Below are 72089 nucleotides of genomic sequence, written 5' to 3'. Positions count from 1 at the left end.
AGACATTTAAACATTTTGGTTTACTGCAAAAAGTACCATAACAACTTGGCTGCCCAACGTGGGGCATCGGGCTATGTCCGGCCGGTGAGCCGTCCTAAGGAAGACAAGGGTGGACGGAGGAATCCAGGGGGAAGGAAGGGAGATTGATCACCTCCAAATACACGGTAGAGACTTCTGCAGAGCCTCCGGTATGTTCCGGCCCCTTTGATTGACCCGTCCACGTGTCTGTGACTGCTTCCCGGGAGGACATCAAAGACAGGTAATATCTTGCCCGGTGTCTCGTTACTCATTTGTTTACCTGCATTTTAGTCTATCTGTTGCCTGGGTATGTTTGAATTGTGTTTGAATTGTTTGCCTGTTTCCCCATTTTGAGATAAAGGGGGGGTGGACCTGCAGGGGATTTGCCTGGGGTTCTGTCTTGCTTGTTTTCCCCTTTTTGGGATAAAGGGGGGTGGACCTGAGGGGATTTGCCTGGGTCTTCTGTTTTGTCTGTTTATCTGTTTGTATTTTGCCCCTTTTGGGATAAAGGGGGGTGGACCCGAGGGGATTTGCCTGGGTCTTCTGTTGCCTGTTTTACTCCTTTTAGGAACCACGGTGCCGTGGTTGTAGGGAAAAAGGGGGGTTGACCTGTGGATGCGTTCCTGGGGGTCTTCTTTGCCTGTTTACCTCTTTTAGGAGCCTCGTGGCTGTGGCTGTAAGGAAAAAGGGGATTGTTGGAACTGTGGATTTTGTGTAGACTCATAATTTCCTGTGATCCTTCTCGTGACACTCTGAGAGCTTAGCTAGCCTCATTGTGCACGTGGTAACCCACAGTTTCGAGTACTGGGGCTAGTGGAATTCCAAGTTTGGTAACCACTGTCCCGGGTACTGAGGCTGGGGGGATTCCAGTTTTGGTAAACCTCAGCTTCGGCTGGGGGGATTCCAGTTTTGGTAAACCTCAGCTTCGGCTGGGGGGATTCCAGTTTTCTCTTGGTAACCGCCGCCCTGAGCGCTGGGGGCTGGTGGAATTCCAGTTTTTCTGTTTATTTGTGGTAGTGAGACTTATAAGTGGGTTTTATAGGGGCACTACGGGGTTGAGGGAGGTGACTTTGGAGTAAGCACATGAGTAAAGGAAAGGAATTACTGTTGATTTCATTTGAACTGTGATGCATACACTGTATTTCAACTGTATTGTTGTCTTGTTTGTTTAATGAGGAGTCTCATGTACTCCTGTGTCTGTCTCTAAGGATTTTTTTTCCTTGCCTTTCATCTTTTCTACACTTTCTATATTATTATACTATCCACTCCCATTCCTCTTAAAAGAGAAGTGATTGGTCACACACTTCTCACCTCGCTCCAATCCGTGTCTACCACCCCGGGTAGGCGGATTCAGTGACTAGTCTACGTTTTGGGAAGACGCACCTGAGAAAGATCCACGATTCTCGGGTGGCAGTCGAGCATTGTAGACGTTCTGTTCAATTTTCCTTCTCTCTCTCTATATCTAGGACGCTGGTATAGGGGTAGAGGGACTATGGGACAGGATTTAGATAAGCCCAGCAAGGGCTGGTTAGCATGTGATTTAGTAGAGAACAGAGAGGGTGAAGAGATGGTTAAAGGTGTTGAAAAGATTGCAAAAGTATGTAAAATTGCTGTACCGACATGTGGGAGATTGCAACCAGAAAGTTGGCGCAAGTTACTAGCAGAAATGAAAGGCAAGCTTACAGATAATGGTTTATTAAAGACTGCTGAAGCATGGTACAGAGTAGCGAAGGCTATTCAGTCAGAAGGTTGGGTTGAGGAAGAAATAAATCACAAAGGTGTGAAATTGTTTGTGTATCATAAGAATTGTGTTGCTGGGGTTTATCCTCAGCCAGCGCCCCAAAATGGCGCCCAGGGGATGTCTATCCCCAAGGTTCAGTCAGCCATAGGTGATAGCCAGCTGACTATGTTCCCCACTCCCGATCCTCCCGAACCCCATCTCACCACCTCCCCTGTCTGCCCGGTCCTGAATTCTGATGGATCTTTCTTTACCCCTTCCCTTTCTCTAACGGTCCCATCATCCTCAGCCATCCCCACGCTCCCTTCCATGCCTAATCCTAACATCTCATCTGCCGCCTCCTCCCTGCAATCCCTCTCTATGGTTAATCCCCTTCCATCAGCACCCGTCCAGCTAACTACCCCTCCCTCCCATGCTACGACTCCTCTTTCTGCATCCATCCCTACTAATCCTGTCCTGTCTCCTCCGATAACCAACTCCGCCCCAGTCCAATATCCTACCTCCTTAACCGTACCTGCCCACCCTACTCTTTTGCCCTCCCCTGCCTGGCCCTACCCCTTCCCATATCCCATGGCCCTGCCCTACCCCGGTTACCCTCCCTTTCCCCAAGCCACTCCCCAGGTTCCGGTCATGCCCAGTCCGGCCCAATCTGCCCCGGAAGTGCCCATATCAAATATGGCCGCCGCTTCTTCCCTTAATCCTGAAGCAACTCCTTTCCCCGCCTCCAATATGGCGGCTCCCAGTTCAGCCCTGATGCCAGTAATTCCCGGCGACTACCTGTCTCCAGGTTACGACTCGCTAGCCACCCCTGCATCTGGGGCTCATTCCCAACCACCGGTCCTTTCACCTCACGCGGGACCTGCACCGCGTAGAAGAGTCAATATCATAGAATTCGATGATGACGAGATGGACAGGGTGTCCCATGTCTCATCGGAACTTGCTGCGGGAGCCCCATCTCATCGTTCTATCGATGATCCCTTCGGCCACAAGGGTCGGGGAGAACAGGCCCCTCCTAAATATGTAGCTTTTAACCCCACTCAAGCTAGTGCTCTGATGAAATCACTCCCGGACCCAGAAAAGCAGCCTATGCCCTTCTACCGAGGGATAGTTCAAATTCAAAAGACTTATTCAGCCGCATGGCGTGATCTATTGAGCATTTGTGCTATTAAAGCAGGGGATGCATATTGGCCAAGTATGGCCCGACACCTCAGTACAGATCAGCTCAACAGTGATGTTGATTACCCCTCTGGAGTAACTTTTTGCACCCAATTAAAAGAATGGGCTAAGGACAAACTTGCAGATCAGGCTGCTGGCCTTACTGATGTTATTCAAGATAAAGGAGAATCAGTGGAAAGGTTTCATGCAAGACTGTATCAAATGTTTACAGATTTGGGGTTTGATCTTACTGACAAGATTCATTCACAAATGCTGTCAGGTGCGTTTGTCCAAGGTGTTAAGGACTCTATACGCAAGGGAATCATTGCTGCACGCCCTGAATATAAGGTTGTTCCCCTGGACACCCTACTTTTAGTTGCTAGAGGTTTGGAATCCGCTCAGACCCCAAGAAGATCCACTTCAGCGCCTCTCATGGTATCCCGCTCCACCCCAGTCCCAAAAGGTACTAGACCGGAGGAGGGGGGACATTGTTTTAATTGTGGAGCCAAGGGGCACTTTAGAAGTGACTGCCCAGAACCTAAAAAGGAGCCAAGGGAGCCCAGAAAGCCCTCCAAACCTGCCCCAGCTCCCAAAGCCACCAAACAGGTTCCGATAATTGAGGAACCAGATGATTAGGAAATTGGCAAGCCTGTGTCTGCAACCCCTGTTATGGCAGTGTCTACAGGGGATAAGGGGGGGCCACTTGCCACAGTGACTTTGCCCATTGAAGGCCACCCTACCACATTTCTAGTTGACACAGGTGCAGCCCGTAGTGTTCTGCGAGAACAAGACCTGCCAGACCCATCCTTTCTGTCAAATATTGACGTCTCTTGTGTTGGAGTGGATGGCCAGCCAAGACATAGCCCTTTAACAACTCCATTACGAGTTGGCTCTAGCCTGCTAGCTCGCTTTGTGGTATCCTCCACATGCCCAATTAACCTGTTAGGTGCTGATGTTCTCTCACGCCTGCAAGCATCCATTACCTTCACCCCGGATGGGCAGGTAGAAATGTCCACACCTCTATCTGAATCAGACACCTCAGCCTTGTGCTCCTTGCCTCTAATGCTGCATTTAGAAAAGCCCCGTGAGAAAGCAGCAGAATTAAGGTCCAATTTCCCAGAGGCATTAAAGACACAGGTGCCCGCCAAGTTATGGTCCTCAGGCCCAGAGGACATAGGTCACCTAAATGTTCCCCCTGTGGTGGTAAAGCTTATTCCAGGGGCTAAATTACCAAGAAAACCACAATATCCATTAAAACCAGCACAGGCTGCTGCCATTTCTACCCACATCAAGGCACTCTTGGAGAAGGGTGCCCTAGTGAAATGCAAATCTGAATGCAACACCCCATTATTTCCTGTGAAAAAGAAAACTCCAAAAGGTGAGCCAGAGAAGTACAGGATGGTTCAGGATCTCCGTGCTGTTAATGAAGCTACCATCCTGGACACCCCTCTTGTACCGAATCCCCATACTCTGCTCTCTGGAGTCCCACCATCTGCAAAATTTTTCACAGTCATTGACCTAGCAAATGCCTTTTTCAGTGTTCCACTGGACCCATCCTGCCAATACCTGTTTGCTTTCACCCATGAGATGCAACAGTATACCTGGACTGTCATGCCCCAAGGGGCACAAAATTCACCAAGTCAATTTGCAAAGGCCATGGCCACCATCCTTGACCCATGGCAAGCCGAGCACCCAGAAGTTGTTCTGCTTCAGTATGTGGATGATTTGCTGCTCTGTGGAGATGATATACCCACTACTGAAAAGTGCTCAATTAGCCTGCTTTGTTATTTGGCAGAACAAGGATGCAAGGCTTCCCTCATCAAGCTACAGTTCTGCCAACCCTCAGTAATTTTCCTTGGGCATTGCCTATCTCAAGGTACCAGACATCTTACCCGGGACCGGGTAAGAGCCGTACTGGATATTCCAACTCCAAGAACTTCAAAATCTCTCCATGCCTTCCTAGGCCTTATTTCCTACTGCAGAGCATGGATCCCAGAGGCCTCCCTGCTCATGCAACCTCTCTATGACGCACTTAAGTCTGACCCTTTCTGTTTAACTAATGAAGCAATAGACAATTTCAATGCTCTAAAACGTGCCATTGCTTCTGCTCCTGCCTTGGGCCTGCCTGATTACTCCAAACCTTTCAAATTATTTGTCTCTGAAAGACAAGGCCATGCAACAGGAGTTCTCACCCAAACTAATGACTTAAGAGGCCGCCAAAGGCCTATTGGATATTTCTCATGTCAACTGGACATTGTGGCCAGAGGGACCCCTTCCTGTCTCAGGGCTGTTTTTGCTGCAAGAGAGCTCATAGAAAGAACCTCAGACCTGGTCCTTGGCCACCCTCTGGTTGTTTTGGCCCCTCATGACATCTCTGCCATCATCAACCAAGTCCAGCTCAAGCACGTGTCTCCTGCCAGACACCTACGCCTACAGTGTCATCTTCTTCTACCTGACAACATTTCCATTCAAAGATGTCAAGTTCTTAATCCATCCACTCTTCTTCCACTCCCTGAGGGGGGTATCTATTATGGATTTGTCACAGATGAAACCTACATTTACCTGCTTTGTGGATGTATCAAGAAAGTCATGCATCCACATTTGACATTTTATGAAGATGAGAAGCCTCTCTGTGAAGGCCCAGATTACGCCTTCTGTACCATGTGGTACAAACCAAACATTACTCCCGAACCTTGCTATGAAGATGAGCTTTACCACTGGACTGATGTGAAGCTCACTGCTCAAGATTTCTATTGTGACTCTGAAGGCAATAGCATGGTCTTGGTCCAACTACCTCAACAACTTATCTACCTCTACCGCCATTGGGATACTGCTATCCCACATATTCCTGTTACCAAATTGAAGACAAGGTCATGGAATGACCTTGGGCCCATGGCAAAGCTATGGGCCACCATGGATGAAGAACAGCTACAGGAAAATGGTATTGTCAAATACCCAACAACTGACCTTCTGGAAGCATGGCCGCGCCACTTCCTAGAAAAGGAATTCCAAGATCTGGTCATAGTGAATGATTATGACCCCGAAACACCTCATGACTGTTTTGAACAGATGAAAATGGAGACAGTACACCTACCAACTGTGCATGAGAATCCATTACAAGATCCAGATTTTACCCTGTTTGTGGACGGCTCAAGATATGCTGATGAAGAAGGAAGATACCATACAGGATATGCCGTAACCACAACAGATGAAGTTATCAAATCATCATCTTTACCGCCAGCAATGTCTGCGCAAGAAGCCGAATTACAGGCTCTGACTTCAGCATGCAAAATTTCCGAAGGAAAACGTGCCAACATCTATACAGATTCAAGATATGCTCTGGGTGTGGCACATGACTTCGGCCTAATTTGGAAGACAAGAGGATTTCTTACCACCGCCGGTACACCAGTCAAACATAGTACTGCAATTAAGGAGCTAATGGATGCCCTCCTACTCCCTGAAGAAGTGGCCGTTTTGAAGGTAAAGGCCCATGGGAAATTGGATACAGATGAAGCAAAGGGCAACCATTTGGCTGATCAGGCTGCTAAGCTAGCAGCCAGGGATTTGCAGGAAGTGGATGAAGACGTGTCCGGACAAGAAGAAGAAGAAGAAGTCCCTATTTTTACTCTGCAAACTCTTCCTACTGATTTGCGAATTTTGCGAGAACAGCAAGCTGTAGTCACTCCTGAAGAAATCCAGAAATGGAAAAAGAAAGGAGCCGTCCAAAAGGATGGAGTATATTACAACAACTTCAAATTCTGTCTCCCCAAAAACTTATATCCAGCAGTGGTCCAATGGGCACATGGGCCTGCACACTTGTCAAAGGAATTAATGGCCGCCCTCATACAGAAGTATTATGAAGCACCCGGAATCACAACATTGATCAGCAGCTTCTGTAAGGCCTGTGTCATTTGTGCAAAATGCAATCCAGGAAGACCAATCAAGGTGCCTGCAAAACACCTGGCAAAGCCCATGTACCCCTTCCAGCGAATCCAAATTGACCACATCCAAATGCCCAAGAGTGGGCCCCATGAATATGCACTAGTCATAGTGGACATGTTCTCAGGATGGCCAGAGGCCTACCCAGTGGCCAATATCACTGCAAAAACAACCGCAAGACGCCTACTTACAGAAATAGTATGTAGGTTTGGACTCCCAGAAGTCATTGAAAGTGATCAAGGCCCAGCCTTTACAGCAACAGTGACTAAAGAAATTTGGACTGCTCTAGGGGTGACCCTAGCCTTCCACACCCCTTACCACCCACAAAGTAGTGGTAAAGTAGAGCGCATGAATGGCACTCTAAAAGCCAGAATGTTAAAAATGTCACAAGAAACAAAGATGCCCTGGCCAGAAAGCCTGTCAATAGCTTTATTCAGTGTTAGGCACACACCTAGAGGGAAGCATTCACTGTCCCCATATGAGATTCTATTTGGGACAGCACCCAGACTAGGTTGTTATTATCCGCAGCAGTTACAGCTCCAATCAGATGTTTTAGTAGATTATGTAACTGAACTTGCAAGTGCCTTAAACAAAATACATGCCCAAGTTTTCTCTTCAATTCCAGATCCCGAATTGGATACAGGTGCCCATAACCTGCTCCCCGGAGATTGGGTTCTGGTCAAGAAGTTTGTGCGGAAAAATACCCTGGAACCAAGATTTGACGGTCCATTCCAAGTTCTCCTGATTACCGCAACTTCCGTCAAACTGGCCGGTAGGCCAAATTGGATCCACGCTTCCCACTGCAAGAAATCTCCTGCCCCAGAGGAAGCAGATACCGCACAAGCATGTACCTCTGGCACATCTTCTCCTTAATCAGCCTCATAAAGGCCCAACAAGTAGCCATCACCAAAGATATTAGTGGGTATACCTTCTGGTACAATTCATCATGCACCCATGTGGCTACTTACACCTTTGACTATTGTGATATTGTAGAATGCCCGTTCCCCACATCACAAATCCAGAGTATTTACAGAGATATCCCTCATTCAAAAGACCCATATGTTTGTGTAGTTGACAAACAATGGGGGCACAATTGTAATCATTGGGGGGCAGCGGGATGGAATGCCGGGCCTGCCTGGGGTTACAAACCAAAAAGTGCCTTATCTAAAGTAGATGAACAAGGTAGATCCCTTCTCCAGAGAATGACTTTGAGAAAGCCTGGGGGAGGTACACCAATGAAATTAATCCTTAACATTGAGCATCCAAGCCCAACGGATGCCGACCAGTATGTGATGGGAATGTATTGGAAAAAGGGTTCCTACCGTAAATTAGGGCATTTCTTCCTAAAAGATATGTGCAACTCTTCCGAGTGGCAAGGGGCCACCCATATGGTCCCTAACCCATTAAAACCTCATATCCAGACCTTTCAAGACATGATGGCCATTGCTAACCCCACCTTTGAAGATACCATGGCCGCTGAAACAGGTTTTAATGATGTAAATTTATGGTTAGAATGGATGAAATATAATGCTAATAAGCATAATAAGACTGCATGTTATGTGTGTGGTGGTGCCCGGCCTCACCTGGGTACCGTACCTCTAATCCTGCCAGTAGATATAGAGGAATGTGTTTTAAGCCTTTTTGCCTATCACTATGATTTTAACAGGTCCATATGTAGTGCATGGACAAAGGAGTATCCTCTCCTAACCAAGGATGTCAAACCCCCAGATGGTATTACCGTGTATAAAGGTAATTACACTTGTTATGCTAATTATGATGGAATTGGTAAATTCTTGGGTAACTTCTCTAAGGGGTATTGTGCTACCTACAGGAGTGTCTCTATGAACTTGTTGCAGTTTCACACCAGGTCATTAGGGGATATCTACTGGTTGTGTGGGGATTTACAGTTAAGATCCAGAATGGACAAGGAGTGGTGGGGGGAGTGTACTTTGGCTAAAGCTATTATGCCTATACATATCATCTCTGACACACACCTCAACACCCATGAGTCCAGACACACTAAGGTTAAGCGTGATGCCCCAGTAAAAGGAAGTTTTGATCCTCATGTCTATATTGATGCCATTGGGGTGCCTAGGGGGGTGCCCAATGAATTTAAAGCAAGAGATGAAGTTGCTGCAGGATTTGAATCACTTTTTGCCATAGTTACCACAAACAAGAATTTAAATTGGATAAATTACATTTATTATAATCAACAGCGTTTTGTTAATTATACCAGAGACGCCCTCCAGGGATTGGCCGAACAATTGCAGGCCACATCCCAAATGGCTTTCCAGAATAGAATGGCCCTAGATATGATCTTAGCCGAAAAAGGAGGAGTTTGTAAAATTTTGCCCGACACCTTGACATGTTGTACCTATATCCCAGAAAACACAGGCCCTAATGGTAAAGTTACATTAGCCATAGAGAAATTAAATGACCTGTCTATAGAGTTGAAAAGGAATTCTGGGATACAAGATCCCTGGGAAAGATGGTTTGGTTGGATGACAGGATGGCAAAAGGCTTTAATGCATATTGGTATGGCTATACTAATTTTTCTTTTTCTCTTTGCTCTTCTCTTTTGTTGTATTCTCCCATGTCTGAGAAAATCCCTCCTGAAGACTGTTGACCAAGCGGCACCCACTTTCATCCATCTCGAAGTTGATGACCAAGAGCTCCAAGACATCAACTCACCCTGTCTGCCGCTGCAAACAATCCCTTTTGTTGATAAAGTGCAGGAATTCTAGGAAGGGACTAGCTCAGGGACAGCATCTGTCAGTGAATGGTAAAGACCCCGTGTTGGAGAAGTGGTGGGTTAGCTGCCATGGGATACCCATGGGTGTGAAGTGTTCGAGAGCCATACTGACGGATGAGTTAGCCTATTAGGGTCAGATCTAGGGACAGCCTTGCACTTTGCATTAACACCTAGCTAGCGGCCACGGGGTTTCTGTGCCTTTGGGTTAACACGTCTTCCTGGTACTAACTTAATAAAGTTTTATCTCTTAGAATCTAACATTTCATAGGGGGGACTGATGTGGGATTATTTAAAAAACCTTATTGTATTTGTATTCAATTATTGCACTAACTCCATTTTAACTTTATACTGTGACAATCCTCCATTTTGTCCCCCTAACCTGACTTCTTCAATCCTCCATTTTGTCCTCATAACCTAACTTGTTCATTTTAAAATCACCTTACATGACAGAATTTCCCAGCACATCTAATACAATAGAACAAAGACTGTATTTTCTATAAAGATATGATTAACACAGGAATTGCTGACTTTTCCTTAGATTTGCAACAAAGTATAATTTGAAGGCCATGCGAACACAGTAGTAATGAAATGTTCTATTCATAAGAGACCTTGCACCTGGCCACGAGGCCTGAGATCACCGACCGTGTAAAATGACGCTCAAGACCCCTTGTCCCCCACCCGTGTCCAGAACAATCCCACCTCTTGGTGGGTGGACACGGGATTAACCACTTAGTCTTTTGAGCCAATTAATAATATTGATAGGTGGACACTAATCCCGACACTTGACAATTAATCCAATTAATGATGTTTATTTACTGATATTCTAATAAGCAATGATGACGTAAAATGTCTCTTAAAAGGACCTGCGTGTCCGCTTTTTAATCACTTGCCAATAAATTTTCTCGAAGTTATTTTAACCTGAACCTTGTGTGTCAGACTTAATTACTTCAGCGTATATACGCAATTTATTTTATTGATTTGGACAGGAACAGATAGACATTTAAACATTTTGGTTTACTGCAAAAAGTACCATAACAATACAGAGCGACATGTTTATTATCAGCGCATAGATACTCAGTATCATTATACAGAGCGACATGTTTATTATCAGCGCATAGATACTCAGGATTATTATACAGAGCGACATGTTTATTATCAGCGTATAGATAGTATTATTATACATAGCGACATGTTTATTATCAGCGCATAGATACTCAGTATTATTATACATAGCGACATGTTTATTATCAGCGTATAGATACTCAGTATTATTATACAGAGCGACATGTTTATAATCAGCGTATAGATAGTATTATTATACAGAGCGACATGTTTATTATCAGCGTATAGATACTCCGTATTATTATACAGAGCGGCGGCATGTTTATTATCAGCGTATAGATACTCAGTATTATTATACAGAGTGACATGTTTATTATCAGCGTATAGATACTCAGTATTATTATACAGAGCGACATGTTCATTATCCGCGTTAAGATACTCAGTATTATTATACAGAGCGACATGTTTATTATCAGTTTATAGATACTCAGTATAATTATACAGAGTGACATGTTTATTATCAGTTTATAGATACTCGGTATTATTTTACAGAGCGACATGTTTATTATCAGCGTATAGATACTCCGTATTATTATACAGAGCGACATGTTTATTATCAGCGTATAGATACTCAGTATTCAGGGGCGGACTGACAACTTATAGGGCCCTCGGTCAATAGGAGATCAAGGGCCCCCCTCCCGGTGCAAGGTCTTTGTGCAGCTGTCATACAGATATGTTCGCACTACCCAGCATGGCTGTGTGAGTCATGGCGTCCCCCAAACAGGGCCAGATATACTTTAAAGGGTTAATCCAACCAAAAACAGTGTTTTAATAAAACATTGTTTTTGAGTGGAGTACCCCTTAATAGCTTGCCTTACGCTCCTCCCCCCCACCCCCCATTAAAATAAAGACATAAAGCAAATTTAATTAAACACTTCCTCTGTGTTTGTTGGTGACATCACAAGCAGCATCTCCAACATGTTCAACCATACAAGCAGCCTCCAAACACATGTGTTTGGAGGCTACTTGTGTGGTTGCATGTGTGGGATGCTACTTGTGTTCCTGTATGTCAACATGTTGAATTAGAATTCATTGTTTGACTTGTTTTACCTATTGTACTGCGCTGCGCAGAATATGTTGGTGCTATATAAGTAATTGTAATAATTGCATTTGTATGTATAAGGAGGCTGTATGCAGTATTGCCATGCTGGGGATGCCTCTTGTGATATGTGTGTGTGTGTGTGTGTGTGTGTGTGTGTGTATAAGGAGGCTGTATGCAGTATTGCCATGCTGAGGATGCCTCTTGTGATGTTTGTGTAGGGAGGCTGCATGTTGTATTGAATGTGTGGGAATGCTGTTTGTGGGATTACGTGCATACAGTGAGGTTCCTTGTGGGTTTGTGTGCGTGTATGGAGCTGTTTGCAGTGTTGTATGTTAGTGGAGAGGGCTTGTTGTGTTGCAGAGAGTGTGTGGATAGGGGCTGTTGTGTGTGTGTGGGGGGGATAGGGGCTATAGTAGGCAGCTGGGGGATACTGGGACTGTAGTGTATGTTTGTATGATACTAGAGGCTCTACTGTGTGGGGGAGATACAGAGGCTGCAGTATGTGTGTGGATAGTGACTGCAGTGCATGAAGGGGGATATGGGCTATAGTAGGTGCAGGGGGCATACGGACTGTGGGTGGATAGCGGCTGCAGTGAGGGATAGGGGCTGTAGTGAGTGCAGGGAGGGATAGGGATGAGAGTGATGAGGACTGTAGTGGGTGCAGGAAGGCATAGAGGTGAGGTGGGCACAGGGCGGGAGAGAGGCTGAGGAGTGTACAAGAAGGCACAGAGGCTGTGGTTGGTACAGGGAAGGATAGGGATGAGAGTGATAGGGCTCTAGTGGGTGATGGGGGAGGGGGATCTGGGATGGTAAAGGGGCATAGGGGCTGTGGTGGGTGAAGAGGCATAGGGACTCAGATGGATAAAGAGGGCAGAGGGACTGTGAAAGGGGGCTCAGGTGGATAAAGGGGCATAGTGACTGGGATGGGTGAAGGGGGCACAGGTGGTGTTATGGGTGAAGGGGGCACAGGGCCTGGGATGGCTAAAGGGGGCATAGGGCCTGGGATGGGTAAAGGGGGCACAGGGGCTGGGATGGGAAAAGGGGGGCACAGGGGCTGGGATGGGAAAAGGGGGGCACAGGGGCTGGGAAAAGGGGGGCTGGGATAGGAAAAGGGGGGCACAGGGGCTGGGATAGGAAAAGGGGGGGCACAGGGGCTGGGATAGGAAAAGGGGGGCACAGGGGCTGGGATAGGAAAAGGGGGGCACAGGGGCTGGGATAGGAAAAGGGGGGCACAGGGGCTGGGATAGGAAAAGGGGCTGGGATGGATAAAAGGGGCACAGGGGCTGGGATAGGAAAAGGGGGGCACAGGGCCTGGTATGGGTGAAGGGGTACTGGGGCTGGGATAGATAAAGGGAGCACAGGTACTGGGCTGGGTGAAGGGGCACAGGTACTGGGCTGGGTGAAGGGGCACAGGTACTGGGCTGGGTGAAGGGGCACAGGTACTGGGCTGGGTGAAGGGGCACAGGTACTGGGCTGGGTGAAGGGGCACATGTAATGGGACAGGTGAAGCGGCACAGGTACTGGGATGCATGAAGAGGGGCACTGGAGCTGAGATGGGTGAAGGGGCACTGAAATGGGTGAAGGGGCACTGGGGCTGGGATGGGTGAAAGGGGCACAGGGGCTGGGTGAAAGGGGGCACAGGGTCTGGGATGGGTGAAAGGGGGCACAGGGTCTGGGATGGGTGAAAGGGGGCACAGGGTCTGGGATGGGTGAAGGGGGCACTAGGGTGGGTTAAGGGGGTACAGGTGCTGGGATGGGTGAAGGGGCACAGGTCTGGAATAGGTGAAAAAGGGCACTGGGGCTGAGATGGGTTAAGGGGGCACTGGGGTGGGTGAAGGGGGGCACAGGGGCTGGGATGGGTGAAGGGGGAACAAGGACTGGGATAGGTGAAGGGGGGCACTGGGGCTTGGATGGGTGAAGGGGGGCACAGGGCTGGGATGGGTGAAGGGGGGCACAGGGCTGGGATGGGTGAAGGGGGGCACAGGGCTGGGATGGGTGAAGGGGGGCACAGGGCCTGGGATAGGTGAAGGGGGGCACTGGGGCTGGGTGAAGGGCGGCACTGGGGCTGGGTGAAGGGGGGCACAGGGCTGGGTGAAGGGGGGCACAGGGCTGGGATGGGTGAAGGGGGGCACAGGGCTGGGATGGGTGAAGGGGGCACTGGGGCTGAGTTGGGTGAAGGGGGGCACAGGGCTGAGTTGGGTGAAAGGGGGCACTGGGGCTGAGTTGGGTGAAAGGGGGCACTGGGGCTGAGTTGGGTGAAGGGGCACTGGGGCTGAGTTGGGTGAAGGGGGCACTGGGGCTGAGATGGGTGAAGGGGCACTGGGTGGGTTAAGGGGGTACAGGTGCGGGGATGGGTGAAGGGGGCACTGGGTGGGTTAAGGGGGTACAGGGTTGGGATGGGTGAAGGGGGGCACAGGGCTGGGATGGGTGAAGGGGGGAACAGGGCCTGGGTGAAGGGGGGCACTGGGGCTGGGATGGGTTAAGGGGGTACAGGGTTGGGATGGGTGAAGGGGGCACAGGGCTGGGATGGGTGAAGGGGGCACAGGGCTGGGATGGGTGAAGGGGGGAACAGGGCCTGGGATAGGTGAAGGGGGCACTGGGGCTGGGTGAATGGGGGGCACTGGGGCTGGGATGGGTGAAGGGGGTACTGGGGCTGGGATGGGTGAAGGGGGCACAGGGCTGGGATAGGTGAAGGGGGGCACAGAGCTGGGATGGGTGAAGGGGACACAGGGCTGGGATGGGTGAAGGGGGGCACTGGGGCTGAGTTGGGTGAAAGGTGGCACTGGGGCTGAGTTGGGTGAAGGGGGTACAGGTGCTGAGATGGGTGAAGGGGCACTGGGTGGGTTAAGGGGGTACAGGTGCTGGGATGGGTGAAGGGGGCACTGGGGCTGAGATAGGTGAAGGGGAGGCACAGGGCCTGAGATAGGTGAAGGGGGGCACTGGGGCTGGGTGAAGGGGGGCACAGGGCTGGGGTGGGTGAAGGGGCTGGGCTGGGTAAGGGGGGGATATTAGCTTAAAAAAAGAAATATTTACTTACCTGCTGTCTGCCAGGGTTCAGTAGATTCTGCAGGACAGGAAGTGATGTAACTTCCCCTCTTTAGGCCCCGCCTCTTCCACTCACACGGAGCTCCGCAGACATTGAGGAGACCTGGCAGGAGCAGCAGGATCAGCAGGATCACTGCCAGGTCTCAGAAGGTGGGGGTGGAGGGGGGAAACAGAAAGAGACAGGTTGCAGGAGCAACCTATCCCTAGAATATGTGCAATTCTGTTTGTTTCTGGCTGGGGAGATCTGTGATCTGATCTCCCCAGCCAGAGCATGTTTGTGCAGCCTGCCGGGCCCCTGACTGCCTCGGGCCCTCGGTCCATGACCGATCTGCCCGAGTGGTCAGTCCGCCCCTGTCAGTATTATTATACAGAGCGACATGTTTATTATCAGCGTATAGATACTCAGTATTATTATACAGAGCGACATGTTTATTATCAGCGTATAGATACTCAGTATTATTATACAGAGCGACATGTTCATTATCAGCGTATAGATACTCAGTATTATTATACAGAGCGACATGTTTATTATCAGTGTATAGATACTCAGTATTATTATACAGAGCGACATGTTTATTATCAGCGTATAGATACTCAGTATTATTATACAGAGCGAAATGTTTATTATCAGCGTATAGATACTCACGATTATTATACAGAGCGACATGTTTATTATCAGCGTATAGATACTCAGTATTATTATACAGAGCGACATGTTTATTATCAGTGTATAGATACTCACGATTATTATACAGAGCGACATGTTTATTATCAGCGCATAGATACTCAGTATTATTATACATAGCGACATGTTTATTATCAGCGTATAGATACTCAGTATTATTATACAGAGCGACATGTTTATTATCAGTGTATAGATACTCAGTATTATTATACAGAGCGACATGTTTATTATCAGTGTATAGATACTCAGGATTATTATACAGAGCGACATGTTTATTATCAGCGTATAGATACTCTGTATTATTATACAAAGCGACATGTTTATTATCAGCGTATAGATACTCGGAATTATTATACAGAGCAACATGTTTATTAACAGCGTATAGATACTCAGTATTATTATACAGAGCGACATGTTTATTATCAGTGTATAGATACTCAGGATTATTATACAGAGCAACGTGTTTATTATCAGTGTATAGATACTCAGTATTATTATACAGAGCGACATGTTTATTATCAGTGTATGGATACTTAGTATTATTATACAGAGCGACATGTTTATTATCAGCGTATAGATACTCAGTATTATTATACAGAGCGACATGTTTATTATCAGTGTATAGATACTCTGTATTATTATACAGAGCGACATGTTTATTATCAGTGTATAGATACTCAGTATTATTATACAGAGTGACATGTTTATTATCAGCGTATAGATACTCAGTATTATTATACATAGCGACATGTTTATTATCAGAGTATAGATACTAAGTATTATTATACAGAGCGACATGTTTATTATCAGCGTATAGATACTCCGTATTATTATACAGAGCGGCGGCATGTTTATTATCAGCGTATAGATACTCAGTATCATTATACAGAGCGACATGTTTATTATCAGCGCATAGATACTCAGTATCATTATACAGAGCGACATGTTTATTATCAGCGCATAGATACTCAGGATTATTATACAGAGCGACATGTTTATTATCAGCGTATAGATAGTATTATTATACATAGCGACATGTTTATTATCAGCGCATAGATACTCAGTATTATTATACATAGCGACATGTTTATTATCAGCGTATAGATACTCAGTATTATTATACAGAGCGACATGTTTATAATCAGCGTATAGATAGTATTATTATACAGAGCGACATGTTTATTATAAGCGTATAGATACTCAGTATTATTATACAGAGCGACATGTTTATTATCAGTGTATAGATACTCAGTATTATTATACAGAGCGACATGTTTATTATCAGCGTATAGATACTCAGTATTATTATACAGAGCGACATGTTTATTATCAGTGTATAGATACTCAGGATTATTATACAGAGCAACGTGTTTATTATCAGTGTATAGATACTCAGTATTATTATACAGAGCGACATGTTTATTATCAGTGTATGGATACTTAGTATTATTATACAGAGCGACATGTTTATTATCAGCGTATAGATACTCAGTATTATTATACAGAGTGACATGTTTATTATCAGTGTATAGATACTCAGTATTATTATACAGAGCGACATGTTTATTATCAGTGTATAGATACTCAGGATTATTATACAGAGCAACGTGTTTATTATCAGTGTATAGATACTCAGTATTATTATACAGAGCGACATGTTTATTATCAGTGTATGGATACTTAGTATTATTATACAGAGCGACATGTTTATTATCAGCGTATAGATACTCAGTATTATTATACAGAGTGACATGTTTATTATCAGTGTATAGATACTCTGTATTATTATACAGAGCGACATGTTTATTATCAGTGTATAGATACTCAGTATTATTATACAGAGTGACATGTTTATTATCAGCGTATAGATACTCAGTATTATTATACATAGCGACATGTTTATTATCAGAGTATAGATACTAAGTATTATTATACAGAGCGACATGTTTATTATCAGCGTATAGATACTCCGTATTATTATACAGAGCGGCGGCATGTTTATTATCAGCGTATAGATACTCAGTATTATTATACAGAGCGACATGTTTATTATCAGCGTATAGATACTCCGTATTATTATACAGAGCGGCGGCATGTTTATTATCAGTGTATAGATACTCAGTATTATTATACAGAGCGACATGTTTATTATCAGTGTATGGATACTTAGTATTATTATACAGAGCGACATGTTTATTATCAGCGTATAGATACTCAGTATTATTATACAGAGCGACATGTTTATTATCAGTGTATAGATACTCTGTATTATTATACAGAGCGACATGTTTATTATCAGTGTATAGATACTCAGTATTATTATACAGAGTGACATGTTTATTATCAGCGTATAGATACTCAGTATTATTATACATAGCGACATGTTTATTATCAGAGTATAGATACTAAGTATTATTATACAGAGCGACATGTTTATTATCAGCGTATAGATACTCCGTATTATTATACAGAGCGGCGGCATGTTTATTATCAGCGTATAGATACTCAGTATCATTATACAGAGCGACATGTTTATTATCAGCGCATAGATACTCAGTATCATTATACAGAGCGACATGTTTATTATCAGCGCATAGATACTCAGGATTATTATACAGAGCGACATGTTTATTATCAGCGTATAGATAGTATTATTATACATAGCGACATGTTTATTATCAGCATATAGATACTCAGTATTATTATACATAGCGACATGTTTATTATCAGCGTATAGATACTCAGTATTATTATACAGAGCGACATGTTTATAATCAGCGTATAGATAGTATTATTATACAGAGCGACATGTTTATTATAAGCGTATAGATACTCAGTATTATTATACAGAGCGACATGTTTATTATAAGCGTATAGATACTCAGTATTATTATACAGAGCGACATGTTTATTATCAGTGTATAGATACTCAGTATTATTATACAGAGCGACATGTTTATTATCAGCGTATAGATACTCAGTATTATTATACAGAGCGACATGTTTATTATCAGTGTATAGATACTCAGGATTATTATACAGAGCAACGTGTTTATTATCAGTGTATAGATACTCAGTATTATTATACAGAGCGACATGTTTATTATCAGTGTATGGATACTTAGTATTATTATACAGAGCGACATGTTTATTATCAGCGTATAGATACTCAGTATTATTATACAGAGTGACATGTTTATTATCAGTGTATAGATACTCAGTATTATTATACAGAGCGACATGTTTATTATCAGTGTATAGATACTCAGGATTATTATACAGAGCAACGTGTTTATTATCAGTGTATAGATACTCAGTATTATTATACAGAGCGACATGTTTATTATCAGTGTATGGATACTCAGTATTATTATACAGAGCGACATGTTTATTATCAGCGTATAGATACTCAGTATTATTATACAGAGTGACATGTTTATTATCAGTGTATAGATACTCTGTATTATTATACAGAGCGACATGTTTATTATCAGTGTATAGATACTCAGTATTATTATACAGAGTGACATGTTTATTATCAGCGTATAGATACTCAGTATTATTATACATAGCGACATGTTTATTATCAGAGTATAGATACTAAGTATTATTATACAGAGCGACATGTTTATTATCAGCGTATAGATACTCCGTATTATTATACAGAGCGGCGGCATGTTTATTATCAGCGTATAGATACTCAGTATTATTATACAGAGCGACATGTTTATTATCAGCGTATAGATACTCCGTATTATTATACAGAGCGGCGGCATGTTTATTATCAGTGTATAGATACTCAGTATTATTATACAGAGCGACATGTTTATTATCAGTGTATGGATACTTAGTATTATTATACAGAGCGACATGTTTATTATCAGCGTATAGATACTCAGTATTATTATACAGAGCGACATGTTTATTATCAGCGTATAGATACTCCGTATTATTATACAGAGCGACATGTTTATTATCAGCGTATAGATACTCAGTATTATTATACAGAGCGACATGTTTATTATCAGCGTATAGATACTCAGTATTATTATACAGAGCGACATGTTTATTATCAGCGTATAGATACTCGGTATTATTATACAGAGCGACATGTTTATTATCACTGTATAGATACTCAGTATTATTATTCAGAGCGACATGTTTATTATCAGCGTATAGATACTCAGGATTATTATACAGAGCGACATGCTTATTATCAGCGTATAGATACTCAGTATCATTATACAGAGCGACATGTTTATTATCAGCGCATAGATACTCAGTATCATTATACAGAGCGACATGTTTATTATCAGCGCATAGATACTCAGGATTATTATACAGAGCGACATGTTTATTATCAGCGTATAGATACTCAGTATTATTATACAGAGCGACATGTTTATAATCAGCGTATAGATAGTATTATTATACAGAGCGACATGTTTATTATAAGCGTATAGATACTCAGTATTATTATACAGAGCGACATGTTTATTATCAGTGTATAGATACTCAGTATTATTATACAGAGCGACATGTTTATTATCAGCGTATAGATACTCTGTATTATTATACAGAGCGACATGTTTATTATCAGCGTATAGATACTCAGTATTATTATACAGAGCGACATGTTTATTATCAGCGTATAGATACTCAGTATTATTATACAGAGCGACATGTTTATTATCAGCGTATAGATACTCAGTATTATTATACAGAGCGACATGTTTATTATCAGCGTATAGATACTCGGTATTATTATACAGAGCGACATGTTTATTATCACTGTATAGATACTCAGTATTATTATTCAGAGCGACATGTTTATTATCAGCGTATAGATACTCAGGATTATTATACAGAGCGACATGCTTATTATCAGCGTATAGATACTCAGTATCATTATACAGAGCGACATGTTTATTATCAGCGCATAGATACTCAGTATCATTATACAGAGCGACATGTTTATTATCAGCGCATAGATACTCAGGATTATTATACAGAGCGACATGTTTATTATCAGCGTATAGATAGTATTATTATACATAGCGACATGTTTATTATCAGCGTATAGATACTCCGTATTATTATACAGAGCGGCGGCATGTTTATTATCAGCGTATAGATACTCAGTATTATTATACAGAGCGACATGTTTATTATCAGCGTATAGATACTCCGTATTATTATACAGAGCGGCGGCATGTTTATTATCAGTGTATAGATACTCAGTATTATTATACAGAGCGACATGTTTATTATCAGTGTATGGATACTTAGTATTATTATACAGAGCGACATGTTTATTATCAGCGTATAGATACTCAGTATTATTATACAGAGCGACATGTTTATTATCAGCGTATAGATACTCCGTATTATTATACAGAGCGACATGTTTATTATCAGCGTATAGATACTCAGTATTATTATACAGAGCGACATGTTTATTATCAGCGTATAGATACTCAGTATTATTATACAGAGCGACATGTTTATTATCAGCGTATAGATACTCGGTATTATTATACAGAGCGACATGTTTATTATCACTGTATAGATACTCAGTATTATTATTCAGAGCGACATGTTTATTATCAGCGTATAGATACTCAGGATTATTATACAGAGCGACATGCTTATTATCAGCGTATAGATACTCAGTATCATTATACAGAGCGACATGTTTATTATCAGCGTATAGATACTCAGTATTATTATACAGAGCGACATGTTTATAATCAGCGTATAGATAGTATTATTATACAGAGCGACATGTTTATTATAAGCGTATAGATACTCAGTATTATTATACAGAGCGACATGTTTATTATCAGTGTATAGATACTCAGTATTATTATACAGAGCGACATGTTTATTATCAGCGTATAGATACTCTGTATTATTATACAGAGCGACATGTTTATAATCAGCGTATAGATAGTATTATTATACAGAGCGACATGTTTATTATAAGCGTATAGATACTCAGTATTATTATACAGAGCGACATGTTTATTATCAGCGCATAGATACTCAGGATTATTATACAGAGCGACATGTTTATTATCAGTGTATAGATACTCAGTATTATTATACAGAGCGACATGTTTATAATCAGCGTATAGATAGTATTATTATACAGAGCGACATGTTTATTATAAGCGTATAGATACTCAGTATTATTATACAGAGCGACATGTTTATTATCAGTGTATAGATACTCAGTATTATTATACAGAGCGACATGTTTATTATCAGCGTATAGATACTCTGTATTATTATACAGAGCGACATGTTTATTATCAGCGTATAGATACTCAGTATTATTATACAGAGCGACATGTTTATTATCAGCGTATAGATACTCAGTATTATTATACAGAGCGACATGTTTATTATCAGCGTATAGATACTCAGTATTATTATACAGAGCGACATGTTTATTATCAGCGTATAGATACTCGGTATTATTATACAGAGCGACATGTTTATTATCACTGTATAGATACTCAGTATTATTATTCAGAGCGACATGTTTATTATCAGCGTATAGATACTCAGGATTATTATACAGAGCGACATGCTTATTATCAGCGTATAGATACTCAGTATCATTATACAGAGCGACATGTTTATTATCAGCGCATAGATACTCAGTATCATTATACAGAGCGACATGTTTATTATCAGCGCATAGATACTCAGGATTATTATACAGAGCGACATGTTTATTATCATCGTATAGATAGTATTATTATACATAGCGACATGTTTATTATCAGCGCATAGATACTCAGTATTATTATACATAGCGACATGTTTATTATCAGCGTATAGATACTCAGTATTATTATACAGAGCGACATGTTTATTATAAGCGTATAGATACTCAGTATTATTATACAGAGCGACATGTTTATTATCAGTGTATAGATACTCAGTATTATTATACAGAGCGACATGTTTATTATCAGCGTATAGATACTCAGTATTATTATACAGAGTGACATGTTTATTATCAGCGTATAGATACTCAGTATTATTATACAGAGCGACATGATCATTATCCGCGTATAGATACTCAGTATTATTATACAGAGTGACATGTTTATTATCAGCGTATAGATACTCAGTATTATTATACAGAGCGACATGTTCATTATCCGCGTTAAGATACTCAGTATTATTATACAGAGCGACATGTTTATTATCAGTTTATAGATACTCAGTATTATTATACAGAGCGACATGCTTATTATCAGCGTATAGATACTCAGTATTATTATACAGAGCGACATGTTTATTATCAGCGTATAGATACTCGGTATTATTATACAGAGCGACATGTTTATTATCAGAGTATAGATACTCAGTAGTATTATACAGAGTGACATGTTTATTATCAGCGTATAGATACTCAGTATTATTTTACAGACTAGTGACGACATTATTATGTGGATACTGTAGTGTATACCAGCAGTCCCCTCTAGGGGAGCTTTGCACAATGCACAATTTGTCCCTAACCAGCTCCTGTAGTAAGTGTGCAAGGCATGCTGGGATGGACACACCCCCTAGATTTGCTCTCTTCCCAGTGTGTGTATGGAGGTCGGCCATGTTGGGTGTATGTTACAGCAGGAATGTGTATATCAACAAAGGGATCGAACATAATATGTGACTTGTGATCAATAAATCCTGGCTGATTAATAGACGGTATGTTATTGTAAGTCAGCTATCATCAAACATAACAGGTACTCGGCATCATTATACAGAGCGACATGTTTATTATCAGCGTATAGATACTCAGTATTATTATACAGAGCGACATGTTTATTATCAGTGTATAGATACTCAGTATTATTATACAGAGCGACATGTTTATTATCAGTGTATAGATACTCAGTATTATTATACAGAGCGACATGTTTATTATCAGTGTATAGATACTCAGTATTATTATACAGAGCGATGTGTTTATTATCAGTGTATAGATACTCAGTATTATTATACAGGGCGACATGTTTATTATCAGCGTATAGATACTCGGTATTATTATACAGGGCGACATGTTTATTATCAGTGTATAGATACTCGGTATTATTATACAGAGCGACATGTTTATTATCAGGGTATAGATACTCAGTATTATTATACAGAGCAACATGTTTATTATCAGTGTATAGATACTCGGTATTATTATACAGAGCGACATGTTTATTATCAGCGTATAGATACTCGGTATTATTATACAGAGCGACATGTTTATTATCAGGGTATAGATACTCAGTATTATTATACAGAGCAACATGTTTATTATCAGTGTATAGATACTCAGTATTATTATACAGAGCGACATGTTTATTATCAGCGTATAGATACTCAGTATTATTATACAGAGTGACCTGTTTATTATCAGTGTATAGATACTCAGTATTATTATACAGAGCGACATGTTTATTATCAGCGTATAGATACTCAGTATTATTATACAGAGTGACCTGTTTATTATCAGTGTATAGATACTCTGTATTATTATACAGAGCGACATGTTTATTATCAGCATATAGATAGTATTATTATACATAGCGACATGTTTATTATCAGCGCATAGATACTCAGTATTATTATACGGAGCGACATGTTTATTATCAGCGTATAGATACTCGGTATCATTATACAGAGCGACATGTTTATTATCAGTGTATAGATACTCAGTATTATTATACAGAGCGACATGTTTATTATCAGTTTATAGATACTCGGAATTATTATGCAGAGCGACATGTTTATTATCAGTGTATAGATACTCAATATTATACGGAGCGACATGTTTATTAGCTTATAGATGCTCAGTATTATTATACAGATCTACATGTTTACTATCAGCGTATATATATACTCAGTATTATACAGAGCGACAGGTTTATTATCACTATATAGATACTCAATATTATTATACGGAGCGACATGTTTATTATCAGCGTATAGATACTCAGTATTATTATACAGAGCAACATGTTTATTATCAGTGTATAGATACTCAGTATTATTATACAGAGCGACATGTTTATTATCAGCGTATAGATACTCAATATTATTGTGACGGTTGTAAACTGCATCACTGTCTAGTATTCCTTTCTTCCCTTAAAATAGCACAGCCAAATAATCCCCAGAGTAATACATCACTGGTATCGCCAAATAATCCACACTTGAGCCAAAGCTTAATGCTGGAACAAGACTGATTTACTGGAAGCAACAGGCATTCAATTTATACAATAGCAGACTCCTCCTCTGGGCCAGGCTAGATAATTGAGTTTCAGCAAAATACTAAACTCAATTATCTGCTGGCCAGAAATATTAAAATTTTTAACATTTTTAGAAAAGTACTTTCTGCATAACACACAAATACCTGTGTAGCTGAGGATACTGGGAGTCACATATCCAGATTTCACGAAAATCCGTTTGGTAGTTTCCATGTCGCATCGTGTGGAAGTTTGACCGGCTCGCCATGTGGAGGTATCCGATTTAGAGTTCTATGAAATCAGCAGCAAGAGCCGGTCTCCGTTCGCGCCTAATTTCATGAAAACTAACATAGGTATGTTGCAGCTTGTTACATGTGAATGCTCCCCTTGTTCGGTAGATAAAAACTCCTCAATGCCGGTTTGATACGTTGAATGGAAAATAGTCAGTCGGGACTTCCATAATGACCGGACGTTCGTGAGATTGCAATGCCGAAAACAGTTCCAGGCAATCCACGCATAAGTCCCACTGACCGCATTCAGGAGATTTAAGATGGCCACGATCCTTTGTTCTCGCCACGTGTTCGTATGCCGAATGCAGCCACCTAGAAGCACTCAATTAAGTTGCGGTTTTCATGGTTACTTGATGTTCTGATTGCTACCAAGGGTGGTCTCCGTTCGTTTGAACGAACACAAAAATATAACGAATACTATAAATGCACTGAACTAGCAGGGAGAGGAAGTAACCGAATGAGTATAGGTAAAAACAGTGAAATCCTTCCCACAGGCAATACATTTAATTAACCAAAATAGCAGGAAGGGAAATAACCGAATGAATGGAAGGTGATTCTTCACAATGGCCTCCCTGCTTTAGCAGACATGACTGGACCATTAGTCCAAGAATAAGTCCATTTGGCGGGCCAGTCCACATACAGCATTTAAAGGGCCAGACCTTCCCGGGTCTTTGATCCCACGGCAGGAGGCCGGCGAGTAGTCCTCTCCAGGCGTGCAGGTACCTGACCTTCCGCCTGTCAGTACCCAGTGTAATAAGGCAGCCCACTCCCAATAAAGAATCAGCAGAGTGGCCCCCCCACCATAACTAGTTCTGGCCTGTAGGTCCTAGGTTGTAGCGGGGCGGTTCAGTATCCTTGGTCTCCCTGGCGCAGTTAGGCCACCAGCTGTAGTTGCTTGGGGGACAGAGGCCAGTGGTGTTCTGCTCAGGTGTCAGCTATCCTGCTGGGAGGGGGTCAGTGGGTATCGCAGGCTTATCCGCTGTCCCCATGACCCGGTCGGGATGTAGCTGGTGAGGGGAAGGCTCACTTACCTCCTCCTCCTCCTGGTATCCCTGCAGGGAAGGTTGGGGATCTGGACCCCCCTGTCCAGCATCCCTGTACAGAGACCACGGTCCCATGTGCGCCAGTTTGTTTGGGGTTGTTCTCCCCCTCTCCTGGTATCTCCGGCTGCTGTTGGAGTGGAAGGCCGGTTGCCTCCCCTACCCAGGACGCTGGTTGCTGTTGGGTGGGGTGATCGGGCCTCACCTCCTCCTGGAACTCAGGCCGCCGCTGCGGAGGGAGACCGGTTGTTTCCTCTCCCGGTAAAGTGTACTGCTGCTGGGGACCTGGGCCAGCTGCCCAGCATCCCTGTAGGGTTGGCAGAGAGACCTCGGTCCCATCTCCGCCTGCCATCTGTGTGTCCCCCCAGGACAAGTCTATGAGGTCGCCCACCTCTGGTACCTCTGGCTGCTGTTGGGGAGGGAGGCCGGTTGCCTCCCCTCCCCAGGATGCTGGTTGCTGTACGATGGAGGGATCTACCATCACCTCCTCCTGGAACTCAGGCCGCCGCTGGGGAGAGAGACCTGTTGTCTCCTTTCCTGGTAAAGTGTACTGCCGCTGGGGACCTGGGCCAGCTGCCCAGCATCCCTGTAGGGCCGGCAGAGAGACCTTGGTCCCATCTCCACCTGCCATCTGTGGGTCTTCCCCGAACCAACCTATACGGTTGCTCGCCTCTGGTGCTGGTTGAACATAAGAGGGTACAGTGTCCCGGCAATCATCTGGGCTGAGGGGTGGTGGTTGGGCTAAGTTTAACAGTTGATGGTAACCCTGTTCTAGCTCCCATTCGATTGTGATCTGGTGGGTGATATCTGGGTGCAGTCCAGTAGTCTCAGGGAGCTCCAGTGCATACAATCGCCATTCCCTGATTTCCCAATACCGGGATTCCTCGGTGCTGCCAAAGTCACTGTCCTCCTCCAATGCCTCCCATAACAGACCAGGGCCATCATAGTTACTGCCTTCTGGCCTCTCATTCTCAGCCATCCAGGGGCACCTCTGGACTGAGTACCATCGTAGCGCCCGGTAAGCCTTATCCAGCCACAGTTCCTTCCAGATCAGGTCCCACAGTTCTTCCACCCACTTATCCAGGGGTTGTTCTCCTAGGAAGGGTCTCCGCAGAGCTACGAGTACCTGGAACCGCTGTTCTTCACTGGGAAGCTCTCTCCCCGACGCCACTGTACTTCCTCTAAGGCCTCGTACCAGAACTCTTTACGAGTGGCATCTCTCCATTTCAATATACACTCCTCTGATACAGGTCCCTCCTGTTGGGCCAAGTGCTGCTGCAACCTCCAGTGGAACTCCTCTTCCATGTTGCTGTGGATAGGGACGCTGCCCGGTAGCTAGCTCTATCCCTTGAGTCCCTCCGAAGCCAGGGTTGCTGCACGAGTGCTAGTGTTGCCCTCCATGTACAATACACTATTGCCTTCCTTGCATCCTCTGTGCAGGAAAAAAGAACGGATAATCCCGCCGCTGCCAACCAGTTGTGACGGTAGTAATCTGCATCACCGTCTAGTATTCCCTTCTTCCCATAAAATAGCACAGCCAAATAATCACTAGAGTAATAAATCCCTGGTATCGCCAAATAATCCACACATGAGCCAAAGCTTAATGCTGGAACAAGACTGATTTACTGGAAGCAACAGGCATTTAATTTATACAATAGCAGACTCCTCCTCTGAGCCAGGCTAGATAATTGAGTTTCAGCAAGATACTAAACTCAACTATCTGCTGGCCAGAAATACAATTTTTTAAAAAATTTTTTAGTACTTTCTGCATAACATATAAATATATAAATCACATCCCTGTAGCTGAGGATACTGGGAGTCACATATCTAAATTTCACGAAAATCCGTTCGGTAGTTTCCGTGTCGCATCGTGTGGAAGTTTGACCGGCTCGCCATGTGGAGGTATCCGATTTAGAGTTCTATGAAATCAGCAGCAAGAGCCAGTCTCCGTTCACGCCTAATTACATGAAAACTACCATAGGTATGTTGCAGCTTGTTACATGCGAATGCTCCCCTTGTTCGGTAGATAAAAACTCCCGAATGCCGGTTTGATACGTTGAATGGAAAGTAGTCAGTCGGGACTTCCATAATGACCGGACGTTCGTGAGATTGCCATGCCGAAAACAGTTCCAGGCAATTCACGCGTAAGTCCCGCTGATCACATTCGGGAGATTTAAGATGGCCGTCATCCTTTGTTCTCGCCACGTGTTCGTATGCCCGAATGGCGGCCACCTAGAAGCACTCAATTAAGTTGCGGTTTTCGTGGTTACTTGGTGCTCTGATTGCTACCCAGGGTGGTCTCCCTTCGGTAGAACGAATAAATGTCCGAACACAAAAATGTGTTGGGACCCGCTTGGGGGGGTCTGCCTTGGCGTTGGCGGGCGGGCATCCCTCCGGTGGCCATTGGAGCGACTGGATGACCTCCATTTGTCTAGGTATACATGGGGATTGGGGAAAGAGCGCAAGTAACATTTTCTTTTCTTTGGTTTTTACTACATATTGGGGCTGATGTGTGTTGTAGTCCTTGCTGCTTTAGCGCAGGACTTCTCTTTTTGTATTTGTATTTACTTTGTATCACACAGCCTGGTTACAATGCTGCTACCCATCCCATGTGTTCCCTATTGAGGGTTAATAAGTAGAGGGGTGTATATAGGAAATGCCCCTTTCTGTCTCATTGGAGATATCTTTGCCAGAGGCTCAGGGAGGCAGGCTGAGGGGTCAGTGTTGGGACCCGCTTGGGGGGGTCTGCCTTGGCGTTGGCGGGCGGGCATCCCTCCGGTGGCCATTGGAGCGACTGGATGACCTCCATTTGTCTAGGTATACATGGGGATTGGGGAAAGAGCGCAAGTAACATTTTCTTTTCTTTGGTTTTTACTACATATTGGGGCTGATGTGTGTTGTAGTCCTTGCTGCTTTAGCGCAGGACTTCTCTTTTTGTATTTGTATTTACTTTGTATCACACAGCCTGGTTACAATGCTGCTACCCATCCCATGTGTTCCCTATTGAGGGTTAATAAGTAGAGGGGTGTATATAGGAAATGCCCCTTTCTGTCTCATTGGAGATATCTTTGCCAGAGGCTCAGGGAGGCAGGCTGAGGGGTCAGTGTTGGGACCCGCTTGGGGGGGTCTGCCTTGGCGTTGGCGGGCGGGCATCCCTCCGGTGGCCATTGGAGCGACTGGATGACCTCCATTTGTCTAGGTATACATGGGGATTGGGGAAAGAGCGCAAGTAACATTTTCTTTTCTTTGGTTTTTACTACAAAAATATAACAAATACTATAAATGCACTGAACTAGCAGGGAGAGGAAATAACCGAATAGGTAAAAACAGTGTAGGTAAAAACAGTGAAATCCTTCCAACAGGCAATACATTTAATGAACCAAAATAGCAGGGAGGGAAAGAACCGAATGAATGGAACGTGATTCTTCACAATTATTATACAGAGCGACATGTTTAATATCAGTTTATAGATACTCAGTATTATTATACAGAGGTACATGTTTATTATCAGTATATAGATACTCAGTATTATTATACAGAGGTACATGTTTATTATCAGTATATAGATACTCATTATTATTATTATACAGAGCGACATGTTTATTATCAGTGTATAGATACTCAGTATTATTATACAGAGCAACATGTTTATTATCAGCGTATAGATACTCAGTATTATTATACAGAGCGACATGTTTATTATCAGCGTATAGATACTCAGTATTATTATTATATAGAGCGACATGTTTATTATCAGCGTATAGATACTCAGTATTATTATAATATAGAGCGACATGTTTATTATCAGAGTGTAGATACTCAGTATTATTATACAGAGTGACAGGTTTATTATCACTATATAGATACTCAGTATTATTATACAGAGACAGGAACGGAACGAGACAGGGGTGGTCTCTGTTTAGTAGTTTGTAAAGTACAGAATTGGGGAAAGTTTAAAATTTCTGTGAATAGGGGTAATAAAATATAAAGTTTCTTTACAGTTGCTGACCTGGCCCATAGTCGATGGGCAGGAGGCCAGCTTTCACACTCCTCCAGGAATTTGTGGCAAACATCCTCAAAAAGTTACGTTTGTCACAGATATAAAAAAAACCCTGGACATATCCCATTTGTAACGCTTTGAGTTGTCTGCTTTTGCAAATGATATGCCATCATGGGGGTAATTCTCATTCCTTGGCTACCATACAGTCTCTAAGGCAACGTAACCAATCTTAAAGTTTTTAATGTGAACAAACTGAAATGCAAGCCTTATTTTTGATTCTGTAACTTTCTAAAAAACCATAAAACCTGTACGTGGAGGGTACTGTTATATTCTGGAGAGTTTACTGAACACTAATCTACTTATTACACACCTGGGTTTCTTCCTGTACATAGTTAGTTTTCTTATTTTATTTGGTTCCTTTTTTTTTTGTTTCTATGTTATTGATGCATGCTACTTTTGAGGCTCTTGGCCTATGTGGATGCAGGCTGGTAATTTACTCTCACGACTTGACCTAAAGAGATGGGGTCCTGTTTTACGGTTCTAAATGGACTTAACCCCTCCCCCGCATAACCTTTCTTGAGTATGCTGAGGGTCAGCAATGTCAATCCCATGCTCCCTGTAGATAAAATGCAAACTAGCAACATTAATGTGGTAAGTCTTGCTATTGTAAACACATTCGGCAGAGAAGTTGTGCCCTTGGCTGATCAGTCGGCCTACATTCCACCTAGACCTATTACCGTCTTATATTCTAGATGTCATACTGGCGACCCAATTACCGTACAACCCTGGCTATAACAATTTTTTCCCTTAACGCCAAAGGTTTGATACCCCGCACAATCGAAGGGTAGTCCTACCGAATCTCATCCCCAGGATCGGATGGGTTCACCAATCTCTATTCCCAAACATTTAATGCAATTCTCACACCTCACCTTTTGTAAATGCTTCAAGCGCACATTACCACTTTACAAAAAACAGAAAAATCCCCCACAACATGCCTAGATTTCCGGCCTATATTATTTCTAAATTGCAACACTAAACTCTATGCAAAATCCTGGCCAATAGACTCTCCACAGTTCTAAATAATCATTCATAAAGGGACACTATTGTCACGAGTGCAACTACATATATTCCTGACCCTATAGTGTTAACACCACCATCTAGCCTCCCTGGACCCCTCATGCCTCCATAAATGTAGTAAAAATCTTACTGTATTCAAGCCAGAAGCTGTAAATCTGCATTCTGTTAGACTGGGAAAAAAAACAAGCAGTATGCTGACATGTGGTAGCCTGATCCAATCACAGTGCTTCCCCATAGGATTGGCTGAGACTGACAAAGAAGCAGATCAGGGACAGAACCAGCATGATTCAAACACAGCCCAGGCCAATCAGCATCTCCTCATAGAGATGAATTGAATCAATGAATCTCTATGAGGAAAGTTCAGTATCTGCATGCAGAGGGAGGAGCCACTATATCACAGGATGCTGTGCACAGTGCTGCCCTGTGCTCTGCTGACAGCAGATCTGAGTGGATTGAGGCATTTTATGCCTCAATCAACTCTGAAGTCCCTCTGGTGGCAGTCTGAGTGACTGCAACTGGAGGTGTTCCTAGCTTTCAATGTAAACACTGTATTTTCTCTAAGTGCTGCTTCTAAGTGTGTGGTTGGAGATATTCTGGAGAGTTTTACAGAAGCTTCAACTGTCTAAGATCTTGCTAAGAGTTTTCTTTTTTACTGTTACAAGTAAAATTCATCTGTAGGAAAAGGTTACTGATTGCACAAGGTTTGATTTCCTGTTGGTAATTATAAGGCTTTTGATTTGATTAGTTAAATACTTGTTATTGATTGCTGGTTAATTAGCTAATGTTTGCAAATAAGCAGAGGCCTACCCAGGTGTTAAACATTCCTAGTGGGTGGTGTTTTTAGGAGTATATAAGGGTTGTTGTCATTAGCTTGGCTAATATAGCTTGGTTGCTTCTAAGTGTGTGATTGGAGATATTCTGGAGAGTGCTGCTTCTAAGTGTGTGGTTGGAGATATTCTGGAGAGAAACTGGAGGTAATCTGAGGTATTCAGGAGGACAAAAATGTAAGATTTGTTTGATTTAAATTATTCATCTCATTGGAATGGCAGACTTAGTTCCGTGTAATAGTTGCTATGCATTTGTTTCACGCTCCACTTTTTGGAGGTTTGGTTGTTGTCTAATCTGTAGACAGTTCTCTATATTGTGGCAGGAGATTGTATTTTTGAAATCTGAGATTTGTAAATTATCTGGTAAACAAACTCAGACTGGAACTGCTGCAAAGTCACTGCCGCAGAGACATACTAGGAATGGCAGATGGATTACTGTAGGATCTGGTAGACTTAGAGTTGTGGATAAAAGGCATATTGCACAGTCAGTTGCTCTACATAATTCGTTTTCTGCACTTTCAGAGTGTAATGGTGTTATGGAGACAGACTCAGGCACTGAGGGCAGTGGTGTTGTGGAGACAGGCTCAGGCACTGAGGGTAGTGGTGTTGTGGAGACAGGCTCAGGCACCGAAGCCAGTAGTGTTGTGAAGACAGGCTCAGGCACTGAAGGCAGTAGTGTTGTGGAGACAGGCTCAGGCACTGAAGGTAGTGGTGTTGTGGAGACAGGCTCAGGCACTGAAGGTAGTGGTGTTGTGGAGACAGGCTCAGGCACTGAGGGTAGTGGTGTTGTGGAGACAGGCTCAGGCACTGAGGGTAGTGGTGTTGTGGAGACAGGCTCAGGCACTGAGGGTAGTGGTGCTGTGGAGACAGGCTCAGGCACTGAGGGTAGTGGTGTTGTGGAGACAGGCTCAGGCACTGAGGGTAGTGGTGTTGTGGAGACAGGCTCAGGCACTGGGGGTAGTGGTGTTGTGGAGACAGGCTCAGGCACTGAGGGTAGTGGTGTTGTGGAGACAGGCTCAGGCACTGAGGGTAGTGGTGTTGTGGAGACCGGCTCAGGCACTGAGGGTAGTGGTGTTGTGGAGACAGGCTCAGGCACTGAGGGTAGTGGTGTTGTGGAGACAGGCTCAGGCACTGAGGGTAGTGGTGTTGTGGAGACAGGCTCAGGCACTGAGGGTAGTGGTGTTGTGGAGACAGGCTTGGAGACTATGGTGAGGCCTAATAGAAAACAGTTGTTGTTGGGGGATTCCATCATAAGAGGTGTGGAGATGGACAATGGTGGTCTTGTGAGATGTCTTCCCGGAGCTACTGCTCACAGAGACCGGAGACGCATTTGTAATATTGTTTAGCAAGCAAAGCAGGAAGATGAATTGGATGTACTTGTCCATCTAGGGACAAATTACTTGGCTTGCAATGAGGTTTCAGAGGTTAAGGACGTTTTTGCCAATGATACTTGGCAGGTTGCTTCCACATGGTCATTCTCTGAAGTTCTGCCTGTGCATAACTCTCAGAACGACAGGCGGATGCGTATTAGGGACTTTAATTTGTGTCTTGGTGAATGGTATCAGGAGCAAGGATTTGGCTTTATTTCTCATGGTAGCTCTGTTTGGAATGGAAATAAACTGTACAAAAAAGATGGTTTGCATCTTTCTCAAAAGGGAACAAATGTTCTCAGTGAGCAGTTCAGAGGTTTTGCAAGGATGTATTTAAACTAGGAGGAGGGGCAAATGGTTGATAAAACATCAATCCAATTGCCCCCCAAAACAAGGACAGAAGGTGCCTGTAGCAAGTGTGTTAAAAAATGATAAGCTCCTCCTAACTTGAATAGCATGTTTACTATATATACATATATATTACCTTTAAGCTACTGTACCTAATCGATTGAAATACTCACTATGGCTGACCAGCCTGCACCCAACTTGGTTTTGCTGATATTATTTTATGTTTTGTTTACTTGTCGACGTTAAACCATATTGTATAAAAAAGAAAAAAAGAGGCACGAATACTATGGAAATGTTAGTTACCATTGTTATCGAACCCTGTACTGTTTTCTAAATGCGCATTTCCCTCTTTTTATTCTGTATCCCAACTAATATGCCTCAATAAAATACAGATTGACTAAAAAAAAAAAAAAATGATAAGCTTAGAGTCATGTTTACAAATGCTCGCAGTTTAGGGAATAAGATTCATGAACTTGTGGCAATAATGGAAACTGATAATGTAGATTAAGTCGCTGTTACTGAGACATGGTATAATGAGAAAAATGACTGGGACATAGCAATACCAGGGTTTTCTTTATATAGAAACGACTGGGAAGGCAAGAAAGGGGGAGGGGTGGCCCTGTATGTGAAGGATAGCATAAAATCTTGCCTAATAAAAGTTAGTGAGGCGAACATAGAGTCCGTTTGGGTTACGTTAGAATTTGGTAATCACACATTAACTCGTGTAGGTGTGATTTATAGGCCCCCAGGACAAATAGAAGAGTTAGATAATCTACTAGTTGAGGAAATAGCTAAAATGACAATGAAGGGGGAAGTTATCATCATGGGTGACTTTAATCTTCCTGATGTGAATTGGAAAACAAAAATAGCTACTTGTGCCAGGAGCATACATATTCTAAACTCCCTACTGGGATTGTCTCTAAAACAAGTCGTTGAGGAGCCAACTCGTAAAGAGGCCATACTAGATTTAGTGTTAACAAATGGAGATTTGGTATCAGATATTACTGTAGGTGAAAGTTTAGGATCCAGTGATCATCAGTCAGTGTGGTTTAATATAATAACAGTGACTGAGTCACACCACACAAAACAAAAGTTTTAGACTTTAGAAAAACAGACTTTTCTAAAATTAGAATATGTGTAAAGGAGTCATTATCAGACTGGAGCAATTTTAAATGGAGTCCAATAGAAATGGGATTATTTAACCCCTTAAGGACATATGACGTGTGTGACACGTCATGATTCCCTTTTATTCCAGAGGTTTGGTCCTTAAGGGGTTAAAAGTTGCACTGCTGAAGGCAACAGAAAATTGCATTAGGCTTGTCAGTAAAAGCAAAAAATTCAAGAAGCCACTGTGGTACTCTGCAGATGTGGCCAAAATAGTAAATAAGCAAAGTTAGCATTTAGTAATTATAAAAAAAAAAAAACAGTGAGGAAGACAGAATGATCTAAAATATTAGGCAGAAAGAGGCTAAGCAAGTTATAAAAGCTTCCAAATCACACACCGAAAAGAAAATAGCACAGTCAGTAAAAAAAGGGGACAAAATTGTTTTAGATGCATAAATGAGTAAAGGAAAGTAAAACAAGGATTAGTTAGATTAAAAACAAAAGAAGGAAGCTATGTAGAAGAGGATAAAGGTCTAGCTGACTGTCTTAATGCATATTTTTGTTCAGTATTTACAGATGAAAATGAAGGAAAGGGGCCTGTTAGGAAAAAGGACAAATTAGTAATTTATTACATGTGAGTTTACAGAGGAAGAGGTTCTATTTCAACTGTCAAAAGTAAAGACAAATAAGTCAATGGGTCCTGATGGAATACACCCAAAGTTATTAAAAGAGCTCAGTGGTGTACTAGCAAAACCATTGACAGATTTATTTAACCAATCATTGTTAACAGGATTAGTCCCAGAAGATTGGAAGTTAGCAAATGTTGTGCCCATTCACAAGAAAGGTAGTAGGGAGGAGTCAGGCAACTATAGGCCAGGAAGCCTTACTTCAGTAGTGGGGAAAGTAATGGAAACCATGTTAAAGGATAGGATTGTTGAACATCTACAAACACATGTGATGTAGATTAATTTAGATGTCTATCTGTTCCTGTCCAAATCTGAGATGATTAAATTGCGTATACGCAGAAGTAAGCTCACACTGACACATGGAGTTCAGGTTAAAAGCACTTCAGAAAATTTAATGCAATCTGAACAAAGCAGGCTTTGCAAGTCCTTTTTAAAGATAAAATTACATCATTGTAAAATCAAGATAAGAAGTGAGGAAACATTGTCAATTGGCTAAGAGAAGAAGTGGTTAGTTAAATGCCCTCCCTGTTGGGTGTTACGTCTTACATCATAACTGACGTCATAAAGTTCTCCTCCAGATTTCAGCGCCATCTTGCTAGCACGAGGAGTTCTTTCGATGGGAGGGGGCATTTTGGCAGCTATCCATAAAGAGTAGCTGGTACCTTTAGTCTTTCAAGGTTAGTATCCTCAGTATTCTCAAGGCCTCTTTGGCAATTATACACTCTATCAATACTATCTGCTACAGTGTGTTCTTTGAATCAGAAGATTCTAGCATTTTCTGCTGACATGCTGTTTCTACGAACAAAGGAATCTTGTAAAGTTTAAACTACGAGGCATGAGAGCTGAATATGAGAATATAGTATTAAAGGGGCCCAGTAAGGATTATATAGTTTATAAGGGGCCTAATAATGGATATAAGTTATAAGGGGTTAATAATTATACAACAGTCCCCCCTATAGAGTGTTAATTGCAAAAAAAAAAAAGGATAAACTTTATTGGTTAGTTCCAGAAGACAGGTTAGCCCAAAGGCACAAAACCCTATGAAGTAACGATTCTTAAAGTCTTCTTAGTTCTTCAGAGGGACATCATGAATAGACAAGCTTACATTACCATATGGACCTGTGTTATCTGGAATATAGGCACAACAAGTCATGGTGACAGGTAAACGTTGTTGGTTGCAATAGATATAATAAATGCAAATCAAAATATTATTATTATTATTATTAGGTACCCCCCTTGGCACACCTATGGCATCAATATATATATATATGTGTCAAACTTTCCCTTTAGAGGGGTGCTCCTCTTTATGTTCTGAAGCATGAATGTGGTGTGTCAAGAGTACCTTGTCATGTATTATGTGTATGGACATAATAACCTTGGCTAGGGCGCATTTGCTTATGCATTGTAGTATTAAACCTGTCCCACGCTACATCAGCGTAGGTGGACTCGGATCATTTAGTCAATATTAATATCACCACAAACTCAGGATGGGCAAATAATCCTGAGGGAGCTTGGCGTTTGGATCTCTTTAGCTTCACGAGGTCTCCTTTTGGGGTCCTCGGCTTTCCATCGATGGCAGGTGGTCAGGCATTATTATGGCCATCAAACACCTACTTGCTGGAATCTTTTTATTTAACAAGTCATTTTTTCTTTAGAGTCAAAAGTGTGACAAAATCAACAAATGTCACTTCTCATGTTGCAGAGAGAGTCTTGAATCTGGAACAATGAATCCACTGAGTGATCTCTGCAACTTTCACAATGCACTACTGGGTATATGGTCTTGGTTGTCACATTGATGACCGGCTAGGCTTCTGGCCATTCTGACAAAATGTCTATTATAACTAGTGCATATTTGACCCAGTAGCTCTTTGTCACCTGGATTCTTGAAAGGGATATTGAGAGTTAGCTAGGTGCTTAGGGGTATTTTAGAGATCAAAGAGTTCATGAGGGTCTTGGATAGGTATAAAGTTCCATGGGCTCACTGCCCAGTACATGTTTTTGGGTAAACAGAGCTTGAGAGTGTTGGAGTACAGCCCGTCTTCAAGGGTTGCCCCTTTCTGTTTTTCCAGCTTTGTATTTCTTCAGGGTCAGCAGCTGCTTGTCATTCTTTCAGAAGCTTGAGATCTGTAGGTAGGATCTACATGGTGAGTATAGAAGTTTCTTTAGCGGACACCCTTCTGTCCACTTCCCTTGGTGCACTTGTGGCTTGGTTGGCAGCTTTTGGGCAGCTGAGTGGTGCTTCTTATCTACCAGATTGATCCAAAATAATGTGCTGCACCCAGGGCATATCTTGAGTCAGTGTAGATATTGGCATGTCTTCCTTCAGGCATTTTGTATGCCACTGAGAAGGCTGTCAATTCAGCGTCTTGAGCAGATGTGAATGAGGAAAGTGAAGATGCTTGACGTACCTGATCTTCTGTAGCAATAGCAAATCCAGTATGGTACCTTTCCTCATTATCCGCAAACAGAGTGGAGTCAGGATCTGGTAAAGCTACTGCATGCTCTGTTGAAAGGTGTCTTGTTTCTTCTTTCATCTGTTCAAAGCAACCATGAGGAGCAGTAGGAGAGGTTTCCTCACCTATTTCTGTGTGAGATTGGGGGGTATTTGTCTTTCTATTTACAGTTCTCTTGCTGACCCCCCCTCTGTAGAGAGTTGCAAATTGATTGTTAGTGTTTCCATGTGTTCCTTTCATGAGATTTCTGGGGCCTTAATGAAGAAAAAACATGAGGGACAGCCACCTCCCTTACAGGTGTCTTACTTCCATGGGAATCTGGGTCAGGACCGCACTATTTCCTTGAGAGTGCCCAAAACAGTTCTTTCATGTCTGAATAATTTTTCGTTAGTGTGGTATTCCCCCCTGGGAAGTGGCGGAAGAGTGGCCAGAGCAACTTTCCTGCAAAATGTAATGTTGTCAGGTAGAGGCAGAGTTGTCTATGGGTGGAGGAAATTGGTAAGGAATAAGAAGGGAGGAAGCATATAAAGGATATAGATATGGTGGTGGGGAGATGGAAGAATGAGTAGTGGATAGAGTGAGAGGGAAGAAGGTGGAGTAGGAGGAGGAGAAGGCGGAGTAGAGGGAGGAGTAGGAGGAGGAGAAGGAGGAATAGAGGAGGAGAAGGAGGAATAGAGGAGAAGTAGGAGGAGAGAGGAGAAGGTGGAGTAGAAGGAGAAAGTGGAGTAGAGGGAGGAGTAGGAGGAGGAGAAGGAGAAATAGAGGGAGGAGTAGGAAGAGGAGGGAGGAGTAAGAGCAGGAGGAAGGGGTGGGGGGGGGTAGAGGAGAAGGAGGAGGAAAGAGGAGAAGGTGGAGTAGAGGAAGGAGTAGGAGGAGAAAGTGGAGTAGAGGGAGGAGTAGGAAGAGGAGGGAGGAGTAAGAGCAGGAAGAAGGAGTAGGAGGAGGAGAAGGTGGAGTAGAGGAAGGAGTAGGAGGAGAAAGTGGAGTAGAGGGAGGAGTAGGAGGAGAAAGTGGAGTAGAGGGAGGAGTAGGAAGAGGAGGGAGGAGTAAGAGCAGACATTAAAATGATGGAATATGTTCCTCTATAAGCTGTGAACCACTCCTGAAGTATAAATATAGGTAAGTTATGCTTAATGGTCATGACTTAAGGTCATGACTTAAGGTCAATCCAGGTATCTAGTAAAATGTCAATATCACAACATTCTAGTATAAGTGGTAGAAGCGAAGAGTGATGTACAAAGATTAGTAGATACATGGAACATCCTTCCAGTGCAAGTGGTAAAAACTAATAGTGGTATAGAAAAGGTAGTAGATACTTGACACAGCCTTCCACTGGTAGGGGGATAACAGTGAAATTATGTGCTGCATGTGATATACACAATGTGTTATTTGTTGCTCTAGCATGAATGCAGATATGTGAGGCTTTATGTCAATCAAATAAATCAAATTTTGCAAAGCAATTTAAAGTAAAAGGGGGTATACTCAATTTTGCTAGAGAATGGGTTAAAGCACACAAAATACGTTCTTTGCAATCACTATGACACCCGATGGTCATTTTTCTTATATATTTCAAAATAAGAGTCTGTTTTCTAAGTTTTTCTTTTAACTCCCAGTATATTTCTTTCAGGTTTATGTGTCAGGAGAGATTTTACTGAAATAAGTGACAAGAACAGAAATACATGAAGTATGGCGATGAAGAAATCTTTTAATAACATAATCAAAAAGTCTAACTCTGAAAAATCAAGCATTTTATCAGATTCATATATGTTCTCACAACAGATAGTAAACACAAACCTCACACCTTTCTCATGTTCTGAATGTGGAAAATGTTCTAGCTGTACACAATCTCTTGTTAGACATCAGAGAACTCACACAGGAGAGAAACCATTCTCATGTTTTGAATGTGGAAAATGTTTTGTCAATAAAACAAACCTTGTGCTACATCAGAGAACTCACACAGGAGAGAAACCATTCTCATGTTCTGATTGTGGAAAATGTTTTAGTCGTAAAGACACTCTTGTTAAACATCAGAAAATGCACACAGGAGAGAAACCATTCTCATGTTCTGAATGTGGAAAATGTTTTAGTAGTAGAGACACGCTTGTTGGACATCAGAGAACTCACACAGGAGAGAAACCATTCTCATGTTCTGAATGTGGAAAATGTTTTGTCAATAAAACAAACCTTGTGCTACATCAGAGAACTCACACAGGAGAGAAACCATTCTCATGTTCTGATTGTGGAAAATGTTTTAGTCGTAAAGACACTCTTGTTAAACATCAGAAAATGCACACAGGAGAGAAACCATTCTCATGTTCTGAATGTGGAAAATGTTTTAGTAGTAGAGACACGCTTGTTGGACATCAGAGAACTCACACAGGAGAGAAACCGTTCTCATGTTCTGAATGTGGAAAATGTTTTAGTCGTAAAGAAACTCTTGTTATACATCAGAAAACTCACACAGGAGAAAAAACATTTGCATGTTCTGAATGTGGAAAATGTTTGGTCAATAAAACAAAGCTTGTGCTTCATCAGAGAACGCACACAGGAGAGAAACCATTCTCATGTTCTGAATGTGGAAAATGTTTTAGTAGTAGAGACACACTTGTTGGACATCAGAGAACTCACACAGGAGTGAAACCGTTCTCATGTTTTGAATGTGGAAAATGTTTTAGTCGTAAAGAAACTCTTGTTGCACATCAGAGAACTCACACAGGAGAGAAACCATTTGCTTGTTCTGAATGTAGCAAATGTTTTAGTAGTAAGGCAAATGTTGTTATACATCAGAGAACTCACACAGGAGAGAAACCGTTTGCATGTTCTGAATGTGAAAAATGTTTTAGTAGTAAATACTTTTTTGTTAAACATCAGAGAACTCACACAGGAGAGAAACCGTTCTCATGTTCTGAATGTGGAAAATGTTTTAGTATTAGAGGCACACTTGTTAGACATCAGAGAACTCACACAGGAGAGAAACCTTTCTCATGTTCTGAATGTGGAAAATGTTTTAGCCGTCACTCAGTTCTTGTTACACATCAGAGAATTCACACAGGAGAGAAACTGTTCTCATGTACTGAATGTTAAAGAGATTTATCTGTTAATCCTAATCTCCAGGTGAGGTGTCGCTTAAGATTTTATAATGTATATGGATTAAAATAGGAATAAAATGTTGTGGCAAACACCGCCACTGTACATTGTCCATTCTGTACATATCCTGTTTCATGTCAAATGTGTATGCCTTTAAGAACCAAGTGTCCGTAATGTGGTTCAGACAAGTAAAAGTATTCATATGCTAATATTCGTATGCTGGCGGCATGAAAACCGCCAGCCTCCCTGCAAATCGTTTCACGAACGGTGAATTTCATCACTGTTCTTGAAACAACTAAACTACCGAATGGAGACCACACACAGGGAGTCGTGTGGCCCTCATTAAGGGTTGCAACAATGTTGCAATCGGTAATTAAGAGCATTCAGGGTGGCCGTCGTTCGGCTACCGACCATGCAGCGGTCGGCCATCTTGGATCCTTTGTTAGCCCAGCGGTATTTGGTCATCGAGCGCCTGGAACTAAAATCGGCTACTCGACGGCACGAATACCGCTGGACTTCCAAGCCGTTCGGGAGCCCCAGTCTTTCGGTAATGTGGTTCCCTAAGTTCATTCGGTAGTTTGAAGGGAACTTAACTGTAATGTCTATTTCATGCGGCGTTCGGTTATTTGAGCTGGGATCTGAGCGGAACTGTGCGCTCAGACCCCAGCTATCTACCGAACGTTCATCCATTTAAATATACCGAATATTGTACAAGTTATGTATTTTAATGTAAAATGTCAGTTCTGCTGCATGGAGGGGTAATCCAATTAACTGTATATTCTAGTGGGAGTATCCCTCTCGTGCAGCAATGCCTGATGGGAGAAATGTCCAGATTATTCAGTTCCCCATGTAGTCCTCTACTGTACAACCCCTGAAATGTCAGTAGGGAAACCCCTTGCACGGGGAATCCCATAAATACTGGAAGTCTGTGAATAAAGCCTCAGTTGACCTCCAAGCTATGTGTCATCTAGTTCTTGGAGGGAAGGGATTGTAACTACGCTACCTGCCTTTTGCCTATTTTTGGATCTGCTTATTCTGTCTACCAGCGGAGATACCGTGGATAATACCACTACCCTGCTACAAATGTCTTGTATTGTGAATTTTTATTAAATAGTAACTGTGATAGTAGCAGTCCATGTACATATGATGCATTGGTATTGTGGCACCCCCATGCTATCATCCGGGGGTGCCTAATCTGCAACGCTAACTCTGCTCTACTTGGTAGCAGACTAAACGGCAACCGGGATACATTGTGGTTATATGTTCTGGTTGTTATACTAACTAGTCTGTTCCACTGGTAATACCAGGTATCTTTATTATGGTTCCTTAGCATGACTCAAGTTTGCATGGATTCCAACCAAGACCTCCTCAAAGAAACAAGACACACGCTTCTGACTGACAACTTATAGGATCACTATTTCTTAGCTTCAGCTTTTATTAAAACCGCAGCACACACATGAAATGTGTTTACAGATTATTAATACCAATGTGAATATGAATTGGGTTAGGAGACCAGACAGAGGAATTAAATTAGGTTGAGCTAATTATTCCCCACGGTCCTTTATTCTTATCCCAGGACACAATAAACTTGGATATTCTAAGGGAAAAGCTAGTTCCCCCACCCTCCATGTTAATACAGACTATAATCAAATGTTATTGTAGTGGACTAGAAGTATTAACTGCAATATGTCCGCTTGTAGACTTAATCAGCATTCAAGAGAAACATAGCGCGGCAATCCCACTCCCATTCCCCAACAACTGAATGATACACAGCTTTGGGAGTCAACTGTTTTTTTATTGAGCCACAGCTGGCATTAATACAATTCCCTGTCCAAGGGGTTTCTTTAATTACATTCCAGGGGTTTTCCCCTGGTTGACCTTGTGGGGACAGGGAACAGAGACACATTTCCCAGACTCCTTTTCTGTACTTGGAAGATAATTGCGTAACGACAATTCTTCAATTAGATTATCTCCCAAGTACAGAAAATTAACGAGAAAACAAGAACAGGTGATTGTGCAGATAGGATATAGCTCAACAAAATTGTAGGACCTTCCTAAGTTCTGTAAGAGTAAAAAGACCAAACATAGGGTAATACGTTTAGCACATATAATTAAATTGACGAAGCTTGGTCAAACTCACAATTTGATGAGCATTTATAAGTTTGCTCTAAACTGTATAGGCAGAGTAAATCATTCAGATGTACATGTATCAAAGCTAGGTCCCCCAGGAGGTGTTGATAGTCCTCAGTCAGGTAAATCAGGAACCAGGTAGCCAGGCATAGGTGAAAAAATGAATATTTTATAATATTTATGTAGTTAATTATTGTGTAGTCTTAATTATATATTCTTAGCCCATCCTATCTGTTTATTTTGGTAATATATATATTTTTTATACATAGAGCTTATTATTTGTGTGGTTTTACTCATTTTAGCTTTAGAAATATACCTAATCCTATTTAGTCTTACCTCCTTCTCTGCATGTGGTGTAAGGGTTAAAAGTATTATCTCCTGATACATCATTCTTATATTTTATACTATTTGGTCCATTAAGAGAAGTCCTCTATATCTCTTATATATTTTCTCTTCCCTGGTTTAATAATTACCCATATATTTTATGCTTTAAATGTATTTTTATTTCTGCCATCATTTTAATACAATTTTAAATTATATAATGTGATTCTACTATTTAAATATTGTCATTTTCTCCTCTTCTATCCCTGTAATAACCGGATGAAAAACGGACTTCGTTCCTATGGGAACACTGTGTTTATGTGTACTTCTCTATACGGCCGTATAATGAACCATGTACCCACGCCCCTTCCTTTGAATCACGTGACCAGAGTTGTGTTACGTGACTGGAGCCGGGCGAGACCGGAAGTGCTCATTTCAACTAGACGGCAAAGATGCGCGGCCATCTTTGGGAGGTCATATGCACCTCCATAGCCGATAAGGACACGGCAGACATCTTGAAAGAGGCAAATAAACCTTAACTTCAACCGGAAATATTCCTTATATGGTAAAAGAGGATGGACTATCAATCACACAGCTGTTAATGTTTTGCAATGTAATTTTATTCATTATGCATGCGAAATAAGAATGTTGTGGTACTGTTTATGGTATGCACCTGAGGAAGACCTTGTGTATAAGGTCGAAACGCGTTGTGCTTTTTTAATATATTTTATTGAGAATAAATGCATTTTTTCACCTGTGCCTGGCTACCTGGTTCCTGATTTACCTGACTGAGGACTATCAACACCTCCTGGGAGACCTAGCTTTGATCCATGTACATCTGAATGATTTACTCTGCCTATACAGTTTAGAGCAAACTTATAAATGCTCATCAAATTGTGAGTTTGACCAAGCTTCGTCAATTTAATTATATGTGCTAAATAGTGATGTCGCGAACACAAAATTTTCGGTTCGCGAACGGCGAACGGGAACTTCCGCAAACGTTCGCGAACCGGGCGAACGGGAACTTCCGCAAACGTTCGCGAACCGGGCGAACCACTATTGACTTCAATGGGCAGGCGAATTTTAAAACCCACAGGGACTGTTTCTGGCCACAAAAGTGATGGAAAAGTTGTTTCAAGGGGACTAACACCTGGACTGTGGCATGCCGGAGGGGGATCCATGGCAAAACTCCCATGGAAAATTACACAGTTGATGCAGAGTCTGGTTTTAATACATAAAGAGCAGAAATCACATAACATTCCTAAATCACAATGGATATGGATTGACACCGGACATATGACATATTGACACCTTGACATATGGATTGACACCTGTCCTCAGAGCCCCTGATGCACACGGACACAGAGCAGAATAGAGACTGTTCCCCCTACATAGGGTCACTTGGCAGATATGGCGTGGTTATGGGTGGAGGATAATGACTTTCACCTCTTCCCCTGTTAGATTCCCGTTGTGCTGTGACATCACCCTTATACGCTGTGTAAAGCATACTTTTTAATTTATTTTGCAAATGCTGCATCCTTTCCGACTTGTAATTCGGTAACATTTCCGCCACTGTCTGCTTATACCGGGGGTCTAGTAGCATGGACACCCAGCACAGGTCGTTCTCCTTCAGCCTTTTTATACGAGGGTTCCTCAACAGGCATGACAGCATGAAAGACCCCATTTTCACAAGGTTGGATGCCGAGCTACTCATTTCCCGTTCCTCCTCCTCACACAGAGCAGAATAGGGACTGTTCCCCCTACAAGGGGTCACTTGGCAGATATGGATTGACACCTGTCCTCAGAGACCATGATACACACTGACACAGAGCAGAATAGAGACTGTTCCCCCTACATGGGGTCACTTGGCAGATATGGATTGACACCTATCCTAAGGATCCCTGATACACACTGGCACAGAGCAGAATATGGACTGTTCCTCCTACATAGGGTCACTTGGCAGATATGGATTGACACCTATCCTAAGGATCCCTGATACACACTGACACAGAGCAGAATAGAGACTGTTCCCCCTACATAGGGTCACTTGGCAGATATGGATTGACACCTGTCCTCAGAGACCATGATACACACTGACACAGAGCAGAATAGAGACTGTTCCCCCTACATAGGGTCACTTGGCAGATATGGATTGACACCTGTCCTCAGAGACCCTGATACACACTGACAGAGCAGAATAGGGACTGTTCCCCCTACAAAGGGTCACTTGGCAGATTTGGATTGACACCTGTCCTCAGAGACCCTGATACACACTGACACAGAGCAGAATAGGGAATATTCACTAAATGCCAAACATTGTTATACAGTGGAATATTCAGTAAATAAGGATAAGGTGGGGGACCTACTGTCCCCCCCCCGGCCCCCTCCCCTGCGCGGTGGGTGGGGGGCATAAATCACAATGGCACAGACCAGAATAGAGACTGTTCCCCCTACATTGGATCACTTGGCAGACATGGCATGGTTGTGGGAGGAGGAGGATGACTTTCACCTCTTCCCCTGTTAGATTCCCGTTGTGCTGTGACATTGTTATAGAATTATTAAAATCCTTATTAAAATTCCCACCAAACAGTTAAATGATTGATTTTCCTAACAGTATTTAGAATATTAGAAAGAGAATGCTTTTCTAGAAGGAAATGAGTAGCACCGGAATAGTCAAGTTCCTGTAGTATGAAACATTGTATGCCATAGTTAGATCATGAGAATTGTACTAATAAAATGTCTATTCACTAAAAGCCTTGAACATAACCTTGGATATAACAGTATTAACCATTCAAAATGGCCGACAAAGTTCCCTCGTGCTAGCAAAATGGTGCCCGAGCCATCAAGTCCACACCCGTGTCCAAGATGACGCCACCTCTCGATGGGAGGACATTTAACTAACCACTTAACACCCAGACCAATTAATAATATTGATGGGAGGGTATTGACATAACCACTTAACACCTAACCCAATTAATGATGTTTATTTGTTGTTGTCTTGATATTCTATAATGATGTAATATTGCCTTTATAAGGGTCTTCGTACCCGCTTTTTAACCAGATGCCATTACATTTTCTCGAAGTTCTTTCATCAAAACTGAACCCTGTGTCTCAGTGTGAACTTACTTCAGCGTGCACGCAACTTAATTATTTTTAATTCGGACAGGAACAGATAGTCATTCAAACTTATTGGTTTGCATAAAAAGAATCTAGCACATTTTGGCGCCCAAATCAGTGTCTGTGACTGCTACCGAGAGGACATCAAAGTCAGGTAATAACTTGCCCCGAGCCTTGTTAATACCCATTTTTCTTTACCTGCATATTTTTATATGACTATCTGCTGCCTGGGTGTGTCTATAGTGGTTTTTGTTTAACTTAGCCCCTAGGGAGAGTAATTGCCTGTTTACCCCTTTTAGGTGTCAAGTGGCTTTGACAGTAAGGAAAAAGGGGGGATCTGTGGAGGTTTGTGTGGTTTCACTGCTTCCTGGGGATCCTCAATTGCCTGTTTACCTCTTTTAGGTGTCAAGTGGCTCTGACAGATAGGAAAAAGAGGAGGGGGAACCTGTGGAAGTCAGTGTAGACTCACTGCTCATGGTGTCACTTTGACAGCTTAGCTAGCCTCATTGTGCACATTACTCTGCTTGCAGAGGGTGGGACACTTCCGCCTCGAGCGCTGATGCTGGCAGTGTTCCAGTTTTATTTTTGTGGCGTGTGGATTCGGGCAGGCATTGCTGTCTCCATCACCACGTGGTAGTGGGACTTACGGGTGGGTCCGTAGGGGCACTACGAGAGTGAGGGAAGAGGTGGTTGCGGACCACTATGCCGGGGGAGGTGTACGGCATTCGGGCCGGTGTTTGCTGTTTTCCGTCGCCGCAGGTAGTGAGACTTGCGGAAGTCATTCCCCGAGCGGGGACACTACGAGGTTGAGGGAGGTGGCTTTGGCCACATGAGTAAAGGAAAGGGATTACTGTTGAATTTATTTGAACTGTGATGCATGCACTGTGTTTTAAATTGCAAATTGTCTTTATTGACTGTCACACAAATCTCTGTGTCTACCGTATATACTCGAGTATAAGCCGACCCGAATATAAGCCGAGGCCCCTAATTTTACCCCAAAAAACTGGGAAAACTTATTGACTCGAGTATAAGACTAGGGTGGGAAATGCAGCAGCTACTGGTACATTTCTAAATAAAATTAGATCCTAAAAAAATTATATTAACTGAATATTTATTTACAGTGTGTGTATATAATTAATGCAGTGTGTATATGAATGCAGTGTGTGTGTATGCAGTGTGTGTATGAGTGCAGTGTGTATATAATGAATTGAGTGCAGTGTGTGTGTATGAGTGCAGTGTGTGTATAATGAATGCAGTGCAGTGTGTATGTATGAGTGCAGTGTGTATGTATGAGTGCAGTGTGTGTGTGTGTGTGAGTGCAGTGTGTGTGAGTGTATGAATGCAGTGTGTATATAATGAATGCAGTGCAGTGTGTGTATGAGTGCAGTGTGTATGCAGTGTGTGTGTGTATGAGTGCAGTGTGTGTGTGTATGAGAGCAGTGTGTGTGTGTATGAGTGCAGTGTGTGTGTATGAGTGCAGTGTGTATGCAGTGTGTTTACTATTATCTACTTGAAGAAGCCCTTGCGGCGAAACGCGTTTAGATATTAATTTGATTATTTTACAATAAAGAAAATACTTTGGCATAAAACATTTTATAGCCATTTTGATTTCTTTTTCCCTGGACTATACATATACTATCTACCTGACGAGAAGCCTAAAGAATCCTTAGGTGGGGATGATACCACCCAAGCGCCTACATTGAGCAGTACAAGCCTGCTCTATATACTGTGAGTAGTATATTTATTCTCTTTTTATACCTTTTAATTACTATACAGAGAGCACTATATACTTTATTTTATCTCCCTGGGTCGAATAATACCAACTTGGACGTTGAATCTGAGCCAGATACTCGCCAATCAATATTACGCCGCATATCCTTGAGTGGGGATTATTCCACTTCACGTGCGTTATATCAGAGCTAGGTTCTAGCTCTGAAAAGTGTGAGTAAGACTACTTTTATTTTATTTTATTTAACATTTTATTCATCTATATACTGTGCCATTGGAGTTCCTCTTGTTTTTTTTCTTCACATATTACCTCACTGGATTGCAAGTACCCATTTGTGAAGACACACCCCATTTTACGCCTCAGGATCCCTGTTCTTATACACGGCATCTACCATTATGGACTTATGATAAGTGCTCTGGACTATTGCCAATTATCCATTTATATTTCATTTAATATTCTATATTAAATTGTATTATTTTATATTATTTATTATATACACTCTTATATGTTTTACTGTATATTTTAGGCGCAACCTTTTTTTGTTCTGTATGCAGTGTGTGTATAATGAATGCAGTGCAGTATGTGTATATGAGTGCAGTGTGTATATGAGTGCAGTGTGTGTGTGTGTGTGTGTGTGAGTGCAGTGTGTGTGTGAGTGCAGTGTGTGTGTGTGAGTGCAGTGTGTGTGTGTGTATGAATGCAGTGCAGTGTGTGTATGAGTGCAGTGTGTGTGTATGAGTGCAGTGTGTATGCAGTGTGTGTATAATGAATGCAGTGCAGTGTGTATATGAGTGCAGTGTGTATGTATGAGTGCAGGGTGTATGTATGAGTGCAGTGTGTGTGAGTGCAGTGTGTATGAATGCAGTGTGTTTATAATGAATGCAGTGCAGTGTGTGTATGAATGCAGTGTGTTTATAATGAATGCAGTGCAGTGTGTGTATGAATGCAGTGTGTGTATGTGCAGTGTGTGTGTGTGTGAGTGCAGAGCATTGGTGGGGGTGGGCATTTTATTAATTATTATTTAATTATTATTTTAATGTTATTTTTTTTAGGTAACTATTTTTTTTAATTTTTTATTATTATTTCTATTATTATTTTTATGTTATTATTTTAATTTTTTTTTCTTATTATTATTTGTTTTCTTATTAATATTTTTATTTTTTCGTCCCCCCTCCCTGCTTGTTAGCTGGCCAGGGAGGGGGGCTCTAGGAGGGGGCTGTCAGGAAGCTGTAACTTACCTTCACAGCAGCTCCTGTCAGCTCCCTTCTCTCTTCTCCGGTGCGTGCAGCTCCCAGGTCAGCTTCCTCTGCAACTCTCGCGGCCGCGCGGAGCGTTGCCACGGTAACCCGTGGCAACGCTCTGACCCCGCGTCTCTCGCGAGAGTTGCAGAGGAAGCTGACCTGGGAGCTGCACGCACCGGAGAAGAGAGAAGGGAGCTGACAGGAGCTGCTGTGAAGGTAAGTTACAGCTTCCTGACAGCCCCCGGTCCATGTCTGTATTATGGCAATGAAAATTGCCATAATACAGACAACTGACTCGAGTATAAGACGAGTGGGGGTTTTTCAGCACAAAAAATGTGCTGAAAAACTCGTCTTATACTCGAGTATATACAGTACTTTTATTTTCACTTTTGCTTTTACTTCACTTCCTGTGTTATTTACACTTTCCCCTCCTATCTCTCTTTGTGAGAGAAGTGATTGGTCACACACTTCTCACCTCGCTCCAATCCGTGGCTACCTCGGGTAGGCGGAATAAGTGACTAGTCTATGTTTTGGGAAGACGTACGTAGGAACCCACTCTTACGTAGCAGTCGAGCACTGTAGACATTCATCTATTATTTCTTTCCTTACCTTCTCTATATCTGGGACGCCTTATATAGAGGATATGGGACAGAAGTTAGATAAGCCCAGTAAGGGCTGGTTTGCATGTGATTTGGTAGAAGATAGAGAGGGTGAAGAAATGATTAAGAAAGTTGAAAAAATTGCTAAGGTATGTGGAATTGCTGTACCTTCATGTGGCAGATTGCAGCCAGAGAGCTGGCGTAGGTTGTTGACAGAAAAGAAGGGCAAGCTAGCGGACCATGATTTGATTCATACAGCAGAAGCCTGGTACAGAGTAGCAAGAGCTATTCAGCAAGAGGGATGGGTTGAGGAAGAAATTGATCACAAAGGTTTGAATGTATATCACAATAATTATGTTGCTGGGGGGTTCCCTCAGCCAGCGCCCTGTCATGGCGCCCAGGGGATGTCCACTCCCAAGGTTCAGTCAGCAATGAGTGACATTCAGCTGACCATGGTCCCCACCCCTAACCCTCCCAGCCCTCACCCCGTCATTGCCCCTGTCTACCCAGTCCTGAATTCTGATGGATCCTTATTCTCCCCCATCATCCCTACAACTGTCATCACCCTCATCCATTCCTACACTATCTTCCCTCTCTAATCCATCTCTTTCATCCGCCATTCCTTCTCTACGCTCTCTCTCCGCCTGTACCCCTACCCTCCCACTTGCTCCTGCCCCGTCCACTAACCCCTCCTCACTTGCTATCGCCCATCCTACTACACCCACTTCAGTCCCTCCTACTACACCTGTTTCCACTCCTCTCACTCCACCCATCTCTCCTCCTACTCCACCTTCTCCTCCGCCTACTCCTCCCGCTGCCCAGACTTCCGCCTCTCCACCTCCATATCCATATCCCGGATATCCTGCCTCCTTTCCCAACCCCTACCCAACTATCCCGCCCTTCCCAGGTTCCGCCTTAACTCCTGCCCAGATGGCCTGGCCATACCCCTACCCCTATCCCACGGCCCTGCCCTATCCAATCAATCCCTACTTCCCCTCCTTAGCCACGCCCCAGGCCCCAATCACGCCTACCCCGACACAGCCTGTCCAGGATGTGCCCACATCCAACATGGCCGCCACTACTTCCCTTAACCCTAATGCAGCTTCCTTTCAGGCCTCCAATATGGCGGCCCCCAGTAATCCAGCGCCCTTAATGCCCGTACTTCCTAATGATTTTTCACCACATGCTCATAACCCAATGGCCTCCCCAGCGTCCGGGATCCCCTCATATCCCCTGGTCCTGACGCCCCAAGCAGCTCCCCCTCCCACAGGGGTCCAAGTCACATATGAGGATGAATATGACGAGGATAGCTCTCCCAGTGTTCAATTTCCACAAGATGCTGCTGAGCCCCAGACTCAAAGTTCCCTCAATGATCCTTTTGGACATATGGGTCAGGGAGGAAAGACTCCCAGAAAATATGTTTCTTTCAATCCCACTCAGGCTAGTGCTTTAATGAAATCACTCCCTGACCCAGAAAAGCAACCAATGCCTTTTTACCGAGGGGTAGTTCAAATTCAAAAGACTTATTCCGCCGCATGGCGTGATTTATTAAGCATTTGTGCCATCAAAGCCGGAGATGCTTATTGGCCTAGCGTAGCCCGCCACCTCAGCACATATTTGTTTGAGACTGATACTGATTATGCCTCTGGGATATCATTCTGCAACCAGCTGAAGGCCTGGGCTAAGGACAAACTTGCAGATCAAGCTGCTGGCCTTACTGATATTGTGCAGGAAAAAGGAGAATCAGTGGAAAGGTTTCATGCTAGACTGTTTCAAGTGTTCTCAGATTTGGGATTTGATCTTACTAATAAGATTCATTCTCAAATGCTTTCTGGTGCCTTTGTCCTGGGCATCAAAGACTCTATACGCAAGGGTATCATTGCAGCACGCCCTGAATATAGAGTTGTTCCTTTGGATAAATTACTCTTAGTGGCAAGAGGACTGGAATCTGCACAGAATCCTAGAAAACCTAATTCAGCTCCTCTCATGGTGTCTCACTCTGGTCCTGTTCCAAGAGGTACCAAGCCTGAAGATGGGTATTGCTTCAATTGTAAAGAAAAAGGCCACTTCAGGAGTGATTGTCCTGAACCTGAAGAAGTTGACTAAATCTGCACATGCACCAAAGGCCCTGAAAACTCCTCCACCTGTTCAGGAGCCTGAGGATTAGGAAATTGGCAAGCCTGTGTCATTAACCCCGGTGATGGCAGTGTCCACAGGGGATCAAGGGGGGGGGCACTTGCCACTGTGACTCTACCCATTGAAGGACAACCTACTACATTTCTTGTTGACACAGGTGCAGCCCGAAGTGTTCTGTGAGAACAAGACCTGCCAGACCCATCATTTCTATCAAAAATTGATGTCTCTTGTGTAGCAGTGGATGGCCTACCAAGACAAAGTCCTTTAACAACTCCTTTACGGGTTGGCAACTACCCCAGCTTGCTTGCTCGCTTTGTGGTTTCTTCCACATGCCCCATTAACCTGTTAGGTGCTGATGTTCTTTCACGCCTGCAGGCATCTATCACCTTCACTCCAGATGGACAAGTGGAACTATCCACCCCTCTATCTGATTCAGACACCTCAGCCTTGTGCTCCCTACCCCTGATGCTACATCTAGAAGAACCCCATGGGGATGCAAAAGAACTGAGGAATAATTTTCCTGATTCACTAAAGACAGATGTTCCTAAGAAACTGTGGTCCCCAGGCCCAGAGGACATAGGTCATCTAAAAGTCCCACCTGGTAAAACTCATTCCAGGAGCAAATTTACCAAGAAAATCACAGTATCCTTTGAAACCAGCGCAAGCTGCAGCTATCACAATTCAAATTCAAGCACTCCTGGAGAAGGGTGCTCTTGTCAAATGTGAATCACCATGCAATACTCCATTGTTTCCTGTCAAGAAAAAGACACCAAAAGGTGAACCAGAGAAGTACAGAATGGTCCAGGACCTCAGAGCGGTAAATGAAGCCACAGTTTTGGACACTCCAGTTGTGCCCAACCCACACACTCTTCTCTCAGGCGTTCCACCCTCTGCAAAGTACTTCACAGTCATTGATCTGGCCAATGCCTTCTTCAGTGTCCCTCTGGATCCAACTTGTCAATATCTGTTTGCTTTCACGCATGAAAAACAACAGTACACATGGACTGTCATGCCCCAAGGGGCACAAAATTCACCAAGTCAATTTGTAAAGGCCATGTGCTCTATTCTTGATCCCTGGCAATCTGACCATCCTGAGGTCGTCCTGCTTCAATATGTGGATGATTTGCTGCTCTGTGGAGATGATCTACCCACAACAGAACAATGCTCAATCAATCTCCTTTGCTATCTAGCAGAACAAGGATGTAAAGCTTCACGTCTCAAGCTTCAATTCTGTCAACCTACTGTTATCTTTCTTGGCCATTGTCTGTCCCAGGGTACTAGACATCTCACCCGTGACCGAGTCAGAGCAGTACTGGATATTCCACCTCCAAGGACCTCAAAGTCTCTACATGCCTTCCTAGGCCTCATTTCCTACTGCCGAGCATGGATCCCAGAAGACTCTCTAGTCATGCAACCCCTCTATGATGCACTTAAGTCAGACCCATTCTGCTTGACCACAGAAGCCCATGACAACTTCTGTACTCTTAAACGTGCTATTGCTTCTGCTCCTGCCCTTGGCCTACCAGACTATACCAAACCCTTCAAATTATTTGTCTCTGAAAGACAAGGCCATGCTACAGGAGTGCTTACTCAAGCCCATGGACCTGGAGGCCGCCACAGGCCTATTGTATTTTTCTCCTGTCAACTAGATATTGTGGCCAGAGGAACCCCCTCTTGCCTTCGGGACGTTTTTGCAGCTAGGGAACTCATTGAAAGAACTGGAGACCTAGTCCTTGGCCACCCTCTGGTTGTCTTGGCCCCTCATGACATTTCTGCCATAATCAACTAGGTCCAAATTAAACATGTCACTCCTGCTAGACATCTTCGTCTTCAATGTCATCTTCTGTTACCTGACAACATCACCCTTCAAAGATGTCAGGTTCTCAATCCGTCCACTCTTCTGCCACTCCCTGAGGGGGGTATATACTACGGATTTATCATGGACGAAACCTATGTTTTTCTTCTCGCTGGCACCATCAAGAAAATGCATCCCAACTTATCCTTTCATGATGGACAAGTACCCCTTTGTGATGGAGCAGGATATGCCTTCTGTACCATGTGGTACAAGCCAACCATCACTCCTGAACCCTGTTATGAAGATGAGCTCTATCATCTGGTCGAGGTAAAACTTACTTCACAAGACTTCTACTGTGACTCTGAAGGCAACAGTATGGTCTTGATTCATCTACCTCCAGAACTCAAGCATTTGTATCGCCATTGGGACACTGCCATTCCACATGTCCCTGTTACCAAGTTGAAAACAAAATCATGGAATGATCTTGGGCCCATGGCAAAACTATGGGCCACCATGGACGAATCACAGCTACAGGAAAATGGCGTTGTCAAATATCCAACAACTGACCACCTAGAAGCATGGCCACGTCACTTCCTGGAAAATGAGTTTCAAGATCTAGTCATAGTAAATGACTATGACCCAGAAACACCTCATGACTGTTTTGAACAGATGAAAATGGAAACGACACATTTACCAACCGTGCATGAGGATCCACTAGTAGATCCTGATCTCACTCTGTTTGTGGATGGCTCAAGGTATGCTGATGAAGAAGGAAGATACCACACAGGATATGCCATAACCACAACAGATGAAATTATCAAGTCATCATCTTTACCATCAACAATGTCTGCACAAGAAGCTGAATTGCAAGCCCTGACTTCAGCATGCAAGATCTCTGAAGGAAAGCGCGCCAATATCTACACGGATTCAAGATATGCACTGGGCGTGGCTCATGACTTCGGATTAATTTGGAAAACAAGAGGATTTCTTACCACTGCCGGTACGCCAGTCAAGTACAGTTCTGCAATCAAAGAGCTAATGGATGCCCTTTTACTCCCAGAAGAAGTGGCCATTTTGAAGGTAAAGGCACATGGGAAATTGAATACAGATGAAGCAAAGGGCAACCATTTGGCTGATCAGGCTGCTAAACAAGCTGCAAGAAATTTGCAGGAAGTGGACGAAGGAGTGTCCGGAAACGAAGAAATTCCTATATTTACTTTGCAAACTCTTCCAACTGATTTGAAAATCCTACGGGAACAACAAGCTACAGTTACCCCTGAGGAAATACAAAAATGGAAACAGAAGGGGGCAGTTCTAAAGGATGGAGTATATTACAACAATCTCAAATTCTGCCTCCCTAAGAATTTATATCCAGCAGTTGTCCAATGGGCACATGGACCTGCACACTTATCGAAAGATCTAATGACTGCTCTTATACAAAAGTATTATGATGCACCCGGAATTACTACACTGGCCCATAACTACTGCAAGGCCTGTGTCATTTGTGCAAAATGCAATCCAGGAAAACCAACCAAAGTGCCTCGAAAGCACCTAGCCAAGCCTATGTACCCATTCCAGAGAATTCAGATCGATCACATACAGATGCCAAAGAGCGGTGGTTATGAATATGCACTAGTGATAGTGGACATGTTCTCAGGTTGGCCAGAAGCATACCCAGTGACCAACATTACCGCCAAGACAACAGCAAGACCTCTGCTCACAGAAATAATATGTAGATTTGGACTCCCAGAAGTTATTGAAAGTGACCAGGGCCCAGCTTTTACAGCATCAGTGACTAAAGAGATTTGGACTGCTCTGGGGGTGACCCTAGCTTTCCACACCCCTTATCATCCACAAAGCAGTGGTAAAGTGGAACGAATGAATGGTACCCTAAAAGCTAGAATGTTAAAGATGTCACAAGAGACAAAGATGCCCTGGCCAGAAAGCTTGTCTATAGCTCTATTCAGTGTCAGACACACACCCAGAGGGAAACATTCATTATCTCCATATGAGATTCTATTTGGGACTGCACCCAGGCTAGGTTGCTATTTTCCCCAACAGCTACAGCTTCAAACTGATGTTTTGGTAGATTATGTAACTGAACTTGCAAGTGCTTTGAACAAAATCCATGCCCAAGTTTTCTCTTCAATTCCAGATCCCGATTCTGACACGGGTACTCACAGTCTGCTTCCTGGAGATTGGGTCCTAGTCAAGAAATTTGTGCGAAAACACACTCTAGAACCAAGATTTGACGGACCCTTCCAAGTTCTTCTGATCACCTCCACCTCCGTCAAGTTGGCTGGAAGGCCACATTGGATCCACGCTTCCCATTGTAAGAAGACTCCTGCACCAGAAGAAGCAGATCCTGCACAACCATGTACCTCTGGTACAGCACCACCTTAATGAGCCTTCTTAAGGCCCAACAAGTAGCCATTACTAAAGATGCCAGCGGGTACACCTTCTGGTACAATTCATCATGTACCCGTGTGGCTACATATACCTTTGATTATTGTGACATTGTAGAATGCCCCTTCCCTACGTCACAAATCCCAGCCATTTATAAAGATATACCACATTCAAAAGACCCCTATGTTTGTGTAGTTGACAAACAATGGGGGCACAACTGTAACCATTGGGGGGCTGCAGGGTGGAATGCTGGGCCTGCCTGGGGTTACAAACCCAAAAGTGCCTTATCTAAGGTGGATGATCATGGTAGATCCTTCCTCCAAAGAATGACTTTAAGGAAGCCTGGAGGAGGTACACCCATAAAATTAATTCTAAACATTGAACATCCCAGTCCAACAGATGCCGACCAGTATGTAATGGGAATGTATTGGAAAAGAGGTTCCTATAACAAGTTGGGGCACTTCTACCTTAAAGATATGTGCCACTCTCCAGAGTGGCAAGGGGCTACCCACATGGTCCCAAACCCATTGAAACCACACATCCAGTCCTTTAAGGACATGATGGCCATTGCTAACCCCACCTTTGAAGATACCATGGCCACTGAAACAGGTTTCAATTATGTTAATTTATGGCTGGAATGGATGAAATATAATGCCAACAAAAATAACAGAACCGCATGCTATGTGTGTGGTGGTGCCCGGCCTCATCTCGGCACCGTACCCTTGACTTTGCCATTAGAAATAGAAAATTGCTTCTTAAGTCTTTTTGCCTACCACTACAACTTTAATAGGCCCCTCTGCAAAGCATGGACAGTAGAATACCCCCTCCTAGTCGAGAATGTCAAACCCCCCGATGGTGTTACGATCTATAAAGGAAACTACACCTGATATGCCAATTATGATGGAATTGGTAAGTTCATGGGTAACTTTTCCAAAGGTTATTGTGCCACCTACAGAACTGTCCCTTTGTACCTATTGCAACACCATACTAGGTCATTAGGGGATATTTACTGGTTGTGTGGGGATTTACAGTTAAGATCTAGAATGGACATGGAGTGGTGGGGGGAGTGTACTCTGGCTAAAGCCATCATGCCCATACATATTATCTCTGACACTCACCCTGACATACATGAGCCTACACACACACCAGCCAAAGTCAAGCGCGAAGCCCCAGTAAAAGGCAGTTTTGACCCCCACATTTATATTGATGCCATTGGGGTGCCTAGGGGGGTGCCTAATGAATTTACAGCAAGAGATGAAGTTGCTGCGGGGTTTGAATCTCTCTTTACCATAGTCACAGCCAATAAGAATTTAAATTGGATTAATTACATTTATTACAATCAACAATGCTTTGTCAACTACACCAGAGATGCCCTCCAGGGCTTGGCCGAACAATTGCAGGCCACATCCCAGATGACTTTCCAGAACAGAATGGCCTTAGATATGATTCTAGCTGAAAAGGGGGGTGTATGCATAGGCGTGCGCACGGGGTGTGCCGGGTGTGCCTGGGCACACCCTAATCCCCGCGGCACGCCGATGTATTGAGACCGGCAGGGGAGATCTCAGGATCCCCCCTGTCGGTCCATGCAGAGCCGGCGCTCTCAGCCTCCCCTCACCGGCTCACAGGCAGGAGAGGACTCGCGGAGTTATTGCCAGCAGCTCCGCCGGGTTCCTCTCGCGAGATCTGAGCGTTGCCGCGGGGCTAGAGTTCACTCTCCACTGGACCACCAGGGATGGATGGCGGCAGCAGGATCCCCCCTCCCAGGCATAAGGTAAGAAGGGAGGGGGGATAACTGATCTGCCCCCACCTCCACTGGACCACCAGGGAAAGCAGCAAGGAAATATCCCCCCTCCCTACATAAAGTAAGAAGGGAGGGGGGGTATTGAGTAATGTACCTCCACCCCCCACAATCACCCACACACACATATACACAGCACCAACACACATACAGCACCCACACACAGCACCCATAGACATACACAGCACCCACAGACATACACAGCACCCACAGACATACACAGCACCCACACACATACACAGCACCCACAGACATACACATCACCCACACACATACACAGCACCCACACACATACACAGCACCCACACACATACAGCACCCACACACATACAGCACCCACACACATACAGCACCCACATACACAGCACCCACAGACATACACAGCACCCACAGACATACACAGCACCCACAGACATACACAGCATCCACACACATACACAGCACCCACACACATACACAGCACCCACACACATACACAGCACCCACACACACATACAGCACCCACACACACAGCACCCTCACAAACACACAGCACTCTCACACACATTACACAAACAGCACTCTCACACTCACACAGCACACTAACAGTACCCTCACAAACACAAACAGGACCCTAACAAACACACACAGCACACTACCAGTACCCTCACACACAAACATCACCCTCACACACAGTACATTTACAGCACCCTCACAAGTGCACACACACACAAACAGCACCCTGACACACAGTACATTCACAGCACCCTCACAAGCACGCACACACAAACACCCTCACCCACATAGTACACTACCAGCACCCTCACACACACATCACACTAACAGCACCCTCACACAGCACACACACAGCTTTGTGTCTGTGTGTGTATATATATACATACATACATATACATAAATATATATATATATATATATATATATATATATATATATATATACGCCGCGTGTGCTTGTGCTTTAGGGTGCACACCCTAATGCAATAGGCTGCGCACGCCTATGGGTGTATGTAAAATACTACCCGACACCTGTTGCATCTAGCATCTATATCCCAGAGAACACAGGTCCAAATGGTAAAGTCACCATGGCCATAGAAAAATTAAATAAACTCTCTGAAGAGTTGAAAAGGAATTCTGGGGTAAAGGATCCCTGGGAAAGGTGGTTTGGTTGGATGACAGGGTGGCAAAAAGCTTTAATTCACATTGGTATGGCTCTACTAATTTTCCTTTTTATTCTCGCTCTTCTCGTTTGTTGTGTCCTCCCCTGCCTGAGAAAATTCTTACAGAAGACTGCAGACCAAGCGGCACCAACTTTCGCAAATCTGACAGTTGATGACCAAGATCTCACTTCACCCTGTATACCGCTGCAAACTATCCCTTTTACTGATAAAGTGCAAGAATTGTATGTAGGGAACCAGCTTAGGGACAGCGTCCATCTTTATGGGTAGACTGCCGTGTGGAGATGTAGTGGGCAAGCCACTGCGGGATACCAGCGGAGTGAAGAGTGTTCCAGAACCGTACTGACGGATGAGCTGCAGCCTGTTAGGGACAGGTAGGGACAGATTTGCACTTTGCAATAACACCTAGCAAGCGGTCATGGGGTTTCTGTGCCTTTGGGCTAACACGTCTTCTGGAACTAACAAATAAAGTTTATCTTTTAGTGTCTAACATTTTATAGGGGGGACTGTTGTAGAATTATTAAAATCCTTATTAAAATTCCCACCAAACAGTTAAATTATTGATTTTCCTAACAGTATTTAGAATATTAGAAAGAGAATGCTATTCTAGAAGGAAATGAGTAGCACCGGAATAGTCAAGTTCCTGTAGTATGAAACATTGTATGCCATAGTTAGATCATGAGAATTGTACTAATAAAATGTCTATTCACTAAAAGCCTTGAACATAACCTTGGATATAACAGTATTAACCATTCAAAATGGCCGACAAAGTTCCCTCGTGCTAGCAAAATGGTGCCCGAGCCATCAAGTCCACACCCGTGTCCAAGATGACGCCACCTCTCGATGGGAGGACATTTAACTAACCACTTAACACCCAGACCAATTAATAATATTGATGGGAGGGTATTGACATAACCACTTAACACCTAACCCAATTAATGATGTTTATTTGTTGTTATCTTGATATTCTATAATGATGTAATATTCCCTTATAAGGGTCTGCGTACCCGCTTTTTAACCAGATGCCATTAAATTTTCTCGAAGTTCTTTCATCAAAACTGAACCCTGTGTCTCAGTGTGAACTTACTTCAGCGTGCACGCAACTTTATTATTTTTTATTCGGACAGGAACAGATAGTCATTCAAACTTATTGGTTTGCATAAAAAGAATCTAGCACAACATCACCCTTATACGCTGTGTAAAGCATACTTTTTAATTTATGGCTACAACATTTCACAAGCCTGAGCGGACTACAGGATGACCAAGCGCTTGCATCACAGCTGCCAACTACAGGAATAGGGTGATACTGAGACTACTCCTGTGCCCTGGGGTCAGCTCAGGAGGCGACAGCGGACACACACCCGCACCCCATGGGACATTCGATTAAAAGTTTGCTTAAAGTTCCTGTACACACATGCTATCAAAAGGCCTGTCACTCACTCACTTAACGGGGCCAAGCTTGCCTGCCTGACAGTCCTTCATGAATAACTCACTCTATATACACTTCAGACATCCACAATGCCTGCATGTTTCTCCCTCTCTTTTAGACTTAGCACCCCTATAACAATGCCCTTACAATCACAGAATGCTGTGCTACACACACGGGTCATGTCACCTGACGGCCCTCCACATGCCACTCACATGTTGATAAGCCTGTCTGCCTGAGACCATCTTGAGATACACAACCTTTATTACACTCTTGTATTACAAGCATGTAACATTAACCACTCAATAATGCCTGACTACTCACTTGCCTACCTAATCTCTTTCACTAACACTCACATGTCTGCCATTTCCTATGAATGATTAATCAGTCATGTTTTCGCCCAGACCTGTATGTTAAAGCTTTTACTAAACTGCGGTTAGCCTGTTTCAAGTTTACGTTAAGCGATTTACAAAATATATGTATCTTTACGCTACTGTTGAACCTAGAATGTATGAAACTGTTTAATTAATGTAAAAAAAAAATGGCAGTCTTTTTGAGGAGTGTTTGCAAACACAATGGAACTCTACACTTTGTATTATCTTGCTACAACTCCCTTCTCTCTTCTGTACCCCATGCTTTGAATGCCATAATAAAAGAAAGATTGACAAAAAAATCCGCCCCCTGATTACCCACTTTGCTGCCAGGTTTGCAGAGGCTTATACACCTGGAAGGAATATATGCGTGGATGAATCCCTGATGAAGTATAAGGGAAGGCTGGGATGCAAGCAGTATGTTCCTTCCAAGCGCTCTAGGTATGGTGTAAAGATGTATAAGCTCTGTGATAGCGAGGCTGGGTATACTCAGGCCTTCCGGGTGTATGAGGGAAAGGATAGCCACCTTGACCCTCCAGGTTGCCCAGAACAAATGGAAACCAGTGACAAGATTGTCTGGGACCTGATATTCCCCCTGATGAACAAAGGGTACCACTTGTATACTGACAATTTTTATACAAGTGTCCCTTTGTTCAAGCTACTGTACTGTTTTGATACAGTAGCTTGCGGCACAATTAAAAAGAACAGCACAGGTTTCCCAGGACAACTTGCACGCACCCGGCTATGAAGGGGGGAGACCTCAGCTCTGCGCCAAGAGGAGCTGTTGGCGGTTAAGTACAGAGACAAGAAGGATGTCCTGTAAGCCTGTGTACTTATGCACAAAGCGTTGTACGATCAGATTACCCACATGTGCCATGCACGGCACATGTGTCAACTTGCCCAACTTCAATGCCGCCAACAAATTTGTTCCGTTGTCACAAACCACTTTGCCGATCTCCAGTTGCTGCGGAGTCAGCCACTTTTCCACCTGTGCGTTCAGGGCAGACAGGAGTGCTTGTCCGGTGTGACTCTCTGCTTTCAAGCAAGTCAAACACAAGACGGCGTGACACTGCCATATCCAGGATGTGGAATAGTACCTGGGGAGCTGGGGGGGTGCCGTTGATGTGGAGCAAGACGCAGCAGCAGAAGAGGACTCAGCCGAGGAGGTTATGGAAGAGGATGGAGTAGGAGGAGTAGAGGAGGTGGCAGCCGGCCTGCCTGCAAGTCGTGGCGGTGTCACCAACTCCTCTGCAGAGCCACACATTCCATGCTTGGCAGCCGTCAGCAGGTTTACCCAATGCGCAGTGTAGGTGATATACCTGCCCTGACCATGCTTTGCAGACCTAGTATCAGTGGTCAGATGGACCCTTGCCCCAACACTGTGTGCCACACATGCCATTACTTCCTTTTGCACAATCGAGTACAGGTTGGGAATTGCCTTTTGTGAAAAGAAATTTCGGCCGGGTACCTTCCACTGCGGTGTCCCAATAGCTACAAATTTTTTGAACGCCTCAGACTCCACCAGCTTGTATGGTAAAAGCTGGTGGGCTAATAGTACAGACAAGTCAGCTGTCAGACGCCAGGCAAGGGGGTGACTTTCTGACATTGGCTTCTTACGCTCAAACATGTCCTTGACAGACACCTGACTGTGGGCAGATGAGCAGGCTTGACACACAGACGCTTGGAGACAACTAACTGCTATTCAATCTATAACAGTGAAAAAAGTTTTTTGTTTTTTAAATGCAAGCTATTGGGACACCAGATATGAGTGGCACTGTGAACTGGCAAAGGTTGGCAGAGTACACATTGTAGGCCTGACACACAGACGCTTGGAGACAACTAACTGCTATTCAATCTATAACAGTGAAAAAGGTTTTTTGGTTTTAAATGCACGCTATTGTGACACCAGATATGAGTGGCAATGTGCACTGTCACAGTTCTGCAGAGCACACGCTGAAGGCCTGACACACCCGCTTTAAGGACACTGACTGCTATTAGCTTACCCTGAAAAACTTTTTTTCTTTGTAAAAGCACACTATAGAGACACCAGATATGAGTGGCAACTGGCAAAGTACACGGGCAGAGGTCTGCAGAGCACACGTTGAAGGAGGACTGACACCCGCTTTAAGTACACTGACTGCTATTAGATTACCATGAAAAACTTATATCTTTGTAAAAGCACACTATAGAGACACCAGATATGAGTGGCAACTGTCAAAGTACACGGGCAGGGGTCTGCAGAGCACACGCTGAAGGCCTCACACACCCGCTTTAAGGACACTGACTGCTATTAGCTTACACTGAAAAACTTTTTTTCTTTGTAAAAGCACGCTATAGAGACACCAGATATGAGTGGCAACTGTCAAAGTACACAGGCAGGGGTCTGCAGAGCACACGTTGAAGGACTGACACACCCGCTTTAAGGACACTGACTGCTATTAGCTTACCCTGAAAAACTTTTTTCTTTGTAAAAGCACACTATAGAGACACCAGATATGAGTGGCAACTGGCAAAGTACACGGGCAGAGGTCTGCAGAGCACACGTTGAAGGAGGATTGACACCCGCTTTAAGGACACTGACTGCTATTAGCTTACCCTGAAAAACTTTTTTTCTTTGTAAAAGCACACTATAGAGACACCAGATATGAGTGGCAACTGTCAAAGTACACGGGCAGAGGTCTGCAGAGCACACGCTGAAGGCCTCACACACCCGCTTTAAGGACACTGACTGCTATTAGCTTACACTGAAAAACTTTTTTTCTTTGTAAAAGCACGCTATAGAGACACCAGATATGAGTGGCAACTGTCAAAGTACACAGGCAGGGGTCTGCAGAGCACACGCTGAAGGCCTGACACACCCGCTTGAAGACAAGCAACTGCTATTCAATCTATAACAGTGAAAAAATGTTTTTGGTTTTAAATGCTTGCTATTGTGACACCAGATATGAGTGGCAATGTGCACTGTCACAGTTCTGCAGAGCACACGCTGAAGGCCTGACACACCTGCTTGAAGACAAGTAACTGTTATTCAATCTATAACAGTGAAAAAAGTTTTTTGGTTTTAAATGCACGCTATTGTGACACCAGATATGAGTGGCAATGTGCACTGGCAGAGGTCTGCAGAGCACACGCTGTAGGCCTGACACACCCGCTTGAAGACAAGTAACTGCTATTCAATATATAACAGTGAAAAAAGTTTTTTGGTTTTAAATGCACGCTATTGTGAAACCAGATATGAGTGGCAATGTGCACTGGCACAGTTCTGCAGAGCACACGCTGAAGGCCTGACACACACGCTTGAAGACAAGTAACTGCTATTCAATCTATAACAGTGAAAAAAGTTTTTTGGTTTTAAATGCACGCTATTGTGACACCAGATATGAGTGGCAATGTGCACTGGCAGAGGTCTGCAGAGCACACGCTGTAGGCCTGACACACCCGCTTGAAGACAAGTAACTGCTATTCAATATATAACAGTGAAAAAAGTTTTTTGGTTTTAAATGCACGCTATTGTGACACCAGATATGAGGGGCAATGTGCACTGGCACAGTTCTGCAGAGCACACGCTGAAGGCCTGACACACACGCTTGAAGACAAGTAACTGCTATTCAATCTATAACAGTGAAAAAAGTTTTTGGTTTTAAATGCACGCTATTGTGACACCAGATATGAGTGGCAATGTGCACTGGCACAGTTCTGCAGAGCACACGCTGTAGGCCTGACACACCCGCTTGAAGACAAGTAACTGCTATTCAATCTATAACAGTGAAAAAAGTTTTTGGGTTTTAAATGCACGCTATTGTGACACCAGATATGAGTGGCAATGTGCACTGTCACAGTTCTGCAGAGCACACGCTGAAGGCCTGACACAACCGCTTTACGGACACTGACTGCTATTAGCTTACACTGGAAAACTTTTTTTCTTTGTAAAAGCACGCTATAGAGACACCAGATATGAGTGGCAAAGTACACTTGCTGAGGTTGGCAAAGCACACGCTGAAGGCCTGACACCCGCTTTAAGGACACTGACTGCTATTAGCTTGCAGTGAAAAACTTTTTTCTTTTTAAAGGTACACTATTGTCACACCAGATATGATTAGCAAAGTGTACTGGCTGAGTTTGGCAGAGTACACGCTGAAGGCCTGACACCGAGACGCTTGCAGACAACTAACTGCTATTAGCTTACAGTGAAAAACGTTTTTTCTTTTTAAAGGCACGCTATTGTCACACTAGATATGAGTGGCAAAGTGTACTGGCTGAGATTGGCAGAGTACACGCTGATGGCCTGACACACCCACTTGAAGGACACTGACTGCTATTAGTTTGCAGTGAAAAACTTTTTTTCTTTTTTAAGGCACGCTATTGTCACACTAGATATGAGTGGCAAAGTGGACTGGCTGAGTTTGGAAGAGTAAACGCTGAAGGCCTGTCACCCGCTTGAAGGACACTGACTGCTATTAGCTTACACTGAAAAACTTTTTTTCTTTGTAAAAGCACGCTATAGAGACACCAGATATGAGTGGCAAGGTACACTTGCTGAGGTTGGCAGAGCACACGCTGAAGGCCTGACACCCAGACGCTTGAAGACAACTAACTGCTATTAGCTTACAGTGAAAAACTTTTTTTCTTTTTAAAGGCACGCTATTGTCACACCAGATATAAGTGGCAAAGTGGACTGGCTGAGTTTGGCAGAGTACACGCTGAAGGCCTGACACCCAGACGCTTGCAGACAACTAACTGCTATTAGCTTATAGTAAAAAACATTTTTTTTCTTTTTAAAGGCACGCTATTGTCACACCAGATATGAGTGGCAAATTGGACTGGCTGAGTTCGGCAGAGTTCACGCTGAAGGCCTGACACCCGCTTTAAGGACACTGACTGCTATTAGCTTACACTGAAAAACGTTTTTTCTTTGTAAAGGCACGCTATAGAGACACCAGATATGAGTGGCAAAGTACACTTGCTGAGGTTGGCAGAGCACACGCTGAAGGCCTGACACCCGCTTTAAAGACACTGACTGCTATTAGCTTACACTGAAAAACGTTTTTCTTTGTAAAAGCACGCTATAGAGACACCAGATATGAGTGGCAAAGTACACTTGCTGAGGTTGGCAGAGCACACGCTGAAGGCCTGACACCCGCTTTAAGGACACTGACTGCTATTAGCTTACACTGAAAAACTTTTTTTCTTTGTAAAAGCACGCTATAGAGACACTAGATATGAGTGGCAAAGTACACTTGCTGAGGTTGGCAGAGCACACGCTGAAGGCCTGACACACGCCTTAAGGACACTGACTGCTATTAGCATACACTGAAAAACGTTTTTTCTTTGTAAAAGCACGCTATAGAGACACCAGATATGAGTGGCAAGGTACACTTGCTGAGGTTGGCAGAGCACACGCTGAAGGCCAGACACCCAGACTTTTCCAGACAACTAACTGCTATTAGCTTACAGTGAAAAACTTTTTTTCTTTTTAAAGGCACGCTATTGTCACACCAGATATGAGTGGCAAAGTGGACTGGCTGAGTTTGGCAGAGCACACGCTGAAGGCCAGACACCCAGACTTTTCCAGACAACTAACTGCTATTAGCTTACAGTGAAAAACTTTTTTTCTTTTTAAAGGCACGCTATTGTCACACCAGACATGAGTGGCAAAGTGGACTGGCTAAGTTTGGCAGAGTACACGCTGAAGGCCTGACACACCCACTTGAAGGACACTGACTGCTATTAGCTTACAGTGAAAAACTTTTTTTCTTTTTTAAGGCACGCTATTGTCACACCAGATATGAGTGGCAAAGTGGACTGGCTGAGTTTGGAAGAGTAAACGCTGAAGGCCTGTCACCCGCTTGAAGGACACTGACTGCTATTAGCTTACACTGAAAAACTTTTTTTCTTTGTAAAAGCACGCTATAGAGACACCAGATATGAGTGGCAAGGTATAGTTGCTGAGGTTGGCAGAGCACACGCTGAAGGCCTGACACCCAGACGCTTGCAGACAACTAACTGCTATTAGCTTACAGTGAAAAACTTTTTTCTTTGTAAAAGCACGCTATAGAGACACTAGATATGAGTGGCAAAGTACACTTGCTGAGGTTGGCAGAGCACACGCTGAAGGCCTGACACACGCTTTAAGGACACTGACTGCTATTAGCATACACTGAAAAACTTTTTTTCTTTGTAAAAGCACGCTATAGAGACACCAGATATGAGTGGCAAGGTACACTTGCTGAGGTTGGCAGAGCACACGCTGAAGGCCTGACACCCAGACTTTTCCAGACAACTAACTGCTATTAGCTTACAGTGAAAAACTTTTTTTCTTTTTAAAGGCACGCTATTGTCACACCAGATATGAGTGGCAAAGTGGACTGGCTGAGTTTGGCAGAGTACACGCTGATGGCCTGACACCCAGACGCTTGCAGACAACTAACTGCTATTAGCTTACAGTGAAAAACTTTTTTTCTTTTTAAAGGCACGCTATTGTCACACCAGACATGAGTGGCAAAGTGGACTGGCTAAGTTTGGCAGAGTACACGCTGAAGGCCTGACACACCCACTTGAAGGACACTGACTGCTATTAGCTTACAGTGAAAAACTTTTTTTCTTTTTTAAGGCACGCTATTGTCACACCAGATATGAGTGGCAAAGTGGACTGGCTGAGTTTGGAAGAGTAAACGCTGAAGGCCTGTCACCCGCTTGAAGGACACTGACTGCTATTAGCTTACACTGAAAAACTTTTTTTCTTTGTAAAAGCACGCTATAGAGACACCAGATATGAGTGGCAAGGTATAGTTGCTGAGGTTGGCAGAGTACACGCTGAAGGCCTGACACACCCACTTGAAGGACACTGACTGCTATTAGCTTACAGTGAAAAACTTTTTTTCTTTTTAAAGGCACGCTATTGTCACACCAGATATGAGTGGCAAAGTGGACTGGCTGAGTTTGGCAGAGTACACGCTGATGGCCTGACACCCAGACGCTTGCAGACAACTAACTGCTATTAGCTTACAGTGAAAAACTTTTTTTCTTTGTAAAGGCAAGCTATAGAGACACCAGATATGAGTGGCAAAGTACACTTGCTGAAGTTGGCAGAGCACACGCTGAAGGCCTGACACCTGCTTTAAGGACACTGACTGCTATTAGCTTATACTGAAAAACTTTCATTCTTTGTAAAAGCACGCTATAGAGACACCAGATATGAGTGGCAAAGTACACTTGCTGAGTTTGGCAGAGCACACGCTGAAGGCCTGACACACGCTTTAAGGACACTGACTGCTATTAGCTTACAGTGAAAAACTTTTTTTCTTTTTTAAGGCACGCTATTGTCACACCAGATATGAGTGGCAAAGTGGACTGGCTGAGTTTGGAAGAGTAAACGCTGAAGGCCTGTCACCCGCTTGAAGGACACTGACTGCTATTAGCTTACACTGAAAAACTTTTTTTCTTTGTAAAAGCACGCTATAGAGACACCAGATATGAGTGGCAAAGCACACTTGCTGAGGTTGGCAAAGAACACGCTGAAGGCCTGACACCCGCTTTAACCCCTTAAGGACCAAACTTCTGGAATAAAAGGGAATTATGACATGTCACACACGTCATGTGTCCTTAAGGGGTTAAGGACACTGACTGCTATTAGCTTGCAGTGAAAAACTTTTTTCTTTTTAAAGGCACGCTATTGTCACACCAGATATGATTAGCAAAGTGTACTGGCTGAGTTTGCCAGAGTACACGCTGAAGGCCTGACACCGAGACGCTTGCAGACAACTAACTGCTATTAGCTTACAGTGAAAAAGTTTTTTTCTTTTTAAAGGCACGCTATTGTCACACTAGATATGAGTGGCAAAGTGTACTGGCTGAGTTTGGCAGAGTACACGCTGATGGCCTGACACACCCACTTGAAGGACACTGACTGCTATTAGCTTGCAGTGAAAAACTTTTTTCTTTTTTAAGGCACGCTATTGTCACACTAGATATGAGTGGCAAAGTGGACTGGCTGAGTTTGGAAGAGTAAACGCTGAAGGCCTGTCACCCGCTTGAAGGACACTGACTGCTATTAGCTTACACTGAAAAACTTTTTTTCTTTGTAAAAGCACGCTATAGAGACACCAGATATGAGTGGCAAGGTACACTTGCTGAGGTTGGCAGAGCACACGCTGAAGGCCTGACACCCAGACGCTTGCAGACAACTAACTGCTATTACAAAAAGAGAAGTCCTGTGCTTAAGCAGCAAGGACTACAACACACATCAGCCCCAATATATAGTAAAAACCAAAGAAAAGAAAATGTTACTTGCGCTTTCTCCTTAATCCCTATGTATATTTAGACAAATGGAGGTCATTTAGTTGCTCCAATGGCCATTGGAGGGATGCCCGCCTGCCAACGTCAAGGCAGACCCTGGCTGAGTGTACCCATCCCATGTGTTCCCTATTAAGGGTTAATAAGTAAAGGGGTGTATATAAAAAAATACCCCTTTCTGTCTCATTAGAGATATCTTTGCCAGAAGCTCAAGGAAGCAGGCTGAAGGGTCAGTGTTAGGACCCGCTTAGGGGGGTCTGCCTTGACGTTGGCAGGCGGGCATCCCTCCAATGGCCATTGGAGCAACTAAATGACCTCCATTTGTCTAAATATACATAGGGATTAAGGAGAAAGCGCAAGTAACATTTTCTTTTCTTTGGTTTTTACTATATATTGGGCTGATGTGTGTTGTAGTCCTTGCTGCTTAAGCGCAGGACTTCTCTTTTTGTATTTGTATTTACTTTGTATCACACAGCCTGGTTACAATGCTGCTACCCATCCCATGTGTTCCCTATTAAGGGTTAATAAGTAAAGGGGTGTATATAAAAAAATACCCCTTTCTGTCTCATTAGAGATATCTTTGCCAGAAGCTCAAGGAAGCAGGCTGAAGGGTCAGTGTTAGGACCCGCTTAGGGGGGTCTGCCTTGACGTTGGCAGGCGGGCATCCCTCCAATGGCCATTGGAGCAACTAAATGACCTCCATTTGTCTAAATATACATAGGGATTAAGGAGAAAGCGCAAGTAACATTTTCTTTTCTTTGGTTTTTACTATATATTGGGGCTGATGTGTGTTGTAGTCCTTGCTGCTTAAGCGCAGGACTTCTCTTTTTGTATTTGTATTTACTTTGTATCACACAGCCTGGTTACAATGCTGCTACCCATCCCATGTGTTCCCTATTAAGGGTTAATAAGTAAAGGGGTGTATATAAAAAAATACCCCTTTCTGTCTCATTAGAGATATCTTTGCCAGAAGCTCAAGGAAGCAGGCTGAAGGGTCAGTGTTAGGACCCGCTTAGGGGGGTCTGCCTTGACGTTGGCAGGCGGGCATCCCTCCAATGGCCATTGGAGCAACTAAATGACCTCCATTTGTCTAAATATACATAGGGATTAAGGAGAAAGCGCAAGTAACATTTTCTTTTCTTTGGTTTTTACTATATATTGGGGCTGATGTGTGTTGTAGTCCTTGCTGCTTAAGCGCAGGACTTCTCTTTTTGTATTTGTATTTACTTTGTATCACACAGCCTGGTTACAATGCTGCTACCCATCCCATGTGTTCCCTATTAAGGGTTAATAAGTAAAGGGGTGTATATAAAAAAATACCCCTTTCTGTCTCATTAGAGATATCTTTGCCAGAAGCTCAAGGAAGCAGGCTGAAGGGTCAGTGTTAGGACCCGCTTAGGGGGGTCTGCCCAAACGCTTGCAGACAACTAACTGCTATTAGCTTACAGTGAAAAACTTTTTTTCTTTTTAAAGGCACGCTATTGTCACACCAGATATGAGTGGCAAAGTGGACTGGCTGAGTTTGGCAGAGTACACTCTGAAGGCCTGTCACCCGCTTGAAGGACACTGACTGCTACTAGCTTACACTGAAAAACTTTTTTTCTTTGTAAAAGCACGCTATAGAGACACCAGATATGAGTGTCAAGGTACACTTGCTGAGGGTGGCAGAGCACACGCTGAAGGCCTGACACCCAGACGCTTGAAGACAACTAACTGCTATTAGCTTACAGTGAAAAACTTTTTTTCTTTTTAAAGGCACGCTATTGTCACACCAGATATAAGTGGCAAAGTGGACTGGCTGAGTTTGGCAGAGTACACGCTGAAGGCCTGACACCCAGACGCTTGCAGACAACTAACTGCTATTAGCTTACAGTGAAAAACATTTTTTTTCTTTTTAAAGGCACGCTTTTGTCACACCAGATATGAGTGGCAAATTGGACTGGCTGAGTTCGGAAGAGTTCACGCTGAAGGCCTGACACCCGCTTTAAGGACACTGACTGCTATTAGCTTACACTGAAAAACGTTTTTTCTTTGTAAAGGCACGCTATAGAGACACCAGATATGAGTGGCAAAGTACACTTGCTGAGGTTGGCAGAGCACACGCTGAAGGCCTGACACCCGCTTTAAAGACACTGACTGCTATTAGCTTACACTGAAAAACGTTTTTCTTTGTAAAAGCACGCTAGAGAGACACCATATATGAGTGGCAAAGTACACTTGCTGAGGTTGGCAGAGCACACGCTGAAGGCCTGACACCCGCTTTAAAGACACTGACTGCTATTAGCTTACACTGAAAAACGTTTTTCTTTGTAAAAGCACGCTAGAGAGACACCAGATATGAGTGGCAAAGTACACTTGCTGAGGTTGGCAGAGCACACGCTGAAGGCCTGACACCCGCTTTATGGACACTGACTGCTATTAGCTTACACTGAAAAACTTTTTTTCTTTTTTAAGGCACGCTATTGTCACACTAGATATGTGTGGCAAAGTGGACTGGCTGAGTTTGGAAGAGTAAACGCTGAAGG

General features: G+C 43.4%; 1 protein-coding gene across 1 annotated transcript; it reads left to right on the top strand.

The window, feature by feature from the left end:
* Positions 1 to 23122: 23122 nt before the first annotated feature.
* On the top strand, positions 23123 to 41112 carry LOC134568475 (gastrula zinc finger protein XlCGF26.1-like). The gene is made up of 2 exons (XM_063427086.1): positions 23123 to 23218; positions 39570 to 41112. Exon 2 carries the CDS (start codon positions 39629 to 39631, stop codon positions 41024 to 41026), a length of 1398 nt encoding a protein of 465 aa, XP_063283156.1. The 5' UTR covers positions 23123 to 23218; positions 39570 to 39628; the 3' UTR covers positions 41027 to 41112.
* Positions 41113 to 72089: the final 30977 nt, after the last annotated feature.

Source organism: Pelobates fuscus, chromosome 7 (genome assembly GCF_036172605.1).
Source record: "Pelobates fuscus isolate aPelFus1 chromosome 7, aPelFus1.pri, whole genome shotgun sequence".
Lineage (NCBI taxonomy): Eukaryota > Metazoa > Chordata > Amphibia > Anura > Pelobatidae > Pelobates > Pelobates fuscus.
The sequence above is the reverse complement of the archived record's forward strand: the minus strand, read 5'-3'. Positions and strand labels throughout refer to the sequence as shown.

What these genes read in the sequence shown, in the direction of transcription:
- LOC134568475 (XM_063427086.1), top strand. Translation starts at nt 39,629, where the DNA reads ATGGCGATGAAGAAATCTTTTAATAACATAATCAAAAAGTCTAACTCT.